This window comes from Hypomesus nipponensis, chromosome 15, assembly GCF_054491055.1.
Source record: "Hypomesus nipponensis isolate SF chromosome 15, ASM5449105v1, whole genome shotgun sequence".
In the NCBI taxonomy this organism is placed as follows: Eukaryota; Metazoa; Chordata; class Actinopteri; order Osmeriformes; family Osmeridae; genus Hypomesus; species Hypomesus nipponensis.
Window position 1 is genome coordinate 11,671,692 of NC_140375.1, and position 70,033 is coordinate 11,741,724.

Genomic DNA, 70,033 nt, shown 5'->3' on the forward strand with positions numbered 1-70,033 from the left:
GCTGTCCGTCTACAGACGATTGTTTACACCCCCGCACAGACTACAGAGCAGTGCAACCACAGCGGGCAGATCGTTGTTCTTCTGTTCTGTTCTGTGCCTCTCTCCCGAAGCCCGAAGAAGGCCCGATCTTCATCTTGGGGGATGGATGACAGCTCCGACAGTCAACTACAATGACAACATAGAATTGATAACCAAATTCCCTTATCAATCAGCTTACCTTTGCTTTGGTGATGATGTGTGTGGCTAGTTTGACAACGGCGAAATTTCCCTTGCCGATAGTCCGCTCGATTTCGTAGTAGCCCACTCGGGCTGGGGGGGGCCTGCTGGCCGAAGGGTGGCCGGGGTTAGTGATGCACCCCGCTGCCGGGGTAGGTCTATTGGAGTGGCAGATCCCGGAAGACGGCTGTGTTCGGTTCTGGGCGCCCATGCCTGCGTGGGCCGGTCGGGTAGAGTGCGTAATCCCGGCCGCAGCGGACCCAGCAGCACCTCCGCTTGACACGGCCGCCATCTTCTCGCCTCTCTGCGGGAACAACAACCAGCCTTGCGCAGCGCGCATCGCGGGCACGCCCCCGCCCTGCGTCATACCCGCTCCTCCGCAGCGCCCTCTCTAGGTTGTAACTATAGCAACTATCAGCGTAACAAATGACTTCATCCAGAAAAACGTATTGTGGTTGCCCTGGAAACGGAACTGCGCATAATCACACAGTATTTCAAGTGATTTGTCGCGGCCAATGCTACTAACATCAGACAACTTTGGGAAAATGCATTTTATTCATCTTTTTTTCCATATAACAACGTGGAAACAAATCATATTTGTTGAATTCTTAATTCTAAAATGCCACGTGCCTTCTCTCTCTATCTCTCTCTATCCCTCTCTCTCTCTCTCTCTCTCTCTCTCTCTTACACACACACGTGCACGCGCGCGCACACATACACACACACACACACACACACAAGGAAGAGAGAAAACGTTGATTTTATTCGCATAATGAGCATAAAGACTTCGTGAAAATGTGTGAACATTACACATTTGTTAAAAGGAAATTAACTCAAAATGCAAAAATTTCAAGCAAACGAAGAGTTTAACAACGTAGAGCCAGGCCTGAAAATATAAGAGGGCCGTTTAGGAAATAATTCAGACTGTCCTTACACAACACATTCACATATGAAACGTTCACACACATTCACTGAAAACTCTCATCCCTATGTAAAATGCTCGCATAGACATATATGAAACGCATTCACATTCACATGTGGAATGTTCACGCATGCATTCATAGGCCCTACTTCTAAAAACTCACATCCACATATGTGAAATGCTTGCATCGACACATTTGAAACACATTCACATGTGAAATGTTTACACAAATGTATACTAGGCCTACTGAACATTTACATACACATACATGTGAATGCTTGCATGTGAAACACATTGACACACTCATATAGCCTATAAACGCTCGTCTCATAAGGATGAGTAAGAAGCTTTAAGAATTTAAAATCGTTTTAAACTAAAATGAAATGTTTAAAATACTGGGTGACCAAACAAATGGTTCTGGAATTGGATTGAGTGCGACGATTTTTTTCTGTCGCTTCTTTTATGCCCTGCCCTGAAATGCACCCCCATGTAGACTTCTGTTCTGTATTTCAATCAGGAGAGACCTGGGGATAAGTGAAAGCTATTTATTACAGAATAATAAATGTCTACAGTGTTTGGAGCTTGGACCCCGCCGGGAATTATATAAATCAACGGGCGCCTGCCCAACGCCCGAAGAAGAATCCCCCTTGAAGTCCAGACACTGGTGGCGGTGGCGGCAGCCGACAATCAATCGAGCCGAAGATGGAGACAGGAACCGGACGGCAACGGGGAGGTGGAGGGTCGCGCACTTGACAGCATGAACGAACGACATAGGGAGAGAATCGTAGGCCTAAAGGCACGGATCATATGACGCCATTAATTGTAGGCGGGAGCGCTAATCAACCTCAACCGCAGTGACCGCCCGACCCAGGAACGGGGGAATGTAGGGCGTTCTTAGCGGGGGGAGTGAGTAGTGTAGCCTAGACTACGATTGAGCCTGAGTGCAGGGATCGGTCTTGCCTGACTGAATTTGCGCTAAACTTCATATCCCAGCATCAAATCATTCTTATTGCACATGATTGAGTAAGTAAGTTTCATACATGTGGCATGTGCATGTGGCAGAGTCCTCATCAAATCAATGATGTATTATATATTTGTTGTTGTTGTTTGTTTTTATGCTAATAAAATGTATCAAAATCATTTTGTTCTGTCTTAAATAAGATGGTAGCCTTTACTAATGTCAGCCCTACGTCATTAAGGAAAAGTGTGTAAGTGACGACACGGGAGCGCGCAACCCGGGCACTCACAAATTTGCCACAGAAACATATTTGTCGGTTTGTGTGCAGGTTGGGCTAGCCAAGGACATTCTGAAAGATTATTCAATAGATTGATCATGATAATTGACCGGGTGTTTTCGCTCAAGATGGTGTAAAAAAAGGTCTGCAAAGTTTGTCCTGACTTAAATTATCCAATTATAAGTGTAATTCCGGTAAAGTAGTACAGACTCACGCTACACGTAGGCTAATTGATAATGTATACTCGTCAAATAATAGGATTGTATTACGGTAATCCAACTAGGCTACATGTCCTGTTTTACTTGACAGCGCAGGTTTGTGTGAATCCCCTCAGAGTGCTAGACAGGCTAGATTTGTGGAAATGTGCGGGATTTTCAGTTTTATTTATTTGTATTTGCAAAAACACAAATCATCACAAAAGGTATTGAAATAAACATAAATGCATTAACAAAAAAACATAATATACAAACAATAAAACATTTCACCAATACTAACTTCTCTCAGGGGTCCAGTTAAGGTTCAAATCGGACATGTTTGTGTAAATAGGGCACTTGTAGATTTAAGAAACTTCAGCGAATCTAAATAAAGTGACACGTATCTCATTTAAGAATCATCTAAATGGGGCTTTCAAACATTTACATTTGGGCATGAAATATTTGAACAGTATGAATAAATTATTAAATAGAAATTCACAATTTTTGTCCTCCATTATTAACCCGAATCTGAAATAACTGTAATTTAGTGGTGGCATAATGAAATTATTATCTAATATCCAATTTTTAAAATCCTTCCAGATTAAGGCAGATCTATAACAGGAAAATAACAAATGTTCAGTAGTTTCTATCTCTATCTTGCAGAAACTACATTCATTTGAGCCTACCTTAAATCTAAGGCGTAGCCTAGAATGATTTTCTGTTTTCTGGAACACAACACATCCAATCCCGAGTCTAGTTCGTAATTTACTGTAACTCTACGGTAACCTACGTGTTTTTTTCTTCAATTTTACATTACAGTGTTGTAGACACTGTGAGTGTTGTGAGTGCCCCTGTTGGTGGGAAATTGATGCTTCAGTCGGAGTGTGGGACCCAATAGTCACACCATATTTAATTGTGTCTGTGTTGTTGACCATTTCATATCCAAATAACTATAATTAAAAAATGTGCCTACATATTGAAAACCATGTTGTTTCTGTCTTTTAACAATGACGTCATTACGCGCTGCTCCGTTTGTTTACTGTGTGTGCGTGGGGAGGGCGCTAAAGAGTGACATATTTCATACAAAACGAATCTTGCTTGTTGTTGTCGATGGACAAACAAATGACAACGTCCATCAGCTGGCACAGCGCTGCAAATGAATCGGACTACACAATAGAGACTAAACTTTGACAGTGCATGACCTCAGTGCCAGCTGATATGCCATTACGGTTCTACAGTTTCAGCGTCGAGTTGTTTTGCTACGGACCAGTTGGAAGCTAGCCTACTGTAGTCGTCCCAGCTAGCCTACGCTAGTGTAAGCTATTGCTAGTGGTGTAAGCTGTGTGAGCTGGCTAGCTAGCTAGCTAACGACTGCTAGCTGGCTCATTTGATAGCTGTCTGGTGATGTTGAAAGACGTGATCAGAGGTGTCAGTTGCCGTGGTGTCTGCTGATGTTGAAAGACGTGATCAGAGGTGTCAGTTGCCGTGGTGTCATTATCTGAAATACGTTTACGGTTTATTTTAGGTTAGAGTATGTTCGGGAAATCCAAACACTTCCGGCTACTAGCTATCTAAAGAAGCAAACAATTGCTGTCAGTTACTGGTTTGGTAGCTACTTTATTATTGTTGAACGTTCAACACTGTAAGTATATATTGCAGGTCACAATTTAGGCTGGTTGTGAAGCCCAGCAAGACCTGTTTCAGAGAGATGGTTTTGAGAAGTTGTTGGAAATCTCGACACAAGTCAGGTTTTGGACCCGTCTCCGTATGGATGCGAACAGGGTGTGTTGCCTTGTTGTGGGTATGTGTGTTCCACTTGGGATGCTCGGGATTAGTCGGTGGAACAAAAATAGTAGTGCAAAAAGACGCAGAGTTTGGTGTGACATATAATGACACGGTTACGAGTGACAACCAAACTATCTACGCCTTCAATCACACCATCTCCCGGAATAAGGTGAGCATCTTGTCGAGAATGATTTTGTACTCTACTCATACATCAAGGACAACATTTCTTTTGGACTAATTTTGAATATTTTGGTGTCACGGACATATGTCTCTCTCTCTTTCTCTCTGTCAGACTGAGGGGATACGTGTGACGGTTGACGGGCTCTCCGAAGGTCTGGAAAGCCCTGTCTTGTTTGTGGTGAGGCAGAAGCAGGCTGTGCTGTCCTTCCAGGTGCCCCTTATACTGAGAGGACTGTGAGTATCCATACATGCCTGGCACCCACCAAGCTGCACTGAGACACCCGTCCAGAACCTAATCCCTAACACTGAATGGGAATTCATGGTACTGTCTTATCTTCTGGAGAAAGCAGATGGAAGGAGCTAGTTGGCATTGGTCTTTGGACTCTATATAATTAGTTTATTTGTTGGGTGTGGCTGTGGCTGTGAACTGTAGTTATTCAGGTTAAACAAAGAAGGATATTGGAATGGACAGGGAGAGACTGAATAGGTCACAGCTCAACTGTAAACTAGAAATGTCACCTGATTTAACCTATTAGTGACATACACAGCAAAATTATCCTAGCCTATGTGCTGAATATTATTGTACACAGTACATCCAAGTTCACTGCAAGAGGATGCGATTGGACACACTGGATTGGGATATATCTGCAGTACAGGGTGAAGTGCAATTGGTTAGGAGCTTCTGTAGATCTACTATCAAGTCACTGGGTTACGCAACTCTAGAGAGTTGTTTCCAGCCTTGGAGTCAGGTGGTAAGACATGCCTGAGGGAATCAATAACAGACCTTGTACTTTCCCCACTTCCTCCTTTAAGTGCCATACTTTCATACCCCTAGTCTGTTTAGGAGGGTTGGGTATTTTTGTATTGCATAATCTTGTTTTAAAATGTTGTGTGAGGAATGCAGTTTCACTTGTAGATCCGCTGCATTTCATTCCTGGTCTCACCATCCTTACCACTGTTATTCAGTGCTGGTAGATTTTCTTGAGCTGTGTTGGGTCATGTGGCAAGACATGAGCATGAGATGGAACTGTAACTTCTGCTTGTGTTGCTGGGAATACTAAACGAAAATCATGTGTATCCATGGTAACACTACATAGAGGCTCAACCTTGTACACCAACTCAGCTTTTCAAGCAATATTGATTATACCCAAGTTGGTTTGGGTACATAAAGAAACACATTCTGCTCAACCTTCCATAGAAAATGAAATACACCCAAAGCATTTTGACTGTCATCCAAAACAATAGAAATCCCTACCCAAACCAGGGTAGGAGCCCCTAGATCCTCCTCAGATGAAGAGGAAGTGTTCTCTGTCTCAGGTACCAGAGGAAGTACCCTTATGCCCACGTGGGCCGGACGCTGTGCCAGCCCCCCACGCTGGCGGCTGCGGAGACCCAGTACTTCTTTGTGGACGTATCGACCCTGTCCAGCCTGGGGACGCACTACCAGCTGAGGATCAGCCGGGTAGACAGCTTCACCCTGCAGTGAGTAGTGGCCCTGGCCCCCACCATCATGAGCAGCAGCTACCTCATCATCCGGACCATCATCTCATGTTCATTACAACTCTTATAAAATGGCTGTTTGAATTCATAAATACCCAATGAATGAATTGATTATGAGTCGATTGAGATCCAAGCTGATGTATTGCATGTGTTGAGAGTCCTCTGTTGGCCGGATATGCCTGTAGCTTTGCTGCTGTAGTTTAGTGTGTTGATCGATCCCCATGAACCTTTTTCGTAGGACAAACAAGAAGTTCAGCTTCACTGCCTCCCCATCTCAACCTCAGGTGAGCTTCCAACCTGCTCACTGTCCCTCACTCACTCAACTCACACTCAAACACATCCATTACGGTGTTTCTGCTCATTTGTCGAAAGTTTAGGGGTGAATATGATGGTAATTCAGATTAATAAAGGAAGGCATGTGTGTTGTTGTCTACAACTGCATGCAAGTCGGTGTTACAGACATTACATAAGATAACAAAAAATGCATGACACAGTGGAAAGAAGTACAGTCTGCTGATGTTTCATTTCATCTTGCGTCGATAGATAAACAGTGGCCTTATCACATGCCAGTAAGCACAATAGGAATATGGAGAATGACAGGAAGAGCCTCTTTAATCTTTTATCAGACTGCAGATTATATCTGTGATTTATGTTCTTTATCCCCTATTCCGGCTCTCAGTACTTCAAGTATGTGTTTCCTGACGGTGTGGACACTGTTATTGTGAAGGTCAGCTCTGAGATGACCTTTCCCTGCTCCGTAATGTCTATCCAGGACATCCAGGTAAAGACTACATATCCCTAAACAATCCTTAAAGGCTCGGCCTAGAGCACAGAAAATCTGTAGTCCATAACACCTACAATGGTCATTTACAATGATTATCCTACAATCTGTTACTTTTTTTTCTTCTCTCCAGTGAGCTGAGCACACTGTTCATGAAAATTAAATAGTCAATTTAGTGTCAGGCTGTTGTCATGGTAATGAAGGGTTTAGTCACTCGACTGACATGTTGTTTCATCCCTCAGTGCCCTGTGTATGATCTGGACAACAATGTGGCCTTCATAGGGATGTATCAGACCATGACCAAAACTGCTGCCATTACTGTCCAGGTACACGCATGCACATCTCACTATGTTCTACATGAGTGCTATGCTCAGATCAATTCCTAGCAGTGAATGTTTAACCTCCTTCCTGTCCCGCTCACGTCTCCCTCCCTCCCTCCGTCCTCCCTCTCTCCTCCCAGAGGAAGGACTTCCCCAGCAACAGTTTCTACGTGGTGGTTGTGGTGAAGACCGAGGACGAGGCATGCGGAGGGCCACTCAGGTTCTACCCCCTGCAGCCCGACGAGTTCATCAATGCGGGGAATCGCACCAAGTCCATAGATGTGGTGGTCTCGCCTGCCATCGAATGTGAGTCCGCCTCAGAGCGGAAGTGTGCTGTTGTCATTCAGCTCTCTGCCTTTGTCTCTTGCTCGGTTTCTGTCTTTCTCTCTTCCTGTGCCTGTGTTGCTATGTCCCCGTGTCTACCTGTATGCCTGCCCCTATCTCAATCTCTGTCTCTCTCTCTGTCTCTCCCTCTGTCTCTCTCTCTGTCTCTCTCTCTGTCTCTCTCTCTGTCTCTCTGTCTCTGTCTCTCTCTCTGTCTCTAGCGGAGGTGTATGTGATGGGGATGCTGTTCTGCCTGGGCATCTTCCTGTCCTTCTATGTGATCACCTTCCTGGTGGCCTGTGTGGAGAACAAGAGGTATGTCCCTCACCAGCCCCAGCACCTCTCTCTCCATCTCTGGATCTGCTCCACACGCCGTCCACTTTGTCATTTTACATGCAAGCAGCAACCAAGGACAGTGCTCACTTTCTCTTGGCTTTTGTTGTGTGTTCGTGTGTGTGTGTGTGTGTGTGTGTGTTCATCCTCAGAATGAACAAGAGGAGGGAGCTTCTGCTACATCCCGGGGACATGTCGCCGGCGGAAACAGGTAACCCGGCAACCAGCTACAATGGCAGGCTCCATCTGGGGACCTTGAGAGGGGTGTCTGGGGAAGACCATTTTCAGAGTTACCTTGTAGAACGTGGAGTTAGATCAAATCATGAAAACACAGATGAAGATGAAGATAGACGCCACGCATCACCCCCTCCCCCAGTGGTTAGGATGGTTCACAAATCCCTGAATGTGTATTCTGTCTGTCCCACATGTAAATGTGTTGATCTTTCTTTGACACATTCTCTCCCTCCTCAATGCTCTCGGCTCAGCCTCTTTACTGGGTAAGCACTGAGCTCGATTAATGACATCATCTATACCTCTCTCTCACTGTCTCTTTCCTGAGGCATCCGATGCCTCTCTTTCCCTATCTCTCTTCCATCCCTCTCTCTCCATCCCTCTCACGAGGGCAGTATTTATTGATTGCAATGGCAACAGTAACTATTTAGTGCTGGACTGACCTTGTTTGAACCATTGGATGTGGTCTTGCATGGTGACATGGTAACTGCATGGTCACGTGGTAACTGCATGGTTTAATCGTGTTTGTGTGTGTTTATGTTTTTGCTTGTTTACTGTTTGTAACATTTCTTTCTTTTGTATGACAACAGGAAAAGCTCCAGCCTCCCCCTATGAATATGGCTCATTTGGTAAGTTTGGGTGCGTGTAGTAGAGTGTGGGTAAGTGTGAAGTGCTTGGATATCCGCCAAGCTTTTAATGGAATCTACTTCCTTAGAGTTTTTTGTGTCTCTTTGTACGTGAAGCTCCTAGCTGTGTGTTTTGACCTTTTCCTCTCCCTCTGTCTCTCTCTGTCTCTCTCTGTCTCTCTCTCTCTCTCTCTGTCTCTCTCTCTCTGTCTCTCTCTCTCTCTCTCTCTCTCTCTCTCTCTCTCTCTCTCTCTCTCTCTCCCCTTTCCGCCTTTACCTCTTTTTTGCCTCTCTCTCTATCTGTATCTCTTTCTCTCTCTCTTCCCCCCTCCCCCAGCTGACAACGGCAGCACACTGAGTTCGGAGGCCGTCACAGACAGCATCGCTTCAGCCGACGCCAACTACGGCTACTTGGGTATGAGACAGAATGAGAACACACACACTGCATATACTGTATGCCCTTCACCCCCCCAACACACACACACTGCATATACTGTATGCCCCCCCCCCCCGACAAAGCATATACTATATTCCCTTCACCCCCCCCCACACACACACACTGCATATACTGTATGCCCCCCCCCCACAATGCATATACTGTATGCCCTTCACCCCCCCACACACACACACTGCATATACTGTATGCCCCCCCCCACACTGCATATACTGTATGCCCCCCCCCACACTGCATATACTGTATGCCCCCCCCCCACACTGCATATACTGTATGCCCCTCACCCCCCCACACTGCATATACTGTATGCCCATCACCCCCCCACACTGCATATACTGTATGCCCCCCCCCCCCACACTGCATATACTGTATGCCCCTCACCCCCCCACACTGCATATACTGTATGCCCCCCCCCCCACACTGCATATACTGTATGCCCCCCCCCCCACACTGCATATACTGTATGCCCCTCACCCCCCCACACTGCATATACTGTATGCCCCCCCCACACTGCATATACTATATGCCCCCCCCCACACTGCATATACTGTATGCCCCCCCCCCACACTGCATATACTGTATGCCCCTCACCCCCCCACACTGCATATACTGTATGCACCCCCCCCACACTGCATATACTGTATGCCCCCCCCCCACACTGCATATACTGTATGCCCCCCCCCACACTGCATATACTGTATGCCCCCCCCCACACTGCATATACTGTATGCCCCCCCCCCCCCCCCCACACTGCATATACTGTATGCCCATCACCCCCCCACACTGCATATACTGTATGCCCCCCCCCCCCACACTGCATATACTGTATGCCCATCACCCCCCCACACTGCATATACTGTATGCCCATCACCCCCCCACACTGCATATACTATATGCCCCACCCCACACTGCATATACTGTATGCCCCCCACCCCACACTGCATATACTGTATGCCCCCCACCCCACACTGCATATACTGTATGCCCCCCCCCCCCCACACTGCATATACTGTATGCCCATCACCCCCCCACACTGCATATACTATATGCCCCCCCCCCCCCACACTGCATATACTGTATGCCCCCCCCCCCCACACTGCATATACTGTATGCCCATCACCCCCCCACACTGCATATACTATATGCCCCACCCCACACTGCATATACTGTATGCCCCCCACCCCACACTGCATATACTGTATGCCCCCCACCCCACACTGCATATACTGTATGCCCCCCCCCCCATACTCACACACAGGATGACCGTGACATTGACACACTCAGGATAGTGTGTGTCCCTCACTCAGACATGCTGGAGCAGATCATCCAGCCCATCTCAAGTCGTGGGTCATATGTCTTGTCACGTTTTCCCCTTCAGCCTCACTACCGCTGGCGGTTTGGAGTGCTCTTGTTTCTTATAGGTCCGTGTGTTTTGTGTTTATCAGGACAGGAGCCCGTCAAACGCAGACCAATCCTCACGCACCACCATGTAGCCATCCGCTTTGGTGACACACTGCCTAGCCACTTGACCAATCCCACCTGCTTTCCTTTACCAATCACACTTAAATGACCTATCAAATCTCTCAGTTTTGCGGTCCAATACCCGGCTTACTCAAAATCTCATCATAATCTAGCATCTATGGAACATAGGTCTGTGTGCCGTCAATCATGCCTGCCAGTATACACAATGATGGAATGTGAATGTAAACGCCTCCAAAGACCACATTTGGGGAGTTTCCAGAGTTACCAAGGGCCAAAATCAATCGTAAAAGATATCTGTATATGATACTTCTCTACAAATTCCCAGGAATACAACTGTATAAGCATACCCTGGAAAACAGAGCTGTCAGTCACTCTCTCTCCTCTTTGTCTCTCACTGTCCTGCCTCCCCAATCAGATCGCTCCCTGGAGAGCGTGGGGCGGGTTCGCCAGGAGTCCCTGAGCTCCGTGGAGGAAGATGACTACGACACGCTGGCCGACATTGACTCCGACAAGAACATCGTCCGCACCAAGGTCTATTCTCACACCTCCCAACACCTGCCAGCACCCCAATCCAATCCGAACAATATCACACGTCACAGTGCAGGTGCCAAGCACCTATCACATACAATGACTTGGATAACATTGTAACCATGCTGTGTTGCATCCCGCTGCCCCCGACATGCAGAAGTACCTGTGCGTGTCCGACCTGGCCCGCAAGGACAAGAGAGTCCTCAGTAAGAAGTACCAGATCTATTTCTGGTGAGTGGCTGACGGGGAGAGGGGGAACACAGGCTTGGTGTGTGGGGGAGACGAGGGGGAACACAGGCTTGGTGTGTGGGGGAGACGAGGGGGAACACAGGCTTGGTGTGTGGGGGAGACGAGGGGGAACACAGGCTTGGTGTGTGGGGGAGACGAGGGGGAACACAGGCTTGGTGTGTGGGGGAGACGAGGGGGAACACAGGCTTGGTGTGTGAGGGAGACGAGGGGGAACACAGGCTTGGTGTGTGGGGGAGATGAGGGGGAACACAGGCTTGGTGTGTGGGGGAGACAAGGGGGAACACAGGCTTGGTGTGTGAGGGAGACGAGGGGGAACACAGGCTTGGTGTGTGAGGGAGACGAGGGGGAACACAGGCTTGGTGTGTGGGGGAGATGAGGGGGAACACAGGCTTAGTGTGTGGGGGAGACGAGGGGGAGGGGGGGTTAACATCCATATCTAGGGCCAGAGTGAAGGGCTAGTTCTGATGTCTCTCCCTCTCTCTCTCTGCAGGAACATTGCCACCATTGGTGTGTTTTATGCGCTCCCTGTCGTTCAGCTGGTCATCACTTATCAGACGGTACTGCAGACCCTGCACACCAACCTAACACCCCCCACTTCCTGTCCAATCACACGCCGCCCAACACCACCCACTTCCTGTCCAAACACATCATATCCAGACAGGCACTGCCCAAATCCTCCCACTTGTCCAGACACACACTAGCAAATCTCTCTCCAGACACCCCAGTCCCTTTCTGGACCCCCACTGCCCCTCACCACCTAACGCCAAGCTCCAGGGACAGTGCTGCCCCTTGAAGGACAGCTAGCCTCCAGCCCTGTCTCCGATCAACACTGCTCCTGTAGACTCTGATGCCTATCTCCTCTCCCTCAGGTTGTCAACGTGACAGGAAATCAAGACATCTGCTACTACAACTTCCTGTGTGCTCATCCTCTGGGGGCTCTGAGGTGTGTGTGTGTGTGTGTGTGTGTGTGTAGCTGTGATGAATGCCTGGTAGCTGACATGTAGTTACTTTGCACTATTTGCATGACTCTGGTGCTGTACTTGTGTGTTGCCTCGGATCAAAGCGTCGCAATGTTGTTGTGCATGTTTGTGTGAATGTGCATTTGTGCAAACACAAACGGTGGACGACGCTCACGCCCGCCCGTTCTCTTTTGCAGTTCCTTCAACAACATCCTTAGTAACCTTGGTTACGTGATGCTGGGCCTCCTCTTCCTGCTCATTGTGTTGAAGAGAGACATCGTGCACCAGCGAGCACTCTTACGCAACGAACTCAACGCGCATGTAGGACATGGAGAGGAGGGGGGAGGGAGGGAGGGAGGGAGGGGGGGGGGAGGGAGAGGGAGAGGGAGGGAGGGAGAGGGAGAGGGAGGGAGGGAGAGGGAGGGAGGGAGGGAGGGGGGTGGAGGGAGAGGGAAGGAGGGAGCAGGAGAAGTGGGAGGATTAAAGAAAGAGAGCGAGAGCGAGAATACGAATGAAAGGGTGAAGGAGAGGGCAAGGAAGAAGGAGAGGGAGGCAGGTGGAGGAGGACTCACTGACTCAATGGGAACCATTATCCTCTGACCCTGGTTTAACGGGATTCTTCTGGATGTCACTCTCTCCTTTCTTTCCCCCCTCCCCTCCCTGTAGGAGTGTGGCATCCCCAAGCACTTTGGGCTGTTCTATGCCATGGGCACGGCTCTGATGATGGAGGGTTTGCTGAGCGCCTGCTATCACGTCTGCCCCAACTACACCAACTTCCAGTTTGGTAAGATACGCCTAGACAGATACGTCTAGACACATACGTCTAGACAGATACGTCTAGAAAAGGTTATGTTCACCAGCTTTTTAGCTTTGTCAGTGACTCAGTGGGTTACTAGGGCAACCACCCTGCCCACTGGAAGCTTGAGGGCGCTGGACTCTCTGGTGTGATGCTGAATGCTTCTGTGTTTGGGAGCCAGTGACAGGGCATGTCTTGTTCCTGTGTGCGTTCAGACACCTCCTTCATGTACATGATTGCGGGCCTGTGCATGCTGAAGCTGTACCAGAAGAGACACCCGGACATCAACGCCAGCGCCTACACAGCATACGCCTGCCTTGCTGCTGTCATCTTCTTCTCTGTGTTGGGAGTGGTGAGGACACACACACACACACACACACAGACAGACACACACAGACAGACACACACACACAGACACCTCTGCTCGTGCTTCCGAATCCTGAGTGTGCCCTTGTGGTGTGCAGGTGTTTGGGAAGGGCAACATGGTGTTCTGGATCGTCTTCTCTGTCATCCACATCCTGGCTACTATGCTGCTCAGCACACAGCTCTACTACATGGGCCGCTGGAGGCTGGGTAAGAGCTGGGGTAGAGGCTGGGTAAGAGCTGGGGTAGAGGCTGGATAGAGGCTGGGTAAGAGCTGGGGTAGAGGTTAGTCCTGGTGGAGGCTGGGTAAAAGCTGGGGTAGAGGTTAGTCTTGGTGGAGGCTGGGTAAAAGCTGGGGTAGAGGTTAGTCCTGGTGGAGGCTGGGTAAAAGCTGGGGTAGAGGTTAGTCCTGGTGGAGGCTGGGTAAGAGCTGGGGTAGAGGCTGGCTAAAAGCTGGGGTAGAGGCTGGGTAAGAGCTGGGGTAGAGGTTAGTCCTGGTGGAGGCTGGGTAGGAGCTGGGGTAGAGGTTAGTCCTGGTGGAGGCTGGGTAGGAGCTGGGGTAGAGGTTAGTCCTGGTGGAGGCTGGGTAAGAGCTGGGGTAGAGGTTAGTCCTGGTGGAGGCTGGGTAAGAGCTGGGGTAGAGGTTAGTCCAGGTGGAGGCTGGGTAAGAGCTGGGGTAGAGGTTAGTCCAGGTGGAGGCTGGGTAAGAGCTGGGGTAGAGGTTAGTCCTGGTGGAGGCTGGGTAGGAGCTGGGGTAGAGGTTAGTCCTGGTGGAGGCTGGGTAGGAGTTGTGGCTGTGTAGACAGTGAGGCTGTGTGTGTTTCAGACTCGGGGGTCCTGCGCAGGATAGTGTATGTCATCTACACTGACTGTATCAGACAGTGCAGCGGACCCATGTACATCGTGAGTACAACAACGGCACATTTCCTGTTGTTTTAATGGAGAATGCCACCTTCACTTACCAGACCTTCACCGTTGTGTGTGTGTGTGTTGTGTACCAGGACCGTATGGTGCTGCTCGTAATGGGGAACATTGTGAACTGGTCTCTGTGAGTACAAGACAACATCTACCTTCCTCAACAAATAACCACACACACACAGACACACACACACACACACACACACACACTCCCTTCCATGTCATCCTTTATGTGGTGTCATTTGGTGGAAGTGGTCTTACTGTGAAGTCATCATCACACACCCACAGACGCTGTCCCAGGCTCTGGAAGCCCACTCGTCACTCACAGACGTGTGTGTGTGTGTGTGTGTGTGTGTGTGTGTGTGTGTGTGTAGTGCTGCGTATGGACTGCTAGAGAGGCCCAATGACTTTGCCTCTTATCTTCTGGCCATCGGCATCTGTAACCTGCTCCTGTACTTTGCCTTCTACATCATCATGAAGGTGAGCCGATGTAGTGTGTGTGTGTGTGCGTGTGTGTGTGTGTGTGTGTGCGTGCGTGCTGCCACGATGAATGTGTTCCTGACAAGGCGTGTGACACTGTCAGGATGAACTTCTGTCGAACACAGCATGTTCATGTGTGTGCCCACACAGAGGAATCATTAGGAATCGGTTTCCCATTGTGTGTGTGTGTGTGTGTGTGTGCGCAGCTGCGGAGTGGTGAGAGGATCAAGTGTCTGGCCCTGGTGTGTGTTCTCTTCACGGCGGTCGTCTGGGGCTTTGCTCTCTTCTTCTTCTTCCAGGGACTCAGCACCTGGCAGGTGTGTAGCACACGCACACACACAGCACACACACAGCACACACACACAGCACACACACAGCACACACACACAGCACACACACAGCACACACACACCGCACACACACACACATACACACACACACACAGCACACACACACACATACACACACACACACAGCACACACACACCGCACACACACACACATACACACACACACACACAGCACACACACAGCACACACACAGCGCACATACACAGCACACACACAGCACACACACACCGCACACACACACACATACACACACACACACACACAGCACACACACAGCACACACACAGCGCACATACACAGCACACACACACTGCACACACACAGCACACACACAGCACACAACACACACAGCACACACACAGCACATACACAGCACACACACACCGCACACACACAGCACACACACAGCACACACACAGCACACACACAGCACACAACACACACAGCACACACACACACAGCACACACAACTCAAAAACATATTACTGCCCAGCACACACTGCTCAGCTTCAGTCATACTCCGCAGAGTTTGTGGCTAGAACAACATCATGTGACATGAAAATTGTAACACCGTTGTCATATGGCGCCAGCATGACCCTCACTTCTGTGTGTGTGTGTGTCCCGCTCTTTAGAAAACCCCCGCCGAGTCTCGAGAGCACAACAGGGAGTGCATCCTGCTCTCCTTCTTCGACGACCACGACATCTGGCACTTCCTCTCCTCCATCGCCATGTTCGGCTCCTTCCTGGTGAGTCAGCCATGTTCGGCTCTTTCCTGGTGAGTCAGCCATGTTCGGCTCTTTCCTGGTGAGTCAGCCATGTTCGGCTCTTTCCTGGTGAGTCAGCCATGTTCGGCTCTTTCCTGGTGAGTCAGCCATGTTCGGCTCTTTCCTGGTGAGTCAGCCATGTTCGGCTCTTTCCTGGTGAGTCAGCCATGTTCGGCTCTTTCCTGGTGAGTCAGCCATGTTCGGCTCCTTCCTGGTGAGTCAGCCATGTTCGGCTCCTTCCTGGTGAGTCAGCCATGTTTGGCTCTTTCCTGGTGAGTCAGCCATGTTCGGCTCTTTCCTGGTGAGTCCGTGTGGGATTGATGACATGAGTGTCTGTTAAAGGGTGTCCTAGCGAGTGAGCAGGTGTGTGTGTGTGTGTGTCGGATGCGTGTGTGTGTGTCAGGTGTGTCGTCCGGCTCTTGCCCCGGTCCCTCTGACAGCTGTTCTCTCACCTGTCCTTCAGGTTCTCCTAACCATGGATGATGACCTGGACTCAGTCCAGAGGGATAAGATCTTCGTCTTCTGAGAGAGAAGTGCCAGACTCCGCCTTAACGTCTCGACACTGGCCAATGGGTACCCAGCGGTGCACTGAGACATCCAGTACCTCCCTCCCCCCTGACTGCAATTGGCCGCTTCCCCCCTCAGCCTCTCCCACAGCCAATCAGAGGCCGGGGGAAAGGACGGTGCTCCCTCCCCCCTTCCCCAAGCTGGAGCCTGTGTGTGTGTGTGGACACTTGGCGTGCCAATCATGCGAGCTTGACTCTGTCGCTGCCACTGATTTTCCTGTCGTGCTGCCGTCCACTTTGTCCATGAGCTCTATTAACGGTTTCCGGTTAACTTATTTTATACTGTCGCGATTTCCCTGCAGCATTATCGGTGCATTTTGAACTCGCTGTGTGTAAACTCTCTTTTTATGCTGCGTGTTTGTCATGGGGGCGCGCCCGCGACCTGTGTGTGAGAAGTATTTCCGTGTCCAGTCTTGTCAGTGGCCTTTGGTGTTCTGATCACATCTGTCTACAGTACACACGTGTTACACTCTGGATTCCTGGGATGAAGTCAAGTACCACCATTGTATATTAGTTCAAATTTAAACGGCCATATATGGAGGTGGAGAAACATGTTTGCACTCTACAATGTGAAAGAAATTATCTTAGTCCAGAGCAATGTAAAGAAATGGTTACCGAATAAAGGTTTTGTCTAAAATAAATACTATACTTGTGTGTGTGTGTATATGATGGCCAGAAATCACAGATATTTAGGAATATACGCCACTTTACATTTATTAAAATATTTCTCATAAAAAAATACTGGTAAAAAGCACACATACTGTACAGGTCTACCTACTAACAGTGAACAGAGGGTGTGTTTCTGAGAGTACAGTTAACTTGGTGACAGTCACGTACCCCAGAAGTTCTCCCAAGATGGCTTCTGTAAAAACAACCCTTTAACGCCATCCTATTGCTTTTGACAACCGCACCCAGTCCTTCACCCAGTCCCTCAGCCAGTCCCTCAGCCAGTCCCTCACCCAGTCCTTCACCCAGTCCCTCAGCCAGTCCCTCACCCTGGCCCTCACCCAGTCCTTCACCCAGTCCCTCAGCCAGTCCCTCAGCCAGTCCCTCACCCAGTCCTTCACCCAGTCCCTCAGCCAGTCCCTCACCCTGGCCCTCACCCAGTCCTTCACCCAGTCCCTCAGCCAGTCCCTCACCCTGGCCCTCACCCAGTCCTTCACCCAGTCCCTCAGCCAGTCCCTCACCCTGGCTCTGAGCAGTAGAACATGAAGCCCCAGTAGATGAGGTGCTAGATGATGACAGCTCCTCCAGGCTGTATGAGACGAGGCCAGGCCGGCTCCTGGCACACCACAGCAAGGGACCTTGTGCTGTGTCGGCTCTTAACAGAAATCCCTCACGTCAACCAGCAGAATGGAATGACTTTGCTGTATGGCAGACAGGCTTGAAGTGTTCGGCCTGAACGACTCCACACAACCAGGACAGGAGAACCCCCCCCCCAGGAGAACACACACACACCATCCAGCCCTCAGTGATACACAGCTCTGTATGACTAAGTGAATGTTCCAGCCCTGGTCCAGAATAGCCCTTCATAAGTGTATAGTTGCAGTGACAGTACTGCTGGTTATGCTTGTTGTGGTTCCTTGGTCCCTGCTGCCGCCCCCCCCCCCTCCTCTCCTTCCACAGTGGGCCTCTCCTCAGTAATGGTAGACTTTGATCTGGTTGTTGTCATCCAGACCCAGCTGGACTAGTCCACTCATGGTGGCGGGGGTTCGATAACGTGTTAACAGCGGCCTGAAAAAGGTCATTGGTTAAGGCCAACTTTGACACAGGCGAAGACAATCAATCAATAAAGGGAGGATCTTTTGTGTGTGTGTGTGTGGGTGAAGACGTTAGAGAGGATACACGGTCGGATCTTTCCTGCGTGTCTCCAGCCATTTCTTGTTGCCGTCTATCAGCCCCTGCAGCCTCTGTCCATCCACCTCCGTTGACCTCTGGCTGGACGCCAGGCTACGAGCCTGCTCACTGCAACACACACACACACACACACAAGCCCTTAGCATCACGACTGGACATGACTTTGCGTGCTAGCTGAGGTGTTGATGGTGGGACCTGCTTACCTGTGAGGAGTGTACCCTGAGTACACAGAGCTGCTCCTTAGAGTGCTGGAGGCCATGGGCTCCACAGCTGCCCCTGGACCAGCCACCACACACACACACACACACAAATCACCATCTTAACCAGGAACCTTCTCAGGCCGCTGATCACCTCCCACAACAACAACAAAACCTCTGCAGTTTGCGTTGACAAAGCACATGATGATGGAACGCAACCTGGCCCTAACACGACAGGTGGCAGCTCAAAAGGGGAGCTGGAGAGAGCGATGAGCCAGCGTACCAGGGAACAGCTTGGTCCAGCGGCTGCTCAGCAGGCCCTCGGCTCCCCGCAGGGGAGGCCCGGCGGTGGGGGCGCTGCTGGGCATGTGGAGGGTGCTGGTGTGGGGGCCCCAGGCCCAGGAGGGTCCGGAGAGGCCCAGCGAGGGGGACGCCAGGGGCTGGGAGAAGGACAGGGGGGTGGGGGTAGGGGTGACCCGGAGCAAGGGGAGGGGTAAGGGGGCGTACGGAGCCTGCCTCTGGGCCAGGGACCCCAGCGCCCCCAGGACTGTGTTGAGCTGCCCTGAGATCTGCTGCAGAGACTCCGCCAACTGCTGCACCTTGGCCGGAACAGTCGGCTGGGCGCCTGGAGAGCGAGAAGAGAACAGAGGGAAGGAGAGAGAGAGAGGAAGAAATATAGATACAGTAATAACGGTGTGAATGTTAGTGTTTGTGACAGTCGTGGTGTGTTACATCGTATCTCTGAACACAGTTACATCGTCATCGACGTGATCAAGGCAACAATGTGTGTGAAGCGGTGCACACATGTACTGATTCATGTTCATGTGGGTATGCTTAAGTAAGCATAATGGCAGTAATATGCTGTGTGTGGAGTACTCCAATCTGTCATGAGGCCTGCAGAGCATGTTGAGGTTTCCTAACGCCTTGGATGATCATGGAAGTGTTGTGTGGAAAATTGTGCAGATTCCACGAAGAAAGACCTTGTCAAAGCTCCGCACAAAGACTGTAATAGCTTTGTTCCACTTTTTGGTAAATATTTGAGACATGTAAACTACCGTATTAAAGGCAGTTGTCACAATCTTTTAATCATCTTAATTGGATTGACACACTAATCGCAGACTTGGCAGTAATGAGGGTGTGAAACACGGCCAGTGTGCGTGTGTGTGTGTGTGTGTGTGTGTGTGGGGGTCAGAACAGGAGCGCTCTCTCGTCTCACCGGTGCCGGTGTGGCCGTCCACGCTGCTCAGGTCTGAGTCGGACACGTCGAACGTCACCTTCCTGTCAGCGGACATCCTGGCCAGCTCCTCAGACAGAGGCTGGGGCAGAGACGGGTCGAGTCAATGACACACACGCTCACACACACACCCTAACATCGCTCTGTTTCACATGTAGAGGGCGCTGACTGTCCAGAGGCTGGAGGGGAGTGGGGGGGAGGGGTTACCTGCTAGGGACAGGAGGCTCTCACTAAGACAATGCAGCAGCCTTGGTTCTGTGTATGAGCCTTTGGCTCACGCTGGGCTGACGTTCTGGGTGTAGCGGAGGTGCCTACCTCCTCCACCATGGAGTTCTCCAGCTGCTGCAGTTTCTCCTCTTTGGTCCTCAGGAGAACGTTCCCCCTCTGGATGGTCAACATCAAGTCCTCCACTTCAGTGGCCTCCTGGGAGAGAGAAAACACGAGACAGAGAGAGAGACAAAGAGAGAGAGAGTGAGACAAAGAGAGAGAGACAGAGAGAGAGAGACAAAGAGAGAGAGAGAGAGAGACAGAGAGAGAGAGAGACAGAGATAAAAGTAGTAGTAGTAGAGTAGAAGAGCCAGGCGGCCGTAAAGACAAAGAAATATGGGGAAGAAGGGAAAGACGAAAAAAAGAGAACCATGAAGACAAGCGTCGACGTGGGTGAGCCGTCGTTACGTATCTCACTGACGGCCTGATTAGAAGCTGGGAGAGGGGAGGAGTCACACTTACTCTTACCTGCTGCAGGTTCCGGAACATCTCCTGAGTGCTGGGGTCCTGAGGGCAGCTGGACTGGGCTGCCTGCAGCGCTGACTGACGCTTGCTCAGACGGCCATTCTCCCTGTCCAGGAACTGGCGGGCCTTGTGAATGGACATGCCCTCGTTGGAGATGTACTGACGCAGGCTGGGGGGCGGGCGGGGCGGGGCGGAGAGGGAGAAGGGGAGGAGACGGAGAGAGTGAGTGAGTGAGTGAGTGAGTGAGTGAGTGAGTGAGTGAGAGTGAGAGAGAGAGAGAGAGAGAGAGAGAGAGAGAGAGAGAGAGAAAGAGAGAGACACAGAGAGAGAGAGACAGAGAGAGACAGAGAGACAGAGAGAGACAGAGAGAGACAGAGAGAGAGAGAGAGAGAGAGAGAGAGAGAGAGAGAGAGAGAGAAGGGGGATGAATGTATATAGGACAGTAAAAAGTGTTCTCCATAACAGTCATGCGCACACACACACACACACGTGCGCTGGTGTTTACTCACTCGTCCAGGCTGCTGTCGCTGGACACGGGGAGGGGTGAGAGAGGGTGGTCCTGCAGGTCCTGCACACGCAGGGACTTCTGTCTGTCGTCACTAGAGGGCGCCGGTGCCCTCTCCTCCTCCTCCTCCTCCTCCTCCTGTCTCAGGACACTGCTGGCTCTGGGAGGGGCCCTCTTCACCTCGCTCTTCTCCACATCACTGTAGCCACAGCGCAACGGTTAATGACGTCATGCTTGAATGGGCATTTGAAGAATTCCATTCAAGACGTGCAAAGGTCCATGCGTTAACCATGAGGTCGTTGCAAGGTAGGAGAGATTGTGTGCATGCATGTGCATGTGTTACATGTGTATGTGCGTGCATGTGTGTGTGTGTGAGCGCAGCACCTGACTCTGCGGCTGAGTCGTTCCTGCAGCAGCTCCACCTTGCTCTCCAGCTGGTCCCTGTCCTCCTTCATCCTCCTGCTCTCCTCCCTCGCTCTCTCCCTCTCCCCTCTCGTCCTCTCCACCTCCTCCCTCGCCCTCTCCCTCTCCCCTCTCATCCTCTCCACCTCCTCCCTCGCCCTCTCCCTCTCCCCTCTCATCCTCTCCACCTCCTCCTGTGCCTGGGCCCTCTCCTCCTTGGCTCGCTCCGCGTCCTGCCTGGCCCTGTCTCTCTCCTCCCTCACCCTCTCCAGATCCTCCCTCAGTCCATCTCTCTCCTGCATCACCCGTGACAGACCCTGGAATCACACACACACACACATCAGCATCAAGAGGACGACAGCAGATAATGAGGATGATGACGATGATGATGATGATGGAGAGAACGCAAATTTTCACCTCCAGTCCTCGGTCTACCTCTCCCTCCTCCTCCCCAAGTTGGCTCCTCCTCTTCTTCAGATCTGCTGCCTGGAGAGCAGGTCACATGAGAGGTCTGGTAAGGAACCGCGGTGAGTGTACGAGTGGGCGGGCGGCACGTGAATCTGTGTTTGATTACCCTGGTCTGCAGGTCTGCTTCCTGGCTCTTTATGTCCCGGGCCCTCAGCTTCAACTGGTCTGACAGCTCCTGCAGGTCTGCCTCCTGAAACACACACACACACAGTAAGTAAGACTTTATTTATAGAGCACATTTCATACAGGAATTGCAGCTCAAGGTGCTTTACATAAAATCAACAAAAACGATAATACAAGTGATAAAAGTAATAGATCTAAAACATATAACAACCCAGACTAGCCGCACTCTATCTGCGGTCTCTCGAATCCATCCTAGACCCGAGCTGCCACTTGCAGTTTCCACAAGAGGAGGACAAGGAGGATGAAACCAATTTGTGTGTGCGTGGGGGAGAGAGAGCGCGCACCTTGCAGGCGTGTGCTTGCCGTGCCTTGCTGAGCTGGGCGCTGAGCTGGGAGGTGAGCCTCTCCAGCTGGGTGCTGTGGGAGGCCAGCAGGCGCTCTCTCTCCTCCTGCAGCTCGCCCATCAGACGCTCCCGCTGGGCGCCCTCCTGGAGGACGGCCGGAACAGAGGGAGGGAGGGAGGGAGAGGGGGAAGGAGAGGGAGAGGGAGGGAGGAAGAGTGAGAGAGGCGGAGAGATAGAAGGACGAGCCCGGGGAGAGTGAGAGAGATTTGGGGATGTGTGGATGTTCTCTGCAGTCAGGTGTGACTGGGCGTGGGGGGGGGACCCTGGAGGGGAGGGGGCCCAAGAGAATGAGTGACGTCTGACCTCGTCCAGGTGTCTCTCTCTGATGGCGTTCAGCTCTCTGCGGTGCTCGTCTCTCAGCTGCTCCAACTTCCTGTTGTGGTCTCGCTGAACTTCCTCCCGCACTTCCTGCATGACATCACCCAGCTGGGCATGTGGGAGAATCGGGGAGAATGATGCTAAGAGGTCAGAAATTCACAGACAAACAACGTTCTGGGTATTTTAGAACAGCTGTAGCTTGTGTGTGTGTGTGTGTGTGTGTGCACCTCTCTCTGGTAGTCTGCCAGTTGCTGTCCTGGGCCAGGGCTCCTCTGCTCCCTCCTTCTTTCACTGCCTCTGGCCTGAACAACACACACACACATCTTTAACACAGGCTTGGCCACCACACACTCCAGACGCGTATAGTCATCAACCGTGAGGTCAATAGTTCACATCTCTGCTGGCACGACTCATCCACTGCATGGGCGTTATTCTCACCTCCTGTTTGAGGGAGTCCAATTGCTCCTCCCTGTCGGCCAATAGCCTCCGCCTCTCCGCCCGAAGCTCCTCCTCTGACTCCGCCTTCAGACGCTCCAGGTTCTGCCTCCTCTGAGTCTCCAGGTTCTCAAGCTCCACCCCCCGGTCTGCCTCCAGGGCAGCACGCAGCTCTCTGAGGACGGCCTCCCCCTCCTCTCTGACACACACACACACACACAGACACACACACACACACACAGTCAGAAACAGAGTCACCAGTCCTCCTCCGTGGTGTGTGTGTGAGCGTCGCGGTGACGGGGCCGGGGGAGGTGAACCGTGCTGACCTGAGGGTGCGTTGCTGTTGCTCCCTCTCCTTCAGGGCGCTCTCTCTCAGCTCCTGCAGCCTGCTCTCTGACTCCACACCCAGCCTGCTCTCCTCCTCTCTGTCCTTCTCCTGGAGACGCTGCCTCAGAGCCCTGGAGCGCACACACGCACACCCACACAGAGACCAGAGATGACCAGGCTTGTCACACAGACTCGGGCGTAAACATTGAGTCCCCCGCGCGGCAGCACGCGCAACATCAGAGAATCCCCCGCCGACAGTTGCGAGGGCTCCTATGCGGCTCGGCCCGAGCTCAAGCTCACTGACCTGACCCTCTCCTCGCTCTCCCTCCGCAGCCTGCGCTCCTCCTCCTCCTCCTCCCTCCTCAGCTCCTCTCCCAGCGCTCTCATCCTCTCCTCCCTGGCCCGCCGCGCGCGCTCCTCCGCCTCCGCCGCCCGCCTCGCCGTCTCCCGCTCCTCGTCCGGGGCGTCCCTGGTCGGGCTCTGGGCCTCTTGGCGCTGGGCGCCGGGCGTGCGGACCAGCCTGGCCCTGGCCGTCTCCGGGGGGACCCCCAGACTGGCGCTCACGCTGCCCCCCTCGGCGCGCGGGCGCTGCGCCTCTGAGTGGGAGGGGCTGCTGGCCCGGGATGAGCTGAGCTCCATGCCTGCAGCCTTGAGACGCCTGAGGGAGGGAGGGAGGGAGGGAGGGTCACTCACGGACCACCAGAGTTGCTTGGAAAACACAGGTCTTTGTAGCCTGCGACTACGACACCATGCAGTTGTGGAAGTACTCACTTTTCAGCAGCTTCTGCCCTCTTCCTCCTCTCGTCTCTCTCTTCCTCCTCCCTGAATGAATCCTTCCCTTCTTTTTCCTGGGGAGAAAAGAGGAGAGAGACTTCCGTTCGTCAAGCTTTTGGGACCGGCCATCCGACACTCCCACCGACAAGAGTGAGGGAAGGTGGTCCAATCGCTCAGTGCAGTACGGCAACTGCTCCACTGTGACTGGGTCTTGGACGAGTATGCAGAGGTGTTGTGATTGGATGTTTGGATGTGTGAGTCTGTGATGCAGAGGTGTTGTGATTGGATGTTTGGATGTGTGAGCCTGTGATAGGGCGGGTGGGCTCACTTGTAGGAGGGGGCTGACAGCAGGGGAGAGGTCTTTCAGGTCCAACACCTTCTCTGACAGCCTGGAGCGGAACCCAGTCTGGAACAAATACATGCCACACCATTAGCTTGACTCATGTATTCATAAAAACGATAATAATGATAATACTGTATTCATTTAGCAGACTTCAATCCAAAGCGATGTACACAGTGCAGTGGGGCATTTGAACCCAGTGATCTATTAATCTGCACTCTAATGCTTTAACCACTGAGCTATACCCTCCTAATGTGTTACAAAGTCCTGCGCTGATCCTCTAAGATCTCCAACTGTACCTTGATGTCGTCTGTTGAAGATGAAGCCACCTCTATGTGCTCACTCGCCTCGGACTGCAGACACACACGCACACAAACAGATAACAGTGATATACAACGGTATGTTCAAATACACCTCTGTGTAGTGAGTTGCCCAGCTGTAACTAGTGACAGACACACAGAGACAAGTGCCACTAGTCAACACCACCACACAGCAGACAGCACACAGCAGCCAGGAGAGAGCAGCAGGACCGGAGGTGGGAGAGAGGCGTCTGAGAGGGTGAGACCACCCCAGGGAGGGAGGGGCCTGCCGGTGGGGAGGGGGGGTGCTGCCTCTCCGTGGGGGTCCACAGACGCTGCCTTGGGGGGTGTCAGTTGTCAGGGAGGTTTTGAAGTCTCAACTGATGTGGCCACTGATTGGTAAAGAAATTAGGCGGGGCCTGCTGAACCCCCGGGAGTGGGCATGAGTGGGAGACACCGATTGGCTGAAGGCTCGCCGGACGAGCTGTCAATTGGTTTCATCTCCCACTGCTAGACTGCGCTCTGGGGGAAAGGGGGCTTGCATGTGAGGGGCTGCCCCCCCTCCATCTGTCTGAGGGGCGGGGGGGCAGAGGGCGTGTGAATGCGTGCAGAGGAGGGAGGGAGGGGCAGGGGGGGCGGGCGGTACGCAGGCGGGCACACAGCCGGAGCACCCCACCAAACCATACCTCAGCCAGACAGGGGCGTGGTTGGAGCATGCTCTTCTCCTCGCCAACGCTCCCTTCCTGTCTGTCTAACGAGGTTAGCTCCGGCGCTTTCCGTGGCGCCAGCTCGGCGGCTCGGACTGTTCCCTGTTGGGCGCTTTCAATCACTTCCTCTTCCTGGTGTGGCGTGTCTGAGGCCGCGTGGCTTTGGTCCTCGTCTTGGCCCTCTCCCCCACGCTGCCCCTCTTGACTTCGCTCACACCTCTCCACCACCTCTTCCTCCTCCCTCGCCCGGCTCGCCCCTCGTTCGCCCGTTCCCCGCGTGTGACCCGGGGAACACCTCTCTTTCCCCTCACCCTCATTGCTACCCTTCCCGCTCTCCCTCTGAACGCGCCCGTCTTTCTCCTCCCTTCCTTCGCCCTCCTCCTGCTCGCTGTCGCGCCTCCCCTCGTCTCCCTCTGCCTCGCTTTCCCTGTCCCCCGAGGCCGCTGGCCTCTCCCCTGCGCTCTCCTCCTCGCCTTCCTTCCCCTCGTCCCTCCCCCTCTCCCAGTCCTCGTCCTCGCTCTTCACGTGTCTCTCTATCGCTCCGTCGCTGTCGTCTGTCTCTTCCTGACACTGAGCAGGCCTTCTGGCCCTCTGGAGGAGGTTCTTCGCTTGGGCTTTTTGGATTTCTTTTCGGCCTCTCTCGAAACACCTCTCTACCTCCTCCTCCTCCTCTCCTTCCAGTTCTGCCTCATCTGCCTCTCTTCCCTCCATCTCCTCCTCCTCTTTCATGTACCTCTCCACTACCTCTTCACTCTCCTCCTCCTCTGGTTTTTGCTCTTCCGTTTCACTCAGCACACATCGTTCCACTTTCTCTTCACTTTCTTCAGCCTCTTCCTCCTCCCCGTCGTGGCCGCGCTCCTCCTCTCCCTCACTCTGCCCGCATCGCTCCGCCACTTCCTCCCCCTCCTCCCCTACCCCCTCTCCCCCTTCACTCCTAGCACACTGCTCTTCTATCTCGTCGCTTTCTTCTCCCTCTCCTTCCTTCTCTCTGCTGTTGACCCACCTCTCTATGACCTCACTTTCTTCATCTTGTTCATCTTTGTAAAGGCCATCCTCGCTCTTCGCTTCCTCGACTTTCTCATCCATCTTCACTTCTTTCTCCTCATCCTGTTCCCCCTTCCCCTCCCCGCCATCTTCGACCTCATCCTCCTCCTCTCCCTCGCTCTTCACACACCTCTCTATGACCTCACTTTCTTCATCTTCATCTTTGTCAAGGCCTTCGTCGCTCTTCACGTCCTCAACTTTTTCATCCGTCTTCACTTCTTCCTCCTCTTTCTCCTCATCCTGTTTCCCTATCCCCTCCCCGCCATCTTCGACCTCATCCTCCTCCTCTCCCTCGCTCTTCGCACACCTCTCTACGACCTCATCACTCTCCTCCTCTTCCTCCTCTTCCTGTACCTTCCTGTTCCTGTACCCACTGACCTCAGCTTCCACATCCTTGCATTCCTCCTTTCCTTCTTTCGCCCCTTCCATCTCCTCCCCATTTTCTTCTTCTTCTTCTTCTTCTACACCCTTGCTAAACTCAGCCTCCCCATCCTTGCTTTCTTCCTCTATCTCCTCATCTCCGTCTTCCTCGTTTCCCTCCTCCCCTACGGCCCCTTCCTGGACCTTCACTTCTCCTTCCTCCTCCCAGTGAGCCACACTCACTCCATCCTCCTCCCACTCTTCAGCCTCCTCCTCTTTCACTTCCTCGTCCTCCTCCACCCCCAGCTCTTCCTCTCCCTCCTCCCCCTCGTCTGAGAGGCCTGCAGGCTGGGGGGCTGGGCTGAGGGGGGCCGGGCTGAGGGGGGCCGAGCTGGGGGGGCCGGCCCCCGCCCTGCTACAGACTCTGCTGCCCACAGGAGGAGACGGCCGCGGGCGTCGTCCGCGGAGAAAGTCCTTCGGAAGGGGGCGATCGAGGACCCCAGAGAGAAAGAGAGAAGGAGAGAAAGAGGGCGTGCAGAAGACACAGACAAGGGAGGGTCAAAAGGTGGGGAGGGGGGGAGGACAACAAACTGTGACACGAGGACACGCAGAGGACCCCAGCTTCATGCAGTCCACTCGTGCATTCCATAGATAGAACCGAACGCCAAGTCAAGTCAACAAACAAACAAACAAACACACACACACACACACGTTGAGGCAAAGTCAGAAAAACAGCACACAGTGTGTACAGACGTACATGTACAATGCTCACACACACGGACACACACACGCACGCACGACTGAGCACGTGCAGAGGGGATGGGAGTGACGTGAGTGATGCGAGGGCCTCATCCAACAAGAGAGTCAGACAGCAAAGCAGTAACAGTGACAGTAGGAAGAGAGCAGAGCAAACAGGAAGACACACTGGCAGCCATGGCCGAAGGACAGGTCCCAGCAACACAGCAGCTACCAAACCAACCACATCCAGGTCACAGGTCACGGGAGAGATAGATAAGAGACACAAAGAGCCAGAACGGCAAAAAGGTTAGAGGTCACGCACCGACGAATGAGACCAGAGAAAGACAGAGAACGTGAAATGCTTCCAAAACAGATCTCCCAGCAGTCCTTCATAAGGGTGCCGGGGTCCATTAATCGTCCAGACCTGAGAGCAGAGCCAGGGTCTGCTTATGGACCCAGACATCTGATACCAGCTAGAACTAGATAGTGAGGGGACAATTGCTCATATTTATGACCTTGCCACCAGCTTAGGGATGATGCTTGTCGACCCAGCACAGTTTGGGACCATGCTGGGAGACCATGGAGCAATGAGATCATGACTGATCAAGCGACGTCCAAGAGAGCCCGGAGACACATCCGGACACGCCCGTGTGTGTGTGTGTGCGTGTGTACCTGTTGTGAAGGGGGATCTGGGCTGTGCTCTCCAGACAGGGCCAGGTCCTGTAACTCTGGCTCGGTCTTCTCCTCAGGTGGGGCAGCAACACTGGCCTCACTGTCCTGGAACACACACACACAGTGAATGAACACACACACATTGCCAGGGTGCCTAACTCTTGTCTTAACACACACACACACACAGTGTGTTTACCTCATACTGCAGCCCTCCTCCCAGAGCGTCCAGGTCCAGATGGAGGTTCTGCAGCAGGCGGGCTGAGCCTCTCGGACTCTGGGAACACAACGACACGCTCAGACCAGACCAGAGCAGACCAGAGCAGACCAGAGCAGACCAGAGCAGACCCAGCAGCGGCTCAGACTGACTGACTGAGGACAGGATGTAGAGGAGGTGCAGACCCAGCGTCTGCAGCCAGACCAGGCCAGACCAGGACCCTACCTCGTCCTCTGAGATGTTGTCCTCATCGTCGTCCAGGGCCGTCAGGGACAGGGACACCCGCTCCTCGTGCCGGCCCCCCAGCAGACTGGAGCCCAGACTGGACAGAGGGCCCTGGAGGTGGGGGGGAGTGGGCAGGTGTGTGTGTGTCGGAGGGAGTGGGGGGCAGTGCAGAGAGATCTCATTCAATCAGAGTAATGGCATGCAGAATTTTGATTTGTTTCATGTTCATTTCTAAAATATGAAACGCGATCATATCAGTTTGAATAGGAGTTGGTCGTGCATGTGAGCTCTTCAGTACAGGGCGATGTTTGGGGAGTAGGGGTGCTGTCTTACTCCCAAGGGGGTCTTGAGGGGCTCCAGTCCCCCTGAGCTGCCAAGGGACCCCCGCAGGGAGGGAATGGGGCCGGGGGAGGCATCCAGGCCCCGCAGAGGGGCCAGGCTTCCCAGCGGAGCCGGCAGCGGCCCTCGGGAAGAGCTCAAAGGCTAGAGGGCAAAAACACACAGACACACATGGCATTTAGAACATTGGGATATTCATTCCAGCATTCTGTGAAGCAACTTGTTCCAGATAGATAAAAGATCAAATCGGTATAGTTAAAGTTGATCCACTTCTGTTCTGCTTCCGTTTGTTTACTGACGACGTACCTGCTGCTGGTCTACCTGAAGTCTGTCTGCCTTGCCCTGCTCTGCTGGGTCTCCCATGTTCTCTCCTATAGTCTGACTGTCTGCTAACTGGTTTGAGGGGGAAAGGGGGGTTGGGGAAGGCGAAAGGGGAACAGCGGGCCGATTCTGGAGGTGAGGCCCCAGGACCTGGACGAGAGCTTTGGCCTCCTTCTCCTCTGCATCCCAGCAAGATGTCATCTCCCCCGTGTCATCTCCCCTTCTCTCCCAGCGCCTCTTAACCCACCTGGCTCGGCGCTGGGCTCCCCACCGACACTCCTCCACCAGCTCAGCTACAAAGCACCCCACACTCTCCTCCAGTCCTCCAGGCCCTTCTGCCCCACCCGGGCCTGAACACAGGCGCTCTCTACCCTTCCCTCCAGCACCTCCTCCACCCCCTCCGTCTCCATCCGTTTCCCTGCCCTCCGGGGGGGAAGTGAGAGCCAGGCCAGAGCCCACCTCCAGCCGCTCGTCCCCCTCCGAGGCCCTGGTGGCCTGCAGGCTCACACTGCCACCGCACCGGGGGGAGGAAGACACGGGGGGACTGGGGAAGGGCTTGGAAAGAAGGGGGAAGGCTGGGACCGCCTCTCCCGGAGCGGCTCCCCGACGCCCCAGGAGGAAGAGACAGCGTGGCCGAGGATCTCCTGGGCGTCTGCCAGGGCCTTGCTACTGCGGGCAGCGCCCTCCAGGGGGCCGAGAGAGGACAGGGGGGCCAAGCCGCGGGAGGGCAAGGGGGACAAGGAGAGGAGGAGCAGGGAGGCTGGAACTGTGGGTCTCTGTGAGGGAAGGTTGGAGTGTTTGGAGGCGGACTGCAGAGAGGACGAGGAGGACCTCTCTGATTGGATGCCTGCCTGTCTTATTTCTGTCTGGCTCTTCCTTCCTACACTCTGTTCACAGGAGGATAGGTTGGTAAAAAAACAAAAAGGGCCATTGTATCAAGGGACTTTAAATCTAATCTGGAACAACCTTACTACGTTTCCACATGGAGCAGCACAATCACACACAGTATTTCAAACATAGATCCCCCAAAATCGATTTACCCCTCTGGGCTTGAGAACGTCGCCCTCCTTTTTCTTCTTGCCCTTCTTTTCCTTCTTGTCTTTCTTCTTCTTCTCCTTGTCCTTCCTCCCCGTGGCGGCGGCGGTACCGGGCCGCGGCTGGGCGCGCTGGCGCTCCTGGTCCACCAGGCGGCGGTACTGCTCGTCACAGGGGTGGTCCCAGGTGGACTGGCCCGAGGAGAAGTTGAAGTAGTACACGTCCCCCGTCACGTCCTGACTGCCGGGGGGGGGGGAGGAGGGGGAGGGAGGGGGGGGGGGAGAGGAGGGGGTCACTTCAGCACCTCAGAGCCCGGAGAGTGGAGAGAGATCGGTGGACGACGGTAAACACATGGGAACACATGGGAAGTAGCTAGAAGTGTTTTTGCTCTAGTCTGACAGGAGGCACAAACTGTTCTTTTCTTTCCGTGACACAGACATGGCTTTTGTGGATCTGGGGTGAAATAAGGGAGCTCTCCCTAAGATGTAGGAACCATGGATCATTACAAGTACACCAGCCTGTCAGCAAATCACCACTCTGGCTTCCAGTACGTCCTTACCAGGGCTTCCACTCTGCAGGCAGTGGGGCCACGATGCCCTCCCTGGCCAGCCAGAGGAGTTCCGGCTCACAATCGGGATCAATGCCAATCTCTCTTGCGTACTCGTGGATCTCTGACAAAGAGGAAAAAGAGGAGGCGAAGGCAGAGCGGAAGGAAACAAACAAACAAATATCTGACTTATTTGAAGTTATGATTTGAAGTTTGGAAACTAATGTGTACGCATCACAGAGAGGATGTAGACTTAGCTTCAGTTCTATTCAATACATTTTGTTAATACTGAAAGTGTCCAGGTAACTCTGTATGCACAATTACAAAATCATCTAAAACTGACATTGCACCCAACAAACTATACGCAACAGAAATTAAATATAAAAAAATTAATTATGCAATAGACTTGAGATCTGAGAGAAACATGTATATGTGACTTAATCAGAAGTGTAGTGTTCTAATAGCAACTTGCAACTACTGGTATCCATCTATGATCGAGTCGTACCTTGTTCAGAGGGGATATAGTTCTCATCATAGTCTTCTTCCAAGATCAGCTGGTCTCCTATCTGAAGAGCAGCTGCTGTCATGGTTACTGGGAATGGGGAGGAACTGATTTAGTACAACAATCCAAAATAACGGTAAATCAGTCGGTTAATGTATTGTGGTCGAGGTAAGTTTCTAGCCGAATCTAACGGTGGCAAGCCTAGAGACCTTATGTAGCAATTTAACTTCGATTATTACCAAGGGAAGTAGACTACAGTAGTTAGTCATTCGAGCACTAGCGTTAGTTACTGTAGGTAAGCACAACACAGTCTACTACATGGTAGCCTCTAACGTTAGCAATTGTGTATGAAAATTGAAGCGAAATATTTACAAAATTATCTCATTTTCAAGCTAAATTTTTGTATTGTTTTCTTGCCTACTGCCGAGAACGCTACTTGCTACTGCTGTAGAGTAACATTGACATCGACATTGTTAGCGTGCCAAATAAATATACAGTAGCTAGAGCTAAGAGATAGGTAGCTAGTAATACTATTTACCAGGGATTAGCAACAGTAGCGAAGCAGCGAGCTAATCTAAATTAAAAAAACGATTTACTTACCTATTATTCTTGATAGTGTTTACTATCCTAAGAGAAGTCACGAACTTGAAGTTAGATTATTAAAAACATTTTACAATACAAGGATTAACTACAGCTAGCTAGCTTTTGTTAGCTTGCTAAAAGTATCAACAACAGGATGATGGCGCTTCTAAGGACGCTTGAGCCCGTTTCCGGTTGTGGCCCCCCTAGCAACCATAAAGCACCGGGTATTGGACAAAAACGGGATTTAATCCTGTCAATTGACACGTCACACCGAGTAAAGCCGCTAGGCGTTTAATAATAATCCTTAATAGGTTTCCATGTAATCCTGTTATAATTGATATTCCTGCCAGACATATAGTATTTACTATTTAGAATTAAAGCCACATTAATGGAATGGATATGTTAAACAAATCACATCAAGACAATACCACCAATATCCGTACTGGATGAATCTGTCACATTTTGATAGACTCCTTTGACAGTTACTTTTTATTAGAATGTATTGTATTTCTACAAGATTACTTACATTTTGTAATAAGAATACAAAACTTTTGGATGCCTTGAAAGACTCATTCTGGGCCACAAGAGGGCAATGTTTTACTAGTTATTGTAAACTGATGCTCAACTACCAGACAAATGCAACAGACTCAAGACATCCATTTTTCCTCCGATGTCCTTTCCAGTCTCAACACTATCACGCCATGTATATAGTCATTTCACATATTTCTGTCTGTGATGACTGACCATTGTCCAGACCTTTTCCATCCAATCAATTTTATGAGAGGAAAGTCATGGCAAGACCCTTCAAACATATGGCTTGTAAATCTGATCCACTCAAGTAGGCCCCTATGTCATATTCACTGTCAGATATGACATTTTCAATTGGTGTATGATACCGCCATCATCCCTTTGATTTGTTTTTGTTGCTCTAGTCTACATTTTCATGTGTTTCAGTTTGTCCTCACCGATGTGCCCCCCCGTCCCCCCAAAAGTTACATGTTTAGAGATTATAATTCATCTGCTCCAGAAATGTGGGGAGAAGGTGAAATGGTTCAGGGGGTTTCTTTTTGTCCTGTCCCTTTGAATCAGTCAGTAGGCCCGAGACGACTTGAAAACCTTGGAGTAGAGTTTTTTGGTTGGGCACATGAGGGAGAGGGAGGGGGGAGAGGGGGCAGTGAAGGTCAGTGCCGGAAGCGTGTCTGTTATTACTAAAAACTGAGCAGCCCTCTGCACCCTTATGAAAGACGTGAATGCCTTTGATCCAAATTCAATTACCTAGCAGCCACTATGGAACTGAAACATTCTCAACGTTTTGTGAGTGATGGGCAATAGTATTTAAACTGTGTTCATTATGTAGACAATCTTGAGTTTATTCATTTTCATACTAAAACGTTTCAATATTAAATCTAATGGGAAAAAATTCCTGCAAGTAAATTGAATGGGACAGAAAGCTTTATGGTTGCCCAGAAGGACACGAATAGATAGCAGATGTCATATGCTGACATTTGAACATGTTGTTTTATTCATCTGTGTGAGTCACATATTGTGCGTGCATGCGTTTCTCTGTGTGTTTGCATGAGATTGGTGTTGTAGCCTCCATGGACTTGTCTGCTAATTGAAAAAATCTTGTTTTGTGGTGCATGCACCTGCTTGTTTCCTTCACCCGAGACCCTTATTGAGAGGGTTTGGCCAAGCACAGCCCCAGGTCCTGGAGGGAGCGATGATGAATGGAATGTGGCCTGAACGCTACAGGATCTGAGCTGTCACAACACCAAAGACACAAACACACCAGGCATTTCTGAGAGGAAACAGTGAGAGAAAGGGTGGTGGGGGGCTGGATGTGAAGAGTAAAGGGGGTGGGTGGGGAAGGAGATGGGGGAGGGAGTGGAGGAGATGGGGGAGGGAGTGGAGGAGATGGGGGAGGGAGTGGAGGAGATGGGGGAGGGAGTGGAGGAGATGGGGGAGGGAGTGGAGTAGATGGGGAGGGAGTGGAGGAGATGGGGGAGGGAGGGGAGGAGACGGGGGAGGGAGGGGAGGAGATGGGGGAGGGAGTGGAGGAGATGGGGGAGGGAGGGGAGGAGACGGGGGAGGGAGGGGAGGAGATGGGGGAGGGAGTGGAGGAGAGAGAAAGAGGAGGCCGGTGAGGGAGGAGAGGGTTTAATGTTTCTTTAAACTTGGGATGATGCTCTAGACTAAGAAGCTGGATTGCACAATGCGTTCCTTGATTTAATGAACACAATGAAGGAAATAGTCTTTTGGAGGTTTGCCTCACATCAACAATGTCCATAAAATTATTTGTGAGCCACACAATGTCCCTCAGAATGTTGAAAACTAAGATATGAGATGAAATATCATGTATCATGTAGAAACCCCATGATAACTATTCAAATCCATTATCTTTTTATAAACAGTGTAATTTAATACCCAAACGTCCTTTCTGAGCAAAATGGCATGTAGCCCTTCTGGCCTGATGATAAATTCATGCCTATCATTACTGTCATGTGATGTCATGACTTTGACCGTCCCCTGCCAGGAGAGGGGTAGCGGGGGGGGGGGGGGGGGGGGTTAAATAAAGGGTCCAACAGGAAGTATTTGGGCAGTGGAGAGTAAAGGGATACCTTCACGGGAATGACATTGAGGTGAGAGAATTAAACCGTGGATGAAACCACTGACGGTGCCGCCAGCGAGGGCAAGCAGCTAGCAAGAGACTGTGGCTGTGAGGTCCTGTGGCTAGAGGCTTGTAGGTTCACAATGCAGTTAAAGAGGGAGGCCTAAGTCAAAGCTAGTCAGAGTTAGAATATATTCTGGCTCAGTCAATGTGGGACAAGGCAAAGGTCAATCCCTGCCTTATCCTGACAATTGTGCCAGATTGGGTTACACTGTCGTACACACAGTTCCAATGTGAGCCTAGCAGGCGTTTCATGGTGCTGTGGTAGAGATGAACCATGCTCAAGACAAACAGACGTGACCTCTGGTCACGACGAGATCATGAGCACTATTACACTTTCTTGCCAAGTTATAATATGGAATTAAGTTCTGGCACAAAGTACACAGCGCATTGTAGATAACAATTTTCACCCTGGTTCTGGACTTCAAAAGCTGAAACTTCAGAGTAAAGCAGTATCTATTTGGGTGTAGTCTATTGTTAAAAGTCAAAGATAACTGACTGGGACTTGCTAAGCTACTTCTGACCTGCCAGGGGCTGTTGGATACGGGGGGGACAGCTGCACTGAGAGACACAACATCAAAACACCAGCCACAGATGTATGCAATTAGAAACATGGTAGACATTTGGGGAGCAAAGGTCCATAAACTTCTAACTTATTACGGTAGATCTAACATGGCCAGAGGGAAGGCTGAAGTCCCAGCAAATGCACTCGTAAAGGGCTTTTGGAGTAGAACATTCTAATATTCAGTTATTTAGACTGAGTATTTGTCTGGGAGACTGTGATGTCTCACAGGGTGAACTGGAACTATCTGTGTACCTTTCATTTCATTGTTTCCCATGCTCTCGTTCCAGACATATGGGCCTCTTTGTCTCTGCACTGGTTTGTGTGTGGGTTTATTGTATACATACAAACACATACTGTAGGTTTGGGGAAGATTTAGGGAGGCAGGGGGGGGGTGATTTGACTCAATGTGGTTCCAATCATTAGGAAATACCGAGCTTCCTGTTTGTGTCAATATTTTCTTATTTAACTTTTTAAGGAGAAGACTAGAATAATCATCCCTGACCCCATGGCCCACAGCTTCCACCACCTATCACTGGGCTGAGTTCTCATCTGCCATGGATGTTGTTGGAACCAGTGGTCTAAACATGCCAGAAGCCATTAAGGATAGTCCAAAGTTCCACTGTGAATGATTGATTTTGTTCATATAGGTTAAAGCTTGCAACCATTGCACAATGACAGAGTTCACACGTGACACTTTGTGGTTACGATTCATTCATACTGTCTTGTCATTGATTGCATCATCTGTGGGCTGTTTGTTTTGTTAAGATGTCAGGTTCCAGGACGTGTTGGTCCCATGCACCTGCATGTCTTCTGCTAAGACAGGATCCTCCACTCGTTCATTCTTTCAACGGGGGGAAACCCAATCTCATGGCTGTCTCTCCCAATCCCTCATTTCACTTCCCTGTCTGTTCCTCGTTCAGCCAGCCTCCTTGCTCTCTCTCTGTCTGAGAGGCACCGATGTGTGAGGCAGCTCTCTGAGGAAAAGGCTAAACAAACAGGCTGGCCCCTGCACAAAGACTCCGCCACTCACAGACATGTGGCAGCAAAATCCACTCAATCCCCCCCCACACACACACACACACATACCCCTTCCAGCCCCCCCCCCCCCCCACACACACACACACATCCAGCCACAACCCTCACACTCCCACCGCTGCCACACAACCCCCCCCCTCCCCCCGCCCCTCCCTGCCGCACACCCCTAGCGGAGCCAAGAGAGGCCGGGGAGATGGAGGAGGAGACCATTGGGATTCCCATTCACCCCAGTGTCACCACCTCACAAAGGGGACCGTGTGACACTGCCACTAAATCAGAGTTAATGGACTCCTTTCTCAGCCCCTGCGAACATGACAGGGGGCGTGCGTGTGAGGGCGGGGGTGGGTGGGCGGATAAAGGGGAAGAGGCTGGTGAGGGTGCCTTCTTGCCCCCTTTGAAGGGGCACATGAGCCCTGTGTGATATAGTGAGGGCTCATGGGCAAGAGAGTCTACTGGGTCTCTATCAGCAGCTATTTGTCGTGAGAAGCTCCATAATTCAAGTATAACGTTCAGTTGGGCTGGTCGGTGATTTAGACTAGCTGGATGTTCTTCGTATGGTCTGTTTGACTTTCCTGTCACTAATCCTCACAGGCTTTCAGCACAGCTGATTTGTGGGTAAAAAGCAAAACAACAGGACATCAATCATGAGCTACTTTAACAGTGAGACACAGGCTACACAAACCATGTTGCTCCATGGGCCATCCATCAAACTCCCAAATGCAAAGGTACAAACGGGGCATGCCATCCCTGAGCCTTGTGGGGAAGATTGGTCATTTGCATGTGAACACTGACACCACAATGAGAAGCCAGACTAGGCGACAGCACATTTTCAGAGGCATTTGTTTTTGCTTCCCTGTAGGGCAGAAACCAACACTCCCAGCCTCCCAGTCTTCCAGCCTCCCAGCCTCCTAGCCTCCCAGCCTTCCAGTCACCCGGCCCTTCCGCCCCGCCCCCCTCGCTGAAAGAGAGAAGTTCAGAGGCTGGGGTGGAGATGAGTGAAGATGGCATTGGTGTCACTGGCAGGCATTCATGTCAGCAGCACCCCCCTGCCTGCCTCCAGCGCCAGGGAGAGGCAGAGAGACAGAGCAGAGAGACACGGAGCCCCAGGTAGCCACCTCATTAGCAGATAAAAGCAACCTTTCCCGCTGACCCCCGACCCTGTGGGTTGCCATGGAGTCTGCCAGTCCAGGCAGAGATGGAGCATGCTGGGGTTGCTCCCAGCGGGACAGAACGAATATTATGGGCTGCTGTGGGAATGATTAAGCCCCCGACCCCCACCCCGCTAATTCCACCCCCACTTCCAGCCTTTCCCTAAACTTCTCTTCGGCTCATGCACAGATTGGTGTTCATCCAATTCATGCCTTCTTGAACTCGGGTCTTGAAGTTGGGTCGCAGACTAATGCGGGTTGTTCTGTCCTCCTTCCTGCTGTGCTGCTGTTCAATAATCTTAATGCCAATCAAAAAACTTAAGCTCATTATAATCCAGGGTTCACCTTTGATGTGCTCTGAGGAAAAAGTGCAATAGTTTACATAAGGACGAAATGAAAGGGCTGCCCAGGTCTGGCCTTTTTAGCTGCTTCTGATGTACCTAAAAACAAATGGGTTGTTTTGCACAGGGTTTTGAACGATGCAATTTAAGCTTTCAAGCTGTTTTTGTTTTCAAATGTTTGAGCAGGTACTCAAGTGCTCTTTATGAGCTCTTCCTGAACCAGGACACAGACAGACAAAAAGGCCAGTTCCTGTCTTCCTATACCCGCGGGCCTTCTGGGAGACAGCATGTGTGAGATTGCACGTGTGTTCGTGTGTACGTGCATGCTTGTGTCTGCGTGTGTTTACATCTCTGTGTATATGTGTTGGAAAGGGGGATGGGGGGGGGCGGTAGGTGGGGGGAGGAGGGTGGGGGAGGGGTATATCTTGGTCATGCTGACTGAGTTTTATAAGCTGTGGCTAACCCCACTCCCCACAGCTGACTGGATATTAAATAAACAGAGCCAAGTGGCTGAATTCAGCGGGGTAAGTGCTGGGGCTGGAGGAGCAGTCCTGCAGCCGAGCAGAGCAGAGCTGAACAGAGCTGAACAGCACAACGCAGCCCCCCCCCCCCACACTCACACACACACACACCAGCCTGTCTTATCCTTGGCAGCTGCTGTGGAGAGAGGCAGTCTACTGGACAAGGGGGGGGGGGGCACATGGAGCCACCCACTTTTACTCATGGAGGGAAGGAGAAGGAGAAGGAGGGAGGAAGGAGAGGAGGGGAGGGTTGGAAAGCAAGTGAGATAGAGAGGGGAAAACGGGGAGGAGGGGGGTTGTGTTTATTGCTGTGGTATGAAAATCGGGACTAGCAGTGGCCAGAGAAGGAGAACAGAACAGATTGTTGAGAGTAGCTGCAGAGCTAATTGTTCTTGCGGTTTTTGCGCAGACTGTGAGGGAGCAGGCGGATCTCATCTGCCCTGTCCGTCAGTCAGTCAGTCATTGGCCCTCCGTCCCTCTGACTCTCTGTCTCTGTGTGAAAGTAAGGCAGTGTGTCAGTGTCAGGCTGTGTCAGCCAACAGAGTTCCCCGCTTGCTGTACAGGACTGTTCTTTACTGTACTCGTACTGTATCAACTCCCTGCTATGCTTCACTTCCTGACTGGGGGGGGGGGATTGGGGGTGAAGATGATGGTTGGGGTTGGTGAGGGGTTGGCAGGATGAAGGCAAGCATTGAGGAAGTGTTGAACACACAGCCTGCCTGAATCCTCCCTACTGGCCCCCTCCTTCCTCTCCGACATCTTTCCCTCACACCCTTGAGAGTTTCCGTTTCAACATTTGACAGTTGAAAGTGGATATGCTCCTGTCCAAAGATTACACTTTGGCAGTACCCTCTCTTCCCCCGCCTCCCTTGGGTGACCATCACAGCCTTAATCCATGAGTTCACCCAGACACGCCAGACTGTGAAGAATCAAGAAACGATTTGATTTCAAACCCTTATTTGATTTATAAGGCACTCCCATCAGAACCCTATCAGGTCACACCAAGCATCTGTGTGCAAAGAGCCTGTGGAGTTTTGGGAAAGGGCAAAGGGCAAGGGAGTACAGAAAGAGAGAGAGAGAGAGAGAGAGAGAGAGAGAGAGAGAGAGAGAGAGAGAGAGAGAGAGAGACAGAGAGACAGAGAGACAGAGAGACAGAGAGACAGAGAGACAGAGAGACAGAGAGACAGAGAGACAGAGAGACAGAGAGACAGAGAGACAGAGAGACAGAGAGAGGGCTCCACAGGGCTCCTGCCTCACTCCCTGCCTCTGCTCCACAAACACAGCTGTCAGTCTGCTGTCTCCTGTCAGGGGCTGCTCCTAGTCTTTCTCCTCAAGTCTCATTCACATTTGTAGCAAGGATCAGCTGGAGAGCAACACAGGACAGGCCAGACCAGAACCAAGATGAAACAGACCAAAGCAGACCAGGTCAGACCAGGTTAGAACAGACCAGGTCAGGGCAGACCAGACCAAACCAGACTAGATCATCTAAGCAGATCAGACAAGGTTGGAAATTACAGCATTTTCAAACAGGCCAGACAAAATTAGACTGGACCAGTTTAGATCAGGTCAGTCCAGACCAGGCCAAATGAAGCCAGGCTACAGCAGATAAGGCCAAACCAGACCAGCCTCCCTATGCCTCTTTTGCGTCAAGTCAGCACCTCATTCCATCCTCCTTAGTTATTGGTTGACGTGGGAGATCTTTTCTTAGCCGATCATACTGATTACCCAACAGAGCACAAATGTGTTTGAGATAGCGGCCCACTCAACTGATCTATCTTCCCTGGAATGCTGTGAGAAACACTGACCCTCTCTAATGACATGACTCTAAAAAGCATGCTCTGGTAAGAGTTCAGCACGGATAGGCTAATTGAAGCCAGCGACTGAGAATACTCAGTTTTTCTTTTTTGATGAATTGTTGTCCTGGACGTAGGCCTCCCCGAGCGTCCCCGCTGGCTGTGCAGCAGACCTCCCACGGACCGCTGCCTGGACCCACACACTGGCTGGGGCAGGTAGGGGACAGAGCCGGGTCCTCCCCCTCTCATCTCGACCTCAGGAGAACGAAGGCATGAGTGCAGCTCATTGGTTTTTAAAAGGGGCGAGGGCGACAGGGAAACGCAAAGAGAGAAAGCGAGCGAGAGAGAAAGAGCCTTACAGGGGAATGAAAGAAACCGCGAGGGTTGGAGGATAATAGCGAGCGAGTGAACACTCGGTGGGCTCTCCCTTCTCCCGTTCGCTCTGTTTCTCTCTCTCTTCCTGTTCCCAAGTCCCAGTTTCCCCCCTCCTACTCTCTGTGTGGTCCGGAGCTGAGAGTCATTCCCAAACAATCGGCATTAATCCAGAGAGTGAGGGGCCTGGAGCACAGAGCTGCCAGACTGCCAGAGCCCCCTCAGCCCTAGCCCCCTCAGCCCTAGCCCCCTCAGCCCTAGCCCCCTCAGCCCTAGCCCCCTCAGCCCTAGCCCCCTCAGCCGCACGCTATACACTCACGCTGCACAGCCACAACATGAGGCCGCAACCTGTGGTGAATCACACTGCTGCACAGAAAAACAACATAGCACAGCTTAACATGGTTCTGTACACGTTAGCTTAGCATACCACATCATAGCTTGCTAAGGTTCTATACATGGTAGCTTAGCATGATATGGCATAGCTTTATAGTAGGCTGCTAAATAGGTTAGCGCAGCATGACACAGCATAGCTTTGCACATAAAATTGTGTGTGCTACTGAATGTCCTTACAGTAGCAAAACAGCATGTTATAGCATTCCATAGCATCAACAAGCAGACAAATAGGGTACAGTAGAAAGTCCTACAGAAAAGCCTACTGTAGTGTAAGACAGTCTAACTGTGGACAGTGTGACGTTGTTCAGGACCCCTTCAACACTCCAGAGGTTGGAAGGAGAGCTGAGTTTTACCTCCAGTGAAGGCTTCACATTGACCAGGAGCCCGCCCCCCTCTCAGGCCCAACCATTGGGGATTAGCCAGCATCGTGCTCTGCTGTAGCCTGGAATGTATGTCCTGGCACAGCTCACAGTAAATTGCAGTAATCAGCCATTACTCTAATTCAGTCGTTTACCTGGCTTTACACATTCATCACTTTTGTATGATTCCAGGCCACAAATGATGAATTGGAGTGTTTGTGGGGCCCCCAGTTACCACCCCCCAACACCGAAAACATGTTCAGCCTCTCCACCCCCCCCCCCTCCCTTCCCCGCCCCCCTTTCCTTCCAGCCCCTCTGTACCTAATCACCAAGCCTGGCCAGCCATCAGTCAGTCTTCAGACACCCTGAGACCAGGTCGGGACCGGTCCCCCGCCCCCAGGGCCCTCCCACAGGCCAGAGGGTGGGCGTGCTAGGGAAGGACGGGTGTATGGAGATGTGCTGTGGAACCGGGTCACTTGCTCCCTTACGGCCATTACTGTAATTACGCTTGGCGTTGTTAATTGTTTTTTCGTCCTGCTTAATGAGGCGGGGGGGGGGGGGGTTGTGCAGTGTAATTATAGGTGGGGGGGATTCAGGGGAAGCAGGCAGGACAGAGGGTGGGACGGGAGGGTGGGTGCGGGGGTGGGGGGCAGTGCAGTGGGGGGGGCAGGATGGGAAGAGGGGGAGAGAGGGAGGAGGCGACGGAGTGTGCGATTGAATTGTCAGTCTGGGTTATGATTAGGAGGCGCAGATGCAGTCATGTGAGTAATGCATTTCATGCCTGTTGATTCTGCGATTTCTCCTGGAATGTGGAGGCTGGCCGCACTCTCTCCTCAGCCCTCGCTCGGCCTGCCCTGACGGAGACGCGCGGAGGGCGAGGGGGGAGTGATGAGCGCAGGAGGAGAGGAGAGGAGGGGGGGGGGGAGACAGAGGTTCATCACGTGGGAGGAGCGTGCGCTTACTGTAAATACGTTCTTGTTTTTCGCCCCTGGTTTGCAGTGCCACCGGTGTTCTGTTTCGGAACGTCACAAGGCAATGCTTAACCGTGATGGGAAAGAAAACAATTTCATGTACTATTTAATGTGTTTATACATTTGACACTAGAGAAGCAGCAGGTTTACTTTGGCCTTTAGCATGGATAGAGACACAATGAGAACGTCTACACACATTTCCTGTCTCCCCAAAGAAAGACATGTATGAACGCACAGCGCTTCACAGCATGAGCTCAATCACTTATTTGACAATGAATCAAGGGACATCGGTTCAACATGTCAGACTGTTTTTACACGGATGTGTGGCTACTGAGAGAGGCCTGAGCTGGAGGAGGCGAGGAGCCGCGTCTCCCTGTCTCTCTCGTGGTGGGGCTGTGTGCACTCCTCTGTCTGCACATGCTGCACATTTCTGTTTGGAGTGTCAGCTAAATATGTGACACCCCCGAGAGAAAGGGGTGTCTGGGTGCTGTGTGCGTTCTGGGATGTTCCGCCAGGCCATGTTTACCTTGATCGGCTAGAATAGCAGTTGTGGATGCCAGCCTGTAGCCAACTGCCGCCGTGCCACCCTGAAACCCCTTCTACCCTTCCCTCGTGACCCCCGTTGAGGATGGGGGTCGTCCTCCACCATTCTGTGTGCGACTCTGCACTGCCTGAGCCCAATCCAGCCTTTACTTCTCTTCTAGAGGCTACGGAGAGGGAGGCTGGGGGGAAAAAGTGGGAGAGAGAAGTTGGCGCTAGACTGGAGAGAGACTAGTTAGAGGCTGGAGAGGGGCTGGAGTGGCAGATCGGGGGATGCAGGCGGAAAAGACTGCTTCGAGGCTTGTGGGAGGCTGGAGAGAGGCTGGAGGGAGGCTATGCTTGGCGCTTAGGTTCCTGAGCAGTGAGGTAGTACCCATGCTGTAATAGTATGACACAGTGAGTCAGTGTGTTGAGTCTGTCTGTTGGGGACATCACATCATGGAAAACACAGCACGGCCCACAGACAACAGGGATACTGTGTGTGTGTGTGTGTGTGTGGAGGTGGCCATTGCGTAATCTTTCGACAGGCTCCTTGGAAATTCTTGGGAGTCGACAAACGCTTGTGACCCAGAAACATGCCTTCCCACACAGCCTCTCCATTCTGTCTGCACAGTGTGGCACGGGACGTGATGCAGGTGCAGGGGCTCAGGGAGGGTGTGCAAGTGTGTCAGTGTGTTATATATGTTGGTGTGTGTGTGTGTGTGTCGTTGCTACAATGTGGGTATCCATTTGTAATGTCCACAGCAACCTGTTCGCACCTCTCCCACTGGGTCAGCTAACGAAGAGGTCTAATTGGGTTGGTTTGGGGGTCTCAGGGGGCGGATTGGACCAGTTAGGACCCATGAGGAACCCCCTAGGGTTGCCACTGCGCCCCTTTGTCTTGCTCTACCCTATCCCCCTAGGGTGAGGATTATTAGGTTGTCTGTGCGTGTGTGTTTGTGTTTCTGCATGGGCATAGTTCAACCTTGTTAGGACAGAGAGCAGGTTATGTTAGCAGACACCGAGGGTTGTGGGCCTCCAGTTTTCAAGGTGTAAGAACATCATTGAAACTTTGATTTACTCTCACAACATGCAAGGTGCCAAATCCCTTTAAAAACAATTTGAGAGCTTATCACAATAGATGAACAGTTGATTGCCAACTATGATTTAAAGCTTTTTGGAAAGCTTGCCTCTTGATTGATTATAGCTCATAATTCAAGTAGATTTTTTTACTTAAAAAAACGGGATTATATATTTAACAGGAGGGAAAAATTTATAAATTAACTGCTTGCAGATGCCAGGACATCAGATGGGAGGAAAAAGAGGAAAGGTTGGGAGATTTTCCATCTCCAACAAAGGCAGTGAGAGAGAGGAGGACCTGGAGAGAGGTTGAATACAGGTTCCCTCTCCCTCCATCCCACCCTCTTCCATTCCCCCTCCCTCCACTGGGTTATTGTCCTCCCCATCCCCTCCCTTCTCGTCTTCCGGTCGGAGCCCGAGTGGTTCCCGTCGGCCACAAACAGGATTAGAGGCACCCGCAGCTCCGGTCATTCTATGTGGATTTGGGAGCGTTACAGCAGCTTGGCCCGGCTGTGCTGCTTTAATTACCTGGCCACCAGGGGGCCTCAGATTGACCCCGCGGGGGAGAGCTGGGGTATGGAGGAAAAGCTTTTGTTTCTGCACGGGAATAATCCCTCAGCACCTCTCATCGGGTCAAACTGTACTTAGCACTGACAACCATGTTGAACCCCTACCCTGGTAGGCCTCAGTGTCACCTTCACCCTCCAGATGTGGCCAGCCTCCCGACACAGACAACTGTTCTCTGAAGGTCCCAGAAGCACCAGCGTGGTCTTAGAAAGCTCATGGGATGGAAGGTCAAATGGTCCACGTTGGCTTTATTTGGGTTAGGGTTAGGTGTGTGTATTTGTTCTGTGTGTGTGTGTGTGTGTGTGTGTATGCCTATGTGAGAGAGTGCTGTGTGTGTGTTTGAGTTGGAGCGTGTGTTGGTGTGAGGGGCGTTGGGGGATCTGGTGGGTGCAACTATCTCTTTGTAAGTGCGACTCTGCTAATAGCTGTTTGCTTAGCCGTTGTCTAGATGACAGGAGCGAGGCTACGTGTGGCCCAGGTGTCCAAGCAAGCCATGTTTTCATTGACTCGGGTCGGATTAGGCCTCTGTTAAAGCCCCTGGCATGGCCAGACATTGAACACCTGAGGGGTAACAGGAGAGGTCAGGACAAACATGATGCCATTCAATGCTGCCCGTGTGGTTGCTTGTGCTCTGCTCAGTGCAGCAATTCACATATTTTCAATGCCTTGTCTACTGCAGATGGGAGAGATGTCATCGTATTATATTGTGTATTATTTTAGATTTCGTGGATAGAAAGCACAGCTTGAGGGCCAAATGGTTGCCTGTGGATTGAGAAAATTCCTGGCATGTGTTGGTATTCTGAGTCTGTGTGTGCTTACATGTGTGCATGTGTGTGTGGGTGTGTTTGTGTGTGTGTGTGTGGGGGGGGGTAAGGTGGGAGTAAGAGCAAGAGCAAGAGCAGGGATCTGCTGGGAAGATGACGAAGGCAGAGTGCGGGTACAGACAAAGGTAGGCCTGTGTGCCACTGCCTCCCCTGACCTGTGGAAAATTCCTTGTCAGAGCTGTGCCAGGGCGGGGGGGTTGGGGAGATCGGCGGGGGGGGGGGGGGGGGGCTCTTTGAGGGTGGAGAGGTTTTGTTGAGTGGAAGCCAACAGTGACCGGGAGGGCCAGTAGAACTCTAAAAGTGCTGGCCCCCCAAAAAACTAGCAGCATTGAGACAGGATGTAGAATGCATTCATTTTGCAGAGGCTTTCAATATCTATGTGGCAGGATTCACTCCACAGAGTTTGGGGGTTAGGAGGTGTGGTACTTAACAGCAGTTTCCCAATGGTTCCTTTGATGGATTGTCAATGGGATATACATGTTAGTGTGAGTTAAGTCTATTGGTATATCTGAAGTGTTTTCAGGAAACGATGCCATCGGGAGCCCTTTTTCTTCCTGTGGTCATCATGATGTCCTCATCAGCTCTGCTACCTCAGTTCTCGTGGCCAAACCTCCTCCCTCTGGAGATGTGGCCTGACTACTGTGCACAGCCTCCTACTCCACTCGAACCTCTCTCTGGGTTGGAGTGGCTCCTGTAATGTCTGTCAGATCTGCTGCACTTCCCATTGGACCTTTGCAGATTCCAGAAATGGCATGTATCCTCAGGCTGTTCACCTGTGGTTGGCCCAGACCCCCCCCCCTGCCCACCACCCCACCACCCCGGCCCCTCCCCTATCCAGGTGTGCTGAGCTAAACCAGGCCTCTCCCTCCCAGGCTGCCAGGGCACACCTATACACACACACACACACACACCAGCTCTCTCTCATGCCGATAACCGATAGATTCGTTCCAGAGCCCCAGGTCTACTGGGAGTGGTACAATGCTAGGTTTGACAGCAGTATGAGTTACTGTCTGGACATGACTTATGTATTGTTCAGAACACACTGTTCTCTCTCCAGCCGAGTATGAAAACTCTATTGACTTCCTCTGACAGGACCTGGTCCTGCACACGGGTTCCTCCACCCTGCACGCCTACATGTGCATTCCAGAAGATCATGTCTACGCCGGACAGCGAAGAGGGGGCAGTTGTCTGTGCTGTGGGGGGGGGGGGGGGGGCAGAGAGGAAATTGCCCCAGTCTGCCAAGCCCCAGTGGATCCCCGAGAGGTGCTCTGTCGGGGTTAGCAGCCCCCTTCAATCAGGACCCCTGGAGCAGGCAGGACCCCTGCATCTGGTCCTGCTTAGGACTGCCCCTGCTTCCAGCCTTGCCGTCTGATTCACTTTACAATCATTCGTTTTTCCCTCCGACTTTCTCCTCCGGAGCGAAACTTCAAAAAGGTTTGCAGTCGCGCGCGCGCGCGGAAGGTACGCGCGAGCGTGTGGGCACGCACGCACGCACACCGCGTTGGGTGTGTGAAAATGACGGCGCTTGGAAACGGATGGGCTCGCGTCTCTGTCATGTAACCAAAGCACGCGCGAAAACAGCTGGGGCTTGGAGAAACACATACGCCGACTTAAGACAAATACAAAAATAAACAGTCTTTCATGTGCATATTCACAGCCTTTACCCCCCCCCCCCCCCCCCCCCCCGTTGACTCACACACACACACACACACATACACACAACTGCACACACCCCAAAATGAGGAAAGGTCAACTCTGACTTGGCCCCCCCCCTCCCCACCTCCACGCCCCCCACACCCTCTCAGACATTCCTCAAGCACCTGCACTCACTTAATATTTTGGCAGGAGTGGAAGAAAGCGTCTCTCCGCTCAGAGCCTGTCCTGTTTGTTCACCGAAGGAAACAAGTTTGGTTTTAATTAGAGCCCCTGCCAAGAGCTGAGGTAATTGCCGCTCGGCGTGTCTCACTCTCTTTCTTTCGACTTTCTTTTTTCTTCTTCTGCAGCTTCATGGTTTCAAAGAACCAGGGAGGGAGGAGTGCACATGAATGACAAAAAAAAAATATGAGAAAACGCCTGCATTGTGTTGGTTAGTTTGAGACCATGCTGTAGGTGTGCTGGCACAATCAGAACCAGACACTGCCATGAAAACTGCCGTTGGGGCCTACGCTGATAGACCTGTTGAGGAAGTGATGTACAGTATGTTGGGTGCGTCTGAATGTCAGAGAGCTCACCGTGCTCACTGGGGTTTAAGGGGTCTCCGCCCGCACCTCATCCATCTCACCATGTCTCTCTGTATTAGCCTCTCCCTTTATTTCTCTTTATTTCCCTTCTCTCATTCTCACTCTATCGTTCTCTGGTTCTCTCTCTCTCTCTCTCTCTCTCTCTCTCTCTCTCTCTCTCTCTCTCTCTCTCTCTCTCTCTCTCTCTCTCTGCAGCTCACGTTGGCCTGGTGCACAGCTTTGTCCCCTGGGGTACAGGGTTCCGCTCTCCTCTCCATCTTTCCTCCTCCCCCTCTTTCTGTCTTCCATCTCTCTGTCTCCCCTCCTTCCTCCCTCCCCACCCCACCTGTAACCCAGCTGTGGCCTTGTGCAGCTCATGAAAATTCCCACCAAATTATTCTGACAAAACACCAACATCTGCTGCTGAGAGACACCCCCTCTACTCACACAAACACACACACACACACACATGCACACAAACACACACAAGTACGCACAGATCCAGTCTAAGCACCTTCATCTCTCATCGCAGGGTCCTGTTCTGTGTCTGTCTTTTCCTCCAGTCACTTCCATCTCACCTTGCGCAAACAGTCACAACCCCGGGAGATGGAGAGAGTGTGCGTGGGATACCGGAAGACAGCTTGGATTTGTCTGTCTTTCAGTCTGTGCATGTGGCCACTTCAGGCATGCATTTACTCCTGGGTTTTGCGTTGTTCGGCCCAGTTTCAAACGAGCGGAGCACATGCCGGGGACCTTTATTTTGACATGCACTGCAGGGGCCGCAGAGATGCCTGGTTGGTTGTTCTCTGCGAGGGCCCTGCGGAGCCTACAAGGCTCTGGACTGGCGATGAGGCGCCATTAAGCAGATTTATTGCTCCGAGCTTATTCATAGCCTGTGGATAAAAACGAAGACAATTGAATCATGCATTTGGAAGCGAGCAGAGAAAAGCAATATGGGACCTTTCGACTGTGCAAATTCAAACCGGACGAGTTGCTCCTTCTCCGTGTTCCTGTGCTTCTGACGACCCCTTCGTGTTGAGAAGGACAGGGACTGAGATGTGGGCGGCTGGCCACGTCGACATGGTGATAAGCTCACGGGCCCCAGGAGCCTTTCAGCTCCTTGGGTGCAGATTAGGACAGGCCAGGGCTGGGCCCTTAGGAGGTAATAGAGGTCAGGTGTGTGCTCTTGGAGGAGGGAGGGAGGTGCAGGAGGAGAGAGGCCTCTCACCCTCCCCTGAGTTAAGGCCTTCACCGCAGACTCTACATGTGTGATGTTGACGGGCCCTCACGTGTCAAGTCCTGTCATATCTGTTCAGTGTCCTGCAAACGCACCCTTTTGTTTTCCTGTGATGAGGTCATATCCTTCACCCCCGGCCTCCCATTTCACAGTCACACACCGAGTCCACACCCATATTTGCAGTGTTTTTGTGGATAACCAGTCAAGGGATGGCATGTTGTTTACTTTTGGCCTCGGTGGCAGTGACTCTCTTACAGACAGAGGTAGTGCCTGGAGGATAGCAGGACTTGGGTGATTCACTGCCCAACGAATTACACATGTGTGGAAAAATGGACTGAGCTGTCATATCTCACTTTTTTCAATGGAGGTGAAATCAACCATGAGAGACACTCTTTAATATTTTGTTATCCGGACTCCATGGCCACATTCTCTGGATTTCCTATAAAAATCGTTTCCCCCCCCTTTCCTTTGCAGAAGAAATGTATATGCCAGATGTACTCCCTGTCTCTCATTTTGAAGGACCAACATGGTTTAGCCATTTGTCCAAGCTCATGTACCCTCACTGCCACTAAATAGGAAATGGATGCCAAACGTTCAAAACAAAACAAAGTGAAAAACCATGTTTACCACGGGATCTAAGTTAGTTGCACATCGGTTTGTGCCATCCGTAGCCTCTGCTAACTTGGTGCGTGGTGGGTTTTCAAGCGACGTGTGAGTGTGCGTTTAGGATCAGCCACATCGCCCCCTGTCCACTGAAGAACACACTGCAGCTCAGGCCTGAACGGGCGTGAGAGGTGGACTGGACCCTGGGTCCGGGGTGATAAATGTGGAGTTTGTTCCAGCTGTGACTGAGCTCTGGGCTCTTCTGGCTGGTCAGCACAGGCCTGTCTTTGTCCACGCCAAGCTGTGTGTGGCTCCCTATCTTAAGAGAGTCATAATCACTTCGACGAACGGCTTCTACAAACACAGTCCCACAGCTGTCAGAGAGAGGTGCACCCTGGGAGAGCATGACGAAGGGAGGGGCCGGCCGCACACTGTGGCGTGCCCCTGCACTGGACAGTATGTGTTTATGTCTGTGTCTACATGCTATGCTATGTGTGTATTCATGGTTGTGGGTGTGATGACCAAGTCCAGTGCTGTAATGTAATGACTGGAGGATACGCCTCGTGTTTCCCCCCAAACAAACAAACTGCTATGGCAACGGATCAACAGCCTCAACTGTTTTAATTGGGTTGAATAAACGAGACTGAAAGTTCCTTCGTTTCTGACATCTACATCTTAACGTCAGTGAACATAACACAAACAGAATTAAGCTATCCGTTGATTTCGCCAATGTCATTTTTGTGTCGTGTTTTTTTTAATGGCTCTGGTTAACCGTGACTGAATGGGGCTTTGAGAATACAGAGTGGACTGAAGACTGCAACATCATTCATTCAAGACCAGGGAAAATCTCCTGTCATGCATGAGGCTGAAATCATCTCACCCCTTAGCCCCCAGCGCCCCCCCCCCCCCCCAGTCCCCACCCCTTGCCCGAGTCCTTGAAGAGACATTTTCATGTCTCCCGATGCCTTTAGGGTGACCTTAAAAATAGCCCGCTGGTTAAGCGGCGGGGCTCTGCGGGCCGTAACAGAGCGCTCTGTTCATGACCCGTGCTGAAGTGCCTCCTGTCCCCGGGGCTGATTCATGGCCCGGGGGTCACTCACTCACTGTGTATATCAGGTTCACAGTTTGTTGCCTTTAGCAGCTGTTATTGCAGTTAAGAGGGTGAAGCGCCTGACCGCTGTAGCTACCACAGAGCTCCAAGCATGACCGACAAGACAGCAAGCCGGCCCTGTGGAGCCGCAAAGCGCCAGGCCCCGACGAAGAGAGGCGTCCGTTGTGATGCCGACGTACCTCCAGAGCTCGGCTGAGGGAAGGGAGGGATAGGAGAGGCTGGTGCCCAGGCCGTGTGCATCTTTTGGGCTGGCAGCCGTGGCAGAGCAGGCTAGGTGGTCCGGCCTTGTTTACCGCACAGCACACAGGCTTGTTTAAACAGAGCGGGTGCCTTCACAAAACGCCCCTCAGTCTGTGGACGTCAGCAGCCCTGTCGCGTGTTGATGTGGCCTTTCCCCCCGGAGCAGCGAGCACTGTTTACTCCCTCTCTCTCTCGCTCTCGCTCTCGCTCTCGCTCTCGCTCTCGCTCTCGCTCTCGCTCTCTCTCTCTCGCTCTCTCTCTCTCTCTCTCTCTCTCTCTCTCTCTCTCTCTCTCTCTCTCTCTCGCTCTCTCTCTCTCTCTCTCTCTCTCTCTCTCTCTCTCTCTCTCTCTCTCTCTCTCTCTCTCTCTCTCTCTCTCCCCCTCTCTCTCTCTCTCCCTCTCTCCCCCCTCTCTCTCCCCCTCTTCTCTCCCTCTGTCTCCCTCTCTTCCTCCCTCTCTCTCTCCCTTCCTGTCCAGATCAGGGTGTGTTGGTGTTTATGATTGCCCCAGAATGTGTGTGTGTTCCTGCGTGTTGCTTGTGTACAGACCTGAGTTCCTCCAGGGCCCAGACCACAGCCCTCTCTGTCAGAGCTGGGCCACAGGTGTGTGGGCCAGTGTGGTCTTGATTCCAAAGCATTCAAATCATCAGCTTCCTCTGCAGCAAGGGGACGATGCCAAAATCTACAGCAGGAATGCTTCATACATACTAAAACCCAGATGTAAATGTACAATCTCCATCTCAATGGAGCTTCAGACCGAAAATCTAAAGCAGAATTGGACTGTAACTTTTTAAACAATGTTATCTCTCCTGAGAAGGCCCTTGAGTCATTTCCAGAGAAATGCTTGTCTGCGGTGCCTCTCCTTATGGCCCTATCTCTTGGTGGTGCCTAGCATCCATATCAGTCCAGACCAGTTGGCCGGGTCATTAGTATCTGCTTCAAGAGTCACATGGTTCTTCACTTTATCATTAATCATGGCTCTGTGTGTAATGATGGCAGAGGGGAGTGTTTAGCATGGAGCCGGGTATGTGAGCTTTGATCTCATGGCTGTCTGTGTTTTCTCCGTGATGCTGTACCAGGAACAGGCTCTGGGTGGCCCCCAGGGACCCAGGCCTGCTGGAGGCTACTGGGACACAGGGAGCAGGGTGCAGAGAGGATGGCTGTCTCTATCAGATGTCTGACCCTCAACCTCTGTCTCTCCTCTTCTTCCCCCTCCCCTCTTCTCCTCTCCTCTCCTTTCCCTTTCTCTATTCTCTCCTCTCTCCTCTCTCCTCTCCTTCTCTCCTCTCTCCTCTCTCCTCTCTCCTCTTTCCTCTCTCCTCTCTCCTCTTTCCTCTCTCCTCTCCTTCTCTCCTCTCTCCTCTCTCCTCTCTCCTCTCCTTCTCTCCTCTCTCCTCTCTCCTCTCTCCTCTCTCCTCTCTCCTCTCCTTCTCTCCTCCTCTCCTGCTCTCCTGCTCTTCTCCTATCAGCTCTGCTCCGCTCCGCTACTCTCCTCTCCCTAACGTGTCTGCCTGTGTGTGACCCCAACCTCTTCAGCGCCTGCCTCATGAAAGCTAGCAGAGGGCAGGCCTTGCTGATCCCAGCCTCTGACATGAATGTTGGATCAATGGATGGATCCTCCACAGGGCCTTTTCTAACACAGCTCTCCTTGCCAGCGTCCCCTCCCCTTTCCCTCTCCCTCTAAAGCTTGGGCAACTCCAAATGTCAATGATGTTAGTTTAGCCATTGTACACGGCTGGCCACATCTGAATGGATGGCTTGTCCCCAGGCCAGCCCCCTACAATGGCCTCCTTTCTCACTCTGACTTGTTCTCAGCATTTCCCCTCCATGGTTAGAAGGCTGTCTCTCTCTCTCTCTCTTTTAGGTCTTTGGCTTTGCTTCGAATTGGAGAGCCAGATTCAAATGAGTCTGGAGGTAGATGGGGTGAGTCAGAGGGAGAGAGAGAGAGAGAGAGAGAGAGAGAGAGAGAGAGAGAGAGAGAGAGAGAGAGAGAGAGAGAGAGAGAGAGAGAGAGAGAGAGAGAGAGAGAGAGAGAGAGAGAGAGAGAGAGGGAACGAGAGAGAGAGGAGAGAGAGGGGGAATGAGAGAAAGAGAGAATTGAGAGTTGGTGTAGCGGTGGTGGAGAGACAGGGGGAGGTGGAGCGTGACAGAGCAGTAAGCGGTTTTATACGCAGAATTGTTTCAGTGCGTTCTGCCAATAATGAGTAGTACAGCAGAGTAAATCTGGCTTTCACAGGCCAGCTAAGCTTGTTAGCGTGCTTAATCGGACAGGGAAAGAGTGTGTCCTAGAACTGAGAGCTGTGGGACAGAGAGAATGTGGCTGGTGCCTAATGAAGAGTGACGAGAGGGGAGACAGGTTGAAGGGGAGAGAGAGAGAGAGAGAGAGAGAGAGAGAGAGAGAGAGAGAGAGAGAGAGAGAGAGAGAGAGAGAGAGAGAGAGAGAGAGAGGGGGAGAGAGAGACAAAGGAAGTGGAAGCAAAAAAAAAAAACATTTGCATAGCACATCTACTCTCCTCTGTAACCTTGACATGAAGCAGGCACACGAGTAAGAGCAGATCCCAGACCCAGGCTGCAGACCTCTAGGACTGCAGACATGCAGGGCTGGGTCCCAGAGAAGGGCGTCTAGCAGGCCCAGGAGAAGGTCTGGTCTGTTCCTCTCTTCCTGCTCTGCTGAAAAAGGAGGGGCCCAACTGTGGGGTCAAAGTGGATCCCAGCGAGCAGGACTCAGAGTGCCTCAACTCTCCCCCCCTCCAGCCCGGCCAGGCGCAGTGCGGCAACCGTTAAAATGATTATTATCATTAAGTACTCGTCCTCTATTCCCATGTGGGACAAGGTTTATTTTAACACATTATAAGACAAACAATATCTGTGGAATATTTTCTTGAGCGGCTTCTGGCTGGGACACAGCCAGATTTCAGAGAGGGCAGAGGAGGGGGGGGGAAGGGGCTTTCTTTCCAGCTCTGTCAGAAGAGTGGAGACAAGGAACATCTGGAGCAGGAAAAGGCAAGCAGACATGAGGAAGGGCAGACAGGGGAAGTAACAAGTCACTTATTGTCACTCCCTGCTCAGGATAAGGACACAAACTTGGCTAAAAGTCAGTCTTTTTATCATTCGACGTCATAAACATCAGATGTTTGCGAAGTATTTATCTCTGGAAATGTTCGTGGAAATCTTCACTTTGGTCTGGAGGGAGTTTCTCTTCCTAATCTATCACGCAACAGCTCAGACTTTGAGACATCACCCAATAGGTCATCTGGAAAACCTGAACACAAGGTATGAGTTGAATGCCGTAAAATCCACAATTGGATAGCTGATGTGTTTCCACGCTCAATGAACGGTTGAAAGGTAATCTGATGTTTTACAGATCATTTCACAGGTGTTACTTCAGGTGTTTCGAACCAGAACTGGTGGTGCTGCCACCTGGTGGCCAGTCAGAGCCTTGCTGCCTCTCCTCAGGGGTCAGGGTTGTCCACATCTGGGAGGCACATGGGCCTTTAGAGAGATGTAGGCGGGGTCAGGGGTCATCGGGGGGCCTTTTACTGCGGATTAAAGAAGAAAGCGAGGAACAACAGAGATGGACGAACCTCTGTAGTGGTTCCAAGGCTGCCTGGCCGCCATGCAGACTACGATCAGGATCCTGGAGGGGGGTTGGAGGTCGGGGTGGGGGTGGGAGGGTGTTGTGGGGTGGGAGGGTAGGGTGGGGTGGGGTGGGGGGAAGATGGAGGGAGGAAGGAAGTTGCAGACACATTAATTTGTTTAGATTGCATGGATAGATAGAGAGCTAAATGTAAGGAATGGGGGGATGGAGTGAGGGAAAGAAAGAAGTGAGAGATGTGGATAGGTTCGAGGACTAATTGTAAAAGGGCCCCCGCCCTTTCGCACCCCGCCTTCTCTCTTCCTCTGGGGCCTGTCCATGCTCAGACATGTCGCTCTCTCCTTCCCCAACATTCCCTTCTTTCAGAGAGGGGGTCAGAGGCCAAGGACTGTGACCCCCCCTAGGGGCTTGTGGGTGACCCCCCCCCCACTCCCACCCCTCAGAGCTCTGCTGGCCCATCTCCTTGTTTTGTATACACCTGAGTCTCTTCTTCTCCCAAGTGTCACCTGACAGGGTGCAGAAATAGCGACCGGATCCAGTTTCAGCTGTGTTTGGGGTGGGCTCTGATCGATTGCTAGCTCTCAGCCCAGGATGACATGTCCTAAACCCCAACCTTTGTTTTTGGAATCACTGTCTATACTGAGTTAAAGCCAATAGTTTTTGATGGATCGTTTCGAAAATAAAGTTATCCGTTTACAATATCAAGATGACGTAATCCAAACTGAGGAGAATTGAATGATTACATTTTGGATGGTCGGGAGAAACATTTTTCCTAAACAATTTGGACAAACATTGATCCTTGTCTAAGAACCCGCTCTGCTCTCCCAGCTCAGCCCTGGAAGGAAGGAGACCGTGCAGTCGAGTGCAGATGAAGTCAGCACCCTAAAAACGCCATCTGATTCTGAATGACTCTGTTATTCAGAATTATGGGTCCAGGTGTTCTACTGTCACCTGCCCAACCCCAACACCGCCCCCCTCCTCCCCCCTGCCTCCCCAGCGCCCTCTCCTCCCTCCCTCCCTCCCTCCCTCCCTCCCTCCCTCCCTCCCTCCCTCCCTCCCTCCCTCCCTCCCTCCCTCCCTCCCTCCCTCCCTCCCTCCCTCCCTCCCTCCCTCCCTCCCTCCCTCCCTCCCTCCCTCCCTCCCTCCGTCTCTACCCCCTGTCTCTCCTTGGCAAGGCTCCTCCATGTGTGCTGGCTTACTGGAATGTTCTGCCCCGCCGGAGAAACGAGGTTCATTCCACGCCTCTGCCCCGCCACTGCTGTTGTTGGGGATGGCGGGAGAGCTAACGCAAAGGCCCTTGTCTCTGCTTGTGCTTTCTTCTCCAAACATGCTCCAACAACATGCCTCTTCGACGCTGTCTCCCCTCATTCCTTAGCTGGCTGACTGGGCAAGACAAGAGGAGTGTTTTGCGACGGAGCCGGCCAAGTCTCCAAGCATCTTTTCGCTCCCATTGCTTTCTGGGCCGCGTATAGCCTACAGACGTTCTCATGATAACTCTCTCATAACCGTGTGCTCATTCCCTCGCCTTCCTTTCCTGTTAATGAAACAGTATTATATGCTCTCACGGTGTTCCCAAAAAGAAAAGGGATATGAGATTTCGAATCTCGGTTGATGACATTCCTGTCGTTGTGTCTTTTGTTTTCTTCTTTCCCTCAAATGTAATTATCCGTTCCCATTTTTTTTGGGGGGGGGGTGGTTTTGTTTTTTCCGTCCGTCCCTTTTCGGCTCATTTCCTGTTTTGAGCCGAGCTGGGCTCTCATCTAGGCCCCTGAGGGCCTGTGGCCCAGTAGTGTGGGAGCGCAGCTCGTCTCTACTGACCCTGGGGACTACCTGTCATGCTCCCTGCTTCATTGTGATTGCCATAGTGACACCCAGATTCCACGGAGCACAGGTCTCGACCCCCCCAACCTTTCTCCCCCTCTCACCTGGGGAGCCAGGGCCCAGGCCTCAGCACTGCTGATTACAGGGCCGAGAAGGACAGCAAGGGGGAGAGGCTGCTGGAGAGGAAAAGAGAGAAAGTGAAAGAAAGAGAGAGAGAGAAAGAAAGAAAGAAAGACCGTCAGAAAGAACGAAAGTCAGAAACAAGAAATGATAACCGAGAAAGAAAGAGAGATGGGGGAGACGAGGAGAGAAAGCGTTAGAAAGGGAGAGGAAAAGAACAGTGGAAATGGAGCTGTTTCTTTTCACAGTTGATACTCCAGTCTGTGTTGGGTTGGTTGGTCTCCTCTGTGAACCAGACGTGTTTGACTGTCTGAGAGGGTCCAGAAGGCTTTGATGTCTGTTTGTGTTTGGGTCTATAAGACGTGTTATTATGTCTCTTATTATTACTGCAAGTTCATCTGATAGAAAGTCTGAATGTGTTTGTACATGTTTCCAAGGCAGACTGTGTGTGAAAGGATGTCTTCAATGCCCATTCTGGTGTGTGTGTGTGTATGTGTATGTGTGTATGTGTGTGTTTCTGTATGTGTGTGTTTCTGTATGTTTGTGTCAAAGAGCATGGTGTTTGTGACAGTCCGGCCTTTCTATACTTTGGACCGGTTGCCATGGATACAGCAGTGGCTTGACCAGGGGATTGAGAGAGAGAGAGAGAGAGAGAGAGAGAGAGAGAGAGAGAGAGAGAGAGAGAGAGAGAGAGAGAGAGAGAGAGAGAGAGAGAGAGAGAGAGAGAGAGAGAGAGAGAGAGAGGGATGCGATAGGCTGTGAACTCATGAACTCTGTCAGACAGACAGTCAGACTTTGCAGACAGGCAGACTGGCTGACTCGCCTACTGTCACAGCTCCAGTATCGTGTTACTTCAAAGTGCCTCGTATCGCGAGCCTCAGAAGAGAAGGCAGTGTCTCCGTAGTGAGCCTGGAGGGCACACTGCCTTTACAGTGACGACAATAGACCCTGTGGAAGTGAGACAGAACTAAGTTGAAATTCAGAGACGCCGTCAAACCTCTTTGCCTCTGTAAAATCGGGCGGCGTCGTTGCATTGTATGACTGTTAACAGTCAACTTGGCCGAGTTAACCCCCCCTCCTCCCCACACACACCCACACACACCTCCAGGCAATGTTTGCTCCTTAATGACACGGTTTCATATTTTCCCCCTCACTCATATTCATCCATGTAATGGTTTACTCCTGCAGATGTCTCAGTCCAGTTGGCGCTGGAGTGTAACTGTAGAGGTGTGTGTGTGTGTGTGTGCCTTTCTGCATATCTATGAATTTGTGTGCCTGTGTATGAGGCAGAGGAGAGGAGGGGGGATTTCCTGCTGGGACACCATTACAAACAGGAACACACAGACAGGACAGCACTACACACAGACACACAGACACACACACAGACACACACACGCACACCCACAGACACAGACACACACACAGACACACAGGGGCTCTGTCAGTCTCACGGTCTCTATGAGCTGCCTCTTATTTCATCGTATGGTTTGGATTTACAGAGGAACGTGAGCTTCATTTAAATGACTTGGATGTCTGTTCGTGGCCAAAACACACCATGATGTCAGCACCAAACAAATGTAAAAGGGAATGTTTGGATAAGCCACTGACACGAACAGATAAGGAGTAAAACAGAGAGAGAGAGAGAGAGAGAGAGAGAGAGAGAGAGAGAGAGAGAGAGATGGAAGACAAGAGATGAGGGCCTGTGGGCCTGTTCCTCTTGGAGGGGAGAAAATGAAGTGCCCCTCATCCCTCCATCCTCCACCTCCCCATCAACCTATCTGCTGGTTTGGTTTATATAGTCCTCTCTCCAGTTGCATCTCTTCCTCTCGCCTACTCTCTCTCTCTCTCTGTCTTTTGTTTGAAGACAGCCTTCAATTTCCTGGGTAGCAGTCTTCAAAGGGAACAAGAGGGGGGGTTGAGGGAGGGGGTGAGAGGCCGATGAGGATGCCAGAGGCATAGTGACAGCTGGGAGGCAGGAGACTCGGAGACGAGATCAGAGGGTTCGAGTTACCCCCCCCCCTCTCCCCCCGCCTCAACCCAGGCACAGACACTGTGTCACTCTCTGCTCCAACCCCTGCTGCTTTTTCACACACACACACACACACACACACACACATTGGGCCGACAGACAGTCTTTCACTCACTCACACACACACACACACTCACACCCATACACCGTGTTAGGCCGTCAAACATCAACATAAAAACACACAGCCAACAAGTGTTAGCTCCAACTAGCTGGCAGCAACCTTTACCAGACGGGCAACCTTGTCCAAAAGATGAATATGTCACATGTCTGTTCCACTCATGCTACAATCGTTCTGCAGTCTTAAACGGAATTGCAACACATCGGTTTTATATGCAGGTAATGATGTAAGTGTTGAGGCAATGGCATCAAATCATCTGATCCAATTTACATAATGTGTTGACTTTGGAACTGATATCATTCTTTTGGACCGAACCCAAGGCTATTCATTGGCAGCTCTCGGTGAGCACATTTTAGTGATTAATGTGCTTCACCAGACTTGAAACATCTGTCCTCCTTTCTCAAGTAACTGTCTTGCGGTCATGCAGGGCGAGTTGGATTCCTCGCTCTCTGAATGGTCACTCGCTTCCAACAAATTGTCGATGCTAACGCCAAACGTGGCTGGGAGAAGGTACCAGCCTGGATGATTGTGCTATGATCCTCCAGGGTTAGAGGAGCCTTTGAAGCTGCTGGTACAACATAAAAGTATACTGGGTGTTTAATCATACCACTCTCTGGTGATCTCACTGGGAATTCTGCCCATCAGGTCCTGTGAGTATAAAGTGGCGCCAGATTGTTTTGTTGCTGTGTACATGTGTGTGTGTGTGTGTGTGTGTGTGACCGGCACCCTGGTAACGCTTGTCCAGCCTCGGGGTACGGTGACATCAGTGACCACGGAACTTCCGTCTGCACATGCGGCAGGCACAGAGAATATATTTAGAAGAGCTGGATGAAGCATTTCCCACCCTCACCTCAAAACCGACGTGTTGACTGCTCCAGTATTCCCACTGCACATCACACTCTCAAGGAAAAATATGCAGAAGTAGGAGAGGAAAGAAGGGGAATGATAGAAATTTTGGGTGGACGAGAGAGAGAGAGAGAGAGAGAGAGATAGAGAGAGAGAGAGAGAGAGAGAGAGAGAGAGAGAGAGAGAGAGAGAGAGAGAGAGAGAGAGAGAGAGAGAGAGAGAGAGAGAGAGAGAGAGAGAGAGAGACGGACATATTGAGAAAGAAAAGGATGGAGAGAGACCAATTGGAGAGAGAGACTGAGGGAGAGAAAGAGAGAGTGAGGTAGAGAGAGAGGGGATGGTCTTTGTTAATCCCAGCACATCTGGCTTCTATTAGGATGTGGGGGCCGCTAAAATAATGTTTTTCACCCTACAAGCCTTTCTGTGCTATAAATTACCCAGCAGCCACTGTGCCTTCCTGACTGAAGTTCTTTCAGTGAGCCAGTTTTCGTTTCTCAGACGCTCAGCCCCCCCACCCCACCCCCAAACACACACACACATACACACTTCTCATCCTCTCTGCTTTCTCCATTTCGAAACTCCCTCCCTCTTTACCACGGAGCAATAAAACAGTGCTCACTTCCTGTTCCTCATGTCAACTCTCTCTCTCTCTCTCTCTCTCTCTCTCTCTCTCTCTCTCTCTCTCATACACACCAGTTGGCATCATGAACTCTAAATTCAGTGCTAGGGCAGCTTGTCTACAGGTTTTTGCACTCCAGAGCTCTCCCTCCAGACCACTCCGTCTGTCTCTCCAGCCCTCCAGACACACGGCCGTCCAGCCTCCCAGATATCCAGATATCCCCCGATCTCAGCACCTGCACACCTGAGCACTGAGCAATCCAACCGTCCAACCAAACATGTATCCTGCAATCCAGTCAACCAACCATGCGGGCATCCATCCTTCCAACCATCCAGTCATCCAACCATCCAGGCGTCCAAGCCGTCCAGCCATCCAACTTTCCAACAATCTAGCCATCCAACCTGTCCTGATTCACCAATGACGATTGGCCCTGCTGGATCATCCCCAGCAGGGTTAACAGGAGTTCAGCGAGCATAGGTGCTCAAAAGGCCCGGACTTGCGTGTGTGGGTCCTGAGCCACGTGGTCTAAAGCCTGAGCGAGGGGGCCCTGTGCTGGGTATCAAGGGGGGGGGGGGGGGGGGGCTGGCGTCGAGGGGGCTGGCGTCAGGACTGGGGCCTGGGGGGTGGAGGGTCAGTGCCTCTTCACCAGTAACACCAATTAGATAAATGAGAAGTGACAGAGGCAGGGGGATGAAAGGGAGAGGACTGAGGAACGCGCCAACCCCAGCGCTAACGATGAACCGGCCGGCCCAGCTTTGACACCCATTAGGCACCTGTTAGCGGAGGGCAGCTGGTGCTGCCAGGCCCGCAGCAGGCCCGGAGAACCCAAGGTGATGCCAGACCCTATGTGTGTGTGCGTGTGTGTGTGTGTGTGTGTGTGTGTGTGTGGAGGGGGGGTCAGCATCTGCTCTGTAAGGAGAGCCACAGACCGCTTCCTCCTCTGATGACAGCCTAATCACAGAGATCTAATCAACGTCCACCCTCCCTCCCTCCATCCTCATCCTCCTCTGGCTCTCTTGGACATGCCAGATTGCTCTACAGCAGGCATTACCTCACCCACTAAAACTGGCATGGAGGTAACGGTGCTCCTTCTTTGGCAGAAGGGGCGGAAGGGTGTCAGAGGGGGGAGAAGAGGAGGTGCAGAGGAGTGGAGTGCCGGAGGGGAAGAGATAGAGAGGAAGGGTTGAAGAGGAAAGGGAAAGAGGAGAAGGGCAAGATGGTGGCATCCTACATTGGGATGGATCTCCTGTGTCAGCTGTGGAGTTGGGAGAGGGAGGGGGAGGAGGGGGGATCCGAAGGTTTGAACTCATTCATTTCTAAAAAGCAAAAAACATAAATTGCGAGAATTGCCTTCACCTGCAGTCTTCACCTACGGTCTTCTTCTGACAACTGTCTGGTGGTCCCACCGCTCAAGAGTGCCCGGTCCCAACACCAGCTCTTCTCCTGTCTGGCCCCCCAATGGTGGAATCAACTCCCCACCTCCATCAGGGACACAGACTGTCTCCCCACCTTCAAGAAAAGGCGTAAGACGCACTTGTTCCGGGAGTACACTTAGGAATGATTTGCTGGACCTATTGCTAGTTTCCTCCAGGATCACAATGACTCTTATTGAGAGACTTGTTGCTCTTGTTGGTTAGTTGTAACTGATATAAAATTATTGTACTCGCTGTGAAATATATTATTGTTGTTTGCTTTTCTACAGATACACTCTTTCACTTTTGTGGTTCATGTTGTTTAATTGTAACTTGTTTAACTACGTGCTCTCATGGTTCTTCCGTTTGGCATTTATTTGGTTTTTCACAATGCATGCTTCATGTTTTGGCTACCCACAATATTTGGGGCTATCTCATTGTCATGGTCAGTGACCTATGCAGTTTTGTAAAGCTCTCTCTTTGAAGTCGTTTTGGATAAAAGTATCTGCTAAATGAATACATGTTAAAGTAAATTACTTCACATTCACTCATTTAGCAAATGTTTCTAAATGTAGAAGAGTGTGCGCTGACATATTTCATTGGCGCGTAATCGGATCCAGTCACGGCCCCTGGTCTGGAAGGCGTTTGTCATCCCTGCACCGGTGTGCATCGTGTCACTGGACCTGATGCCGCATAGTGAGTGTGAGTGAAACCTCTGATGCAACCTCCGCCCAACACACCCTCCTCCTCCACCTCCTCTTGTCCTTGTCTCTATTAACACCCGCCACAGTGACCTGTGAGTGCTTCCTTCGATGAACCCAGTCGCTCCTTCGCTCGCCTTTGCCCATTCGTCAGATGTTCACCTCGAGCTGTATGATTGGCTGGCTCTCCAAGGCGGAGCCGTCCGTGGCTGTTCTGCCAGAGTGGGATGGTACCAGCGTCCCGTGTCTCAGCACACCCACTGTGGAGTCCTGTGATGACCCTACACAGCAGTTTAGTGGTGATTCTGAACAAGTTCAGGACATTTTGACGTCCTAACCTTAGATGAGCCATGTGTGGACTGTCTTGTGAACCCGGCTTTTATATTATATCATAGTCATGAATCTGCAGCGCTGTCATATCCGCAATTCTTCCGATGAGCAGATTTCCATGTGGCTTCCAGACCCAGGTTAGTTGTGGACGTGTCTGTCAGTGGCCATGGGGCCTTCGATGAAGACAGATCCTGAGTAGATCTGCGTTGAGCACCCTAGAGATGAGAGATAGGTCGATGATGATGGTGAAGGGCAGGTATGGGGGAAGGTATGGAGAAGGCGAGACACAAAGAACCTTTCAGAACCTCCCAAAGATCAGAGTCATCCTGGATCGAGACACTAAGACCATCATTTTTCTGTCATGATCCACAGGATTATGTTTATGGATGGGAAAGGTGGTGGGGGGGTATGAATGTATGTATGTATGTGTGTGTGGGGGGGGGTAAGGCAGGTCGGGGGTGGGGGGGTGATCCCCATGCAGGGGTCTAAGATATCAAAGCCGGAAGGGTGTGTGGAGAGGACGGAGAGTGAGGATAGGGGGGAGGTGGCCCGCCTTTGTTCCAGCCCCTCCCAAGGATTCCATGAAAGGATCACCGAGCAGGCTGATTTGTCATGGCTCTGAGCTCTCCACTCTGATTGGTTACGCCGGCCGAGCAGATGTTGGAGCTGCAGCGGGGGGTTCGAGTGACTCCAGGTCCTCACCCCACTCTCACACTGCAGGGCAGCCCTGGACAGCACACACACTGGAGCAGGCCTGCACAGCACACCATGCAACTCTACACACACACACACACACACACACACAGGACGGGCCAGCACAGCCCAGAGGGGAGCAATCTTGGATACACCACATTGAAACAGACACACGTGTACACAAACATGCAAGTACAGATGATCACCTGCTCTCGCCACTTGAAAGGGCACACACAGTTTCACTCAACCATAACAACATTGTGGATCACTCTACAGAACACTAGATACTCACATACTGTGAAGGCAAAGAATCCAACCCAGGCATACTCAACTTGAGAATCAAATACAGGCACAGCATCCTTCAAAATATACAGTATCAGGGTTCAAATAAAAGCATACCCTCCACCATGTCAGTTTGGTGCTCAAATTGTTACATGTTGTCTCTTCTTCACAACATGAAATCTATGAATGAATCGAAACGGAATGATTATTCTGCTATTCAACCCAACACAGTCCCATCTCTTCGCTCATTGAGACAGCTCATTGAACAAGGTTCAACGTGACGATCAGATGAACTTTACGTGGCCCTTCCACTCCTTTTGAGGGAGGTGATTAGTATGATGAGTGTGTCTGGTTGTCAGTAGGGCCGATCCTGATTCATGTCTCAGAGAACACCCCTGTTTTTCCCTATCTCATTTGAGTTCTCCCAGAGAAAGTGGAGGCGGGTTGGTGGGGGGGTGGGGGGGGCGGGGGTGGGGGGGGTTAATGATAAGACGACAACTTTCCCGCAGTGGCTAAGCACTGCTGCTAAGACAAACATGCTGAAGCGTTTGTGCTAAGAGGAGCACTACCTCCTGCAGTTTGGGGAAGGGGCTCTGGTTTGCATCAGAGGACGCAGGCTTGCTCCTGGGTCTGGGTCCCATTCTGGTCTTCACTGGCAGGGGTGGGGGGGGTGGGGGGGATAGGTTATCTGAGCTAATCTGCTGGAGCCTGTGGTTACACCAGTTCCCATGCTGCGTACACTCTGCAGTCTCAAGCCACTCCAAACATCATCCTCTCCCAGTTCAAGTCGTGGCGCTCTGTAGACACATGGATACGTTCACACACATACGCATGCACACGCTTCCGTGTCATGAATATATGCGTTGGCATTTGCGCGCAAACACACGCAACCTGCCGCACGCACTCTGCCGCACACACAGCCGCATTGCTCTGACAAACACATGCACACGCGCACACAACCTACCACACACAGCACAGCAACACACATACAGGCACACACCCAACCTGCCATACACACCCTGGCACACACACACACACACTATGCAAAACATTTGGATAGCCGAAGGGGACTTGGTAAATGAGCACCCCTGTAAGATTTATGGGTCAATTTACAGCATTGTGTTGTTTTCTTGTTCAGAAACAAAACAGATGTAAAAGCGAGCGTAATGGCAAATGTTGTATTCATAAAAAAAGGACCCCAGGCAGCCAACCTTTTCTGCCTGGGCCTGGACCAAAGCCACCAAAGATGGAAGGCAGCTTGACGCTACGCCCCTAATGAGCTCTGGCTGTGCTGTGTCCCTGAGGCCAGGTGGGCTGTTGCTTACAGATGGCATTAGAGGCTTGGTATGATTCAGGGGTTTTGGCCGCCAGTGTTATTTTTCTGCATTGCTGCTTTGCTACTCTCGCTAGTTGAATCCGAATGTGCAAGTGTTTCTGGTTCTCAGTGGCACAATGGTTCAGATTTCTTCTGCCACATGGCTGAGGGGGAAAAAAAGGGGGTGGGTGGTGTTATGACCAAGCAGCAGAAAAGTGAGGTAAAGTTGGGGGTCAGCCGTTCACTCACAAGAGGGCATTTCTGATTGAAATAATGAACACTGTCAGAATTGTCAGCGCTAAAACCCGGGGTCGGAGGTCATTGACTCCAGAGAACAGAAGTGACTGGTCTTATCTGTTCTGAATCGGAGCGGCGCTCCCGCCTTTGCGGGTCGACTCTTTGAAGCAGCGTTTTCCCGTAGGTATGGTGTGTCGTGACTGCGAGGGCTGAGGAGAGGGCGGGCAGGCGGGCGGGTTGGCCCGTGAGGGAAGACGATCTGGTAGTGTTTACCGGTGCTCTATGCTGGCACCCAGGCACGCAGCCCAGCAGGCAACAGGAGATAACAGCCTTCGAAGAAAGAGAGACGCCATGCACCTTTTGATATCATGTGACCAGGGGGCTCCTCCCAGGTCGCGGACAATTGAAGTCTAAGCCAGTAATACACATCTGGGCCTTATTTTATTGGTGTTCAATTTTGTGTCGGTATGCGCACAGGGCAACAAACAACGCACAGTCCCAGCCTGTTCTCATATCCCAGACTGCCCCTCGCCTCCCTCCCTGCCTCCCCTCCTCAGCCCTGAGATCCATTTGAACACACATAGGCATGCATCACAGAGAAAGCTAAGGTACAGATCTGATATTGAAACAAAATTCCAGCGTAGCCCCCACAGGGTAGACTGCCGTGTTTACTTAGAAGAAAAAAGGCAAGGGGAGACTTCAAGTCTGAAGAGGATATTAAAAAAATACATTGAAGAAGAAGAAGAAAAAAAGCTCCCCTCTGGCATTTTTTTTTTTTCACTTTCAGGAACAATTTTGTACCTTTCCCTCAAAGGGGAAAGTGTATTCAGTTGTGAGGGGGTAAGGGTGGGGGGGGCGGCTTGTTTTGAGGGAGGGGGCAGAAGAAGAAGTATTGTGTGGGTCTGAAGTGTACAGCACCTAATGAAAACCAACTGGCAGGCCGTCACTATCTATCTATCCAGGGGCAGGAGCGCATGGACATGGAGAGGAAAAACAGGCCCCCCTCCTAATCCAGCCAGGCCTGCACTTCTCTTTTACTTCCCTCCCTCCTTCCCCTCCCTTCCTCTCCTTCAATTTCATTTTCAAGATGGAAAAGTGTTTTTCGAGCTGCATTTACCAATTTTAAAAAAACTATTATTTTGACAGGTAAGCAAAGTAGAGGCTGAGACGAGAGACAACCGTGCACCTGAACAAGACAACACCACTACAGCCTTGCTTAGGTCCAACTGAATGAACGCAATCAATATGAAATGCCAAAAATACTTTTCATGTCTTAAACTTTGAATAAAAAAAAAATGAAAGGTAAGATCTGAAGAGAAAGGGCGGGAAAAGAGAAGGTTTTAGATGTGAGGGTATCCTACAACTGATCCGAGAATGGGAAGGAAGGAAGTGAGGAACGGAGGAGGGGGGGGGGGCGGGGAAACTGGTGGGAGTTTCAGTGGAGGAGAGGAGAGGGAGGATAATTCAAGGGCCACACTAGGGCACTAGGGCACTGCCAGTGTACATTGGGCAGGTGGGGCCTCTTGTGGGTCATGTCTGGTGAATGGGTTCCATACACTCCAGTTGGCGCTATCCTTGTCCTGGGGGGCGATGCCAGGATGTGATAAGGTCTTGAAGAGAGAGCTCTTTCACACCCAGAGCTGCGCGCTAATCTGCCCAGCGACGCCTCAGACCACCAATCCCAATATTAGCTTTCCTGCGGCAGGCCAAGCCCACTGATGAATCTAATGAGTGTGTTGGTTTGATTGCGTGTGTGTGAGTGCCGGGCCAGACGTAGGACCCAGGAGTGGGCGCTGTGGAGAATGTGTCTGAGTCAGGCTTCAGAGAGAGAGTGGGTGGGAGTTGGAGCGATGGACACTTGTCTGAATGTCACAGGCAGCTGGGACATTGTGTATCAACAAACACCAATGACTCAGCCCATCATATACAGCAGCTATGGTCATGTGAGGAGACGCCGCACTGTGACCAAACACACTTCATCAAACACACTTCATCGAATACGTTTTAGCCTGTTACTTTCTCCACATTCAATCAAATCCAAAGTCTTCATAGACGCTGGCAGGACAACAAAAAGCTCCAGAAAACTTCTTGAGGGATAGCGGACATGCAGTGGGAAATGTTTAAGCACAACTCGCTAGGGTGTTAACCCTCAGTGACCCCCCCTCCCCAGCCCTTCCCCTGTCCCCCCTGGTCAGTAAACCCCAACAGTCAGGCACCACTCATTAAGAGCCCCGCACAGTGCGGAACAGGCAGGTTAGACCCGCCTTTCACTCTCTCCCCATTTATTACCGTCTGTTTTAATGAGCTTTACCGGCCGCCCGTCACCTTGGCCCTGTGATTTATGGTATCTGTGGCTGAGATCAGAGGCCGGGCCGGGGAGTACGCCTGTGAAGCCGCCAGTCTTTCCTGACACCCGGGGCCGGGCCGGGTTTGGGCCGGGCTGCGGGGGAAGGGGGGGGGGCTTGAGGGGAGGGGGGCACAGCTGGGCTCAACATGGCCTGAGGTGTGATCTCCCTGGGCCTAATGAGCTGATGGGACAGGAGGATTACAGAGGGGGTCAGAGGTGGAGGGACTGGGACCAGAGAGGCTGGTATTAATATCTGTGAGCCAGATTAAAAGAGAAGAGATTAGCCCACTAAAGCGCGGTCCCAGGGAATTCCACAAATCCAAACTGCCCACTCAGAGAAAGATATCCTTTACATGATGTGAGGGTCCCTTTGAGAGAAAACGTGAATCTGCTGTCATGAGGGAAATTGTTTTGAGGTCCACAAATCATTTTTTTAAACATCTGGTCAAACAGGTAGGCTATGAGCTTGTCCACAGCACAGACATAGTACATGCTACATGGGCTCTCTTGAAGGTATTTCCACATTGGTTCGGGTCTGACCTGGAACAAAAGACCTGACTTGGCCTCTCAGGTAACAACACCCTGGCTTGTTTTAAGAGCTGCAGTGATGAGTTCATGGCTGGTGAATGCTATGTGGCGCTTCTTCCCAGGGTTGGAGCAGGCCTGTTTTGACAGTCACGGTGTTTGGACCAAGCTAGGAGCGATGGAAATGGATTTGTCCAAGGAGGGGTCAGGGTCGGGGGTGAGACAGGCTCATCGTTTGCCCTGACCCTGCAACTCGGAGCCTTGGGGGCCAACATACACTCACACTACCCATGAGCACCTAGGGCAGGAACAGTCACGATCAGAATGCTCAGCTCAGAGCTTTGGCCTGCCAGCATGACCGCATACCTGGACCAAAGCCATGAGAAGGCCAACTGGTCGTTCACTTAGCCCCCACTGATACCCTCCTCAAGCCAGGCTAAAAACACCGCCTGTACAGCCAGCAACACTGTGAAGAACCTGAGCTGTGGAAGCACTCCCTGTTGTGCCATCAATCCATCCTTCATGCCAGGGCCCGGAGAGATGGTCGATCTCACCAGACCCATCTCTCTTTCAACCCATTTGTCCCGGGTGCTCAATTTCCATTCACTTGTGACCCTCAAAACAGAGAGCTCGCACACTCGCTCTCATTTCTCATGTCGTATGCGTCCCACGTTATAATTTACACAGTCGTTCCACTCCGGCGCTTCATTATCAAAAGAGCTTTGGTCCTGAGGTCGCGTTCCGGCTCATCTCTTTGTGTCCACACTGGAACCAAATGAAGAACATGAGTCGGATATTTCTCCTCCGTCCCAGGAGCAACACTATGTCACAATTACCCTCAGCTCTGTGCGGACCTTGGCCAATCACAACACAGACAAGTAAAGACGGGAAAAGCAGAAAGGTAGGAAAAAAAAAGAACGAAGTCGAGCAAGAGAGAGAGCGTGCTGTACTCGTGTGCACGCGGCGATGGGAGCACTAGGCCGTGAAACCAATGTCTCTTTAGAGGGAGCTTTTTTTATTTGTCTTTAACAGGCCTGTTAACAACCCCACAGGGCGCTGATAGGGAGACCACAGGCATTGCAACACCTCCAGGCTCCAGACCCATACTCTCAGCTTCTGTCTGTGCCACTGAGCCTCATCGGCAGTGGTATGAGAGGCCGTAGGTGTGGACAGAAAGGCCCGGTTCGGCTGGGCGGAGGGAGCTCTCATGGGTTGGGGGGTCTGGGTGACTTTTGTCCAGCAGACCTAATTTGAAACAGGAGCCTTTTCAGACTGCTCTATCTGGCTCTCACTCTCACTGTCTCTGGGGCCACCCCTAGGGAGCTGCAATTTATGCCTCCGGAACAGGCGCATAGAATGGGCCTGTGAGGGGGAGCAGAGGCCGGCAGGACTCTGATTGTTCACGGCTCCAAGCGCCTGGTTTCTCTGGCATGGAGGAGAAGGAGAAAGGTGGCGGAAACAGGGCTAGTGGAGATAGATAGAGAGAGAGGGAGAGGGACAGAGGTAGAGAGGGAGAGAGATAGAGAGAGAGAGAGAGAGAGAGAGAGAGAGAGAGAGAGAGAGAGGGAGGGAGGGAGGGACGGAGGGAGGGAGGGAGGGAGGGAGGGAGGGAGGGAGGGAGGGAGGGAGGGAGGGAGGGAGGGAGGGAGGGAGGGAGGGAGGGAGGGAGGGAGGGAGGGAGGGAGGGAGGGAGGGAGGGAGGGAAAGGTTTATTATGAAGACATCAGTGTCTGGGTCTCCATTTCACATCTGCCTGAGATTTCTGCAGCTCATCCTGTTCCGGGGGGCGAGTCAGTCCTCAGGGCTTTGGTGTGTGTCTGCTCGCACTCACAAGGCCTCACGTCTTATCTCTTGATTAGATACTGAACATCACCGCTTTGTGGTTAAGTGAGACAAAACATGTCCACGTGTTGCTAAAAACTAAAATAACACACACTAACAGACACACAATAACAGACACACAATAACAGACACACACAAACAGACACACACTAACAGACACACAAATGCGTTCTGGCAAACATGCACAAGCAGCCTGACATAAACCCACACCCAGAAACGCACACACATTGGCACACACTCACATTTCTATTTACCCTGGGTGCATATTCCTCCGGCTCCACGGCGATTATCTGGTGATATCCTCCAGCCTAGTGAGAGTGTGTTGAGCTGCCTGTTGTCTGACAGGCCCAGTGTGTGTGTGTGTGTGTGTGTGTGTGT

The 70,033-nt window shown here is 51.7% G+C and overlaps 3 protein-coding genes across 6 annotated transcripts in view; 1 reads left to right on the top strand and 2 right to left on the bottom strand.

Moving 5' to 3' along the window:
- The window catches only part of sik3 (SIK family kinase 3), a 17,913-nt gene extending 17,330 nt beyond the window's left edge, over positions 1-583 (bottom strand). For both annotated transcript variants that reach the window (XM_084673899.1, XM_084673897.1), the window contains exon 1: positions 218-583. In XM_084673899.1, the coding sequence (XP_084530025.1) occupies positions 218-583 (366 nt within the window). The remainder of the gene's footprint in view (positions 1-217) is intronic.
- A 3,039-nt stretch (positions 584-3,622) lies between these two features.
- On the top strand, positions 3,623-17,198 carry sidt2 (SID1 transmembrane family, member 2). Of its 2 annotated transcripts, XM_084674185.1 has the most exons (26): positions 3,623-4,521; positions 4,645-4,766; positions 5,850-6,014; positions 6,271-6,316; positions 6,712-6,813; positions 7,056-7,139; positions 7,274-7,439; positions 7,679-7,772; positions 7,943-8,001; positions 8,276-8,287; positions 8,612-8,650; positions 8,985-9,062; positions 10,999-11,114; positions 11,269-11,342; positions 11,851-11,917; positions 12,230-12,303; positions 12,517-12,640; positions 12,986-13,103; positions 13,331-13,467; positions 13,580-13,688; positions 14,305-14,381; positions 14,480-14,526; positions 14,771-14,876; positions 15,083-15,193; positions 15,860-15,973; positions 16,455-17,198. In XM_084674185.1, exons 1-26 carry the CDS (start codon positions 4,276-4,278, stop codon positions 16,515-16,517), a joined length of 2,550 nt encoding a protein of 849 aa, XP_084530311.1. In that variant the 5' UTR covers positions 3,623-4,275; the 3' UTR covers positions 16,518-17,198. The 2 variants fall into 2 exon arrangements, with proteins under 2 accessions (XP_084530311.1, XP_084530312.1); XM_084674186.1 differs by lacking the exon at positions 8,276-8,287.
- A 47-nt stretch (positions 17,199-17,245) lies between these two features.
- Positions 17,246-32,447, bottom strand: cep164 (centrosomal protein 164). 2 transcript variants are annotated; one of them, XM_084674943.1, is made up of 28 exons: positions 32,277-32,447; positions 31,680-31,766; positions 31,187-31,298; positions 30,633-30,867; positions 29,266-29,415; positions 28,933-29,043; positions 28,690-28,767; positions 28,494-28,598; positions 24,973-25,026; positions 24,662-24,739; positions 24,331-24,407; positions 23,864-24,217; positions 23,559-23,690; positions 23,236-23,431; positions 23,025-23,099; positions 22,783-22,905; positions 22,420-22,563; positions 22,059-22,142; positions 21,902-21,970; positions 21,467-21,801; positions 21,087-21,281; positions 20,581-20,746; positions 20,161-20,268; positions 19,828-19,927; positions 18,895-19,236; positions 18,618-18,690; positions 18,403-18,522; positions 17,246-18,291 (listed from the first exon to the last, which is right to left on the bottom strand). In XM_084674943.1, the coding sequence occupies exons 2-28, from the start codon at positions 31,759-31,761 to the stop codon at positions 18,195-18,197; spliced, it is 3,795 nt and encodes a 1,264-aa protein (XP_084531069.1). In that variant the 5' UTR covers positions 31,762-31,766; positions 32,277-32,447; the 3' UTR covers positions 17,246-18,194. The 2 variants fall into 2 exon arrangements, with proteins under 2 accessions (XP_084531069.1, XP_084531068.1); XM_084674942.1 differs by having other exon boundaries at positions 20,575-20,746.
- Between the last annotated feature and the right edge of the window lie 37,586 nt (positions 32,448-70,033).

What these genes read in the sequence shown, in the direction of transcription:
- cep164 (XM_084674942.1), bottom strand. Translation starts at nt 31,761, where the DNA reads ATGACAGCAGCTGCTCTTCAGATAGGAGACCAGCTGATCTTGGAAGAA. An exon ending in CCCTCAAGACCCCCTTGGGA is followed by an intron (nt 29,044 to 29,265) that starts GTAAGACAGCAC and finishes CCCCACCTCCAG; the next exon opens with GGCCCTCTGTCCAGTCTGGG. An exon ending in TGGCAGACTACCAGAGAGAG is followed by an intron (nt 22,906 to 23,024) that starts GTGCACACACAC and finishes CCACATGCCCAG; the next exon opens with CTGGGTGATGTCATGCAGGA.
- sidt2 (XM_084674185.1), top strand. Translation starts at nt 4,276, where the DNA reads ATGGTTTTGAGAAGTTGTTGGAAATCTCGACACAAGTCAGGTTTTGGA. An exon ending in ACACCATCTCCCGGAATAAG is followed by an intron (nt 4,522 to 4,644) that starts GTGAGCATCTTG and finishes TCTCTCTGTCAG; the next exon opens with ACTGAGGGGATACGTGTGAC. An exon ending in CATCCTCTGGGGGCTCTGAG is followed by an intron (nt 12,304 to 12,516) that starts GTGTGTGTGTGT and finishes TCTCTTTTGCAG; the next exon opens with TTCCTTCAACAACATCCTTA.